Raw genomic sequence first — 72,089 nt, forward strand, 5'->3', positions numbered from 1 at the left:
GGATGGTATTGGCCTGGTGATGAGCAGTGCCTGGTTTCCTCCAAACATGACGCCTGGCATTTACGCCAAAAAGTTTAATCTTTGTCTCATCAGACCAGAGAACTGTGTTTCTCATGGTTTAAGAGTCCTTTAGGTGCATTTTGGCAAACTTCAGGCGGGCTGCCACATGCTTTTTACGAAGGAGTGGCTTCAGTCTGTCCACTCTGCCATACAGGCCAGATTGGTGGATTGCTGCAGAGATGGTTGTCCTTCTGGAAAGTTCTCCTCTCTCCGCAGAGGAATGCTGTAGCTCCGACAGTGACTTTCGGGTTCTTGTCCCCCCCCCCCCCCCCCTGACTAGAACCCTTCTCCCTCGATCGCTCAGTTTAGACAGCCGGCCAGCTTTAGGAAGAGTCTTAGTGGTTCCGAACTTCTTCCATTTACAGATGATGGATGCCACTGTGCTTATTGGGACCTTCAAAGCAGCAGATATTTTTCTGTACCCTTCCCCAGATTTGTGCCTCGAGACAATCCTGTCTCGGAGGTCTACAGATAATTCCTTTGACTTCATGCTTGGTTTGTGCTCAGACATGCATTGTCAAGTGTGGGACCTTAGACAGGTGTGTGCCTTTCCAAATCATGTCCAATCAGCTGAATTTACCACAGGTGGACTCCAATTAAGCTGTAGGAACACCAAGGATGATCAGTGGAAATGGGAAGCACCTGAGCTCAATTTTGAGCTTCATGGCAGGCTGTGAATGCTTATGTACATATGATTTATTAGTTTTTTTATTTTTAATAAATTTGCAAAAAAACAACAACCTTTTTACACATTGACATTATGGGGTATTGTGTTTAGAATTTTGAGGGTAAAAATTTTATTTATTCCATTTTAAAATAAGGCTGTAACATAACAAAATGTGGAAAAAGTGAAGCACTGTGAATACTTTCCTGATGCACTGTAATTAATGGCAATAATAAATACCTGGTCGCACTATAAATATTGCTAAGGTATCAATAGAAGAAAATGTACACTTAAATGTTTTAAAAGTTTATTTTAAACAAAAGCAAGTCCAAATTGGCATGGTTAACATTTGTACTAGACATAACACATTTAAGTAGAAATGAATTAGCCGAACTGGCACTTTACATACACACTTTCTACAACTAGGGGTCCTGATTTCCCAAAGTTACTAATAAATTATAGAATATTTATATATGTATATAAAAGTGTTTTGTATCACACATTAAAAACTGAACTGCAGAAATCTGAACAATAATTTCCATACTGGGAAAAAAAAAAAAAAGTATTGTTAAGTACACCCAAAATGATGCATACATCGTGCTCCACAAGTCTGAAGATGAATTATATAATGGTTATAATGCCATTTGTAGAACTGCTATTAGGCAGCATCACAAATATCAGATGAAAGACAGATATATGTAAAACTTTAATACAAGTAACTGTGCATCTTAAGAGCAGCACATTGTTTTAAAAAGGTCTGTACATTGCACCTAAATTACAAAAAGCAAGACAGCACATTTAAATCTGAGATATGAAGGGGCTGTTATGTACAACAAAACCAAAATTATACATAAAATGTACATCAAAGATTGAATACTCTAGGACACATACTGCATCCTAAGAATACAGTCTTCTTTACCCTGATATACCTACATCAAACCAGCCAAAGACCATCTGAATACTGTCTAACATTCAGGGGTGTGTTCAGCTATAGAACCTGACCGGCTGGGAAAAACAAAATTTCCCTGCTGAGGTCTGACCACTTGCTTAGACAGCATGTTAGGCTACGCAATAGACAGCTGACCTGCACCAAATATACAATTCCTCTTACTAATCTATTTGTGAGAAATGTCAAACAGAAATGTAACGTAACTATTTGTAAAAACAAATCGCACCTGTCCATATACAAAACCAGATAAGGAGTAAAGAATATTCCGGTACAGGAGTGTTCTGGCCAACACTGACAAGCTTACATAATAGTGCAGAACTACCAGACTGGAAACGTGAGCATTGTAATAGGAATAGACCACGAAAAAGGCAAAGTGAACTGAATTTTTACATGTGCGGCAGGTTTTTTCCCCCCATTCTCTCAGACTCCCACGTGGGAACTCTCACCAAGTGCATGATGTGCTGCAAAGTCATGGCTTTGTTAAAAGGAATGGAGGGAGAAGCGTAAAAATATATATTGAATAAGATACTGGTAATTTAGTTTGTGTTTAATAGTCTTCTTGCAATTCCACATCATGCTTTACTTTTTTAAGTTCGTCCATTTTAAATCCTAGAATTACTTGTTGTTTGTGACTTCGGAGAAATTTCATACATATATATCGCCTTGTACCAAAAAATGAAGCAACATCACTCTTCCACATTTCCAGTACAGTAGACAGCAATTCTATTTCCTTCTTGCTGGGGTATGGTCTTTTGTGGAAATACTCAAACAAAAATGCCTTTTTAGATTCTTGGGATTCAGTTGCAGAAGCACCTGGAATTAACGCAAGCATCTCAAGAGATGCCTCTGTAACAGGCACCTCTGAATGATCAGGTTTGCAATCTATCCTCCTCCTTTTAGAAGGCATGGGCGACTGGTCTCCAGTTTTTGTCTCATTTGAGGTAACCTGAGAATCTGCAGTAAAACCTAGTTTTGTTTTTGCATAATCATGCGTTCCGACCCTCGTCTGCCCTTTAGGCACTGCACTATTTTCAGGAGTACACTCCACGCCAGAGGTACTATCTTTTGGCGCATTGCGACAACGTTGTAGATGCACTGCAATTGCTGACAGAGTCATGCTACCAGTATAGACACCACAGCAATGGATGCACTTGAAAGCAGGAGTCTTCAATATGGTGTGCACAGTGGGCATGATATGGTGCCTTTCTTTCAAATGTGTCTCGTATACCTCCGATTTGGATAAAACGTAATTACAAAAGCGACATTTAGATTGCGTTTCAGCTGTGCTACTTGACTCCGCTGAAGGTTGTATTTTAATATAAATAGTAGTAGCAGTGTTCGCATTAGCTCCAGCAACTACAGCAAGGTGCATGTCTTTGTCTCCAAGCTCCTCTCTGGACACGCACATGGCGAGGTCAAAGTGAGGGAAGTGCACATCCCCTTTAGCATCCCTTGATATTGTGATACCTTTCTTGACAAAATCTGGATGCACTATCTTTTTGCTTACATGTAAGATTTTCATGTGATAGACAAAGTTTCTCAGTTCATGGAAAACGGCTTTGCAGTATAGACAGATCATACCATGCATCAGCAAGTGTTTTAACACCTCTTCCTCTTGTGGGCACATCTTACAAGTCACACATCTGATGGATTTTCCTTTCAGCACTTTCAAATATGATGCTTGTGCCGCTATGACTACGGCTTCTTTTGTTTCATTGCTTGCGGAAGTTGCGATTTGCTTACTAGGACCAGTTTCCGATTTTATATGAGCAATCTGCATGTGAACCTCATAGACATTTGAAGGGAATAGCTCATTGCAAACTGGACACGTCTTCCATTGCTTCGCCTCTTTGCCTAAAACACCTGGCGCAGCAATAGGGCATTGAGAAAGAGTAAGAGTGAGATTTTGAGTCTGTTGTGGTGTGGTTTTTGCCTGTGTGACTACTGGTGGAGATGGTGCACTGGCTGGAGAGGTTGAAACCTGAACCACTTTATTGGGCTGTGACAGCTGAATAGGCACTTTTGGTGGATTAACAGCAGGTATAGCACAAGGGGCAACAGGCAATGTTACTAAGGTGTATGTGGGTATGCCATTAACTTGCTTTCCTGTTGGAATGAGCTGTCTAAATATGGGGGCTGTAAGAAATGTGTTTTGGGAAATACCAGGTTGACCAATTGTAAGATTGTTAGATTTTAGCTGCTGATTCACAGGAAAAACTGTAGATTGCATCGGCTGATTCAAATTGATCACATTAGATTGTAAAGGCTGCGAACAAGTAAGAACTGTTGTTGATTGAGTCATAGGAAGCAGTCCTCCCGATAATGTTTGGTTCATAGGCAAAACCGTGGGTCTCACACTAGTTTGAGCACCACGGATAATCTGCCCACCTACATTGCACCCAGGAGGAAACACCGTCGCAGTGATAGGCTGGTTCAGAGAAAATCTTGGCGTCAGGAAGACAGATTGAGGAAGGGAAGCCTGAAGGGTAAAGCTCTGATTTTGAGAAAGTGAAGAGGTAACAAATCCAACTTGAGTAGTGGTGGCAACTGTAGTAGAGGTGTTATTTAATAAACTTCCAGTAGGATCTGAGACAGAAGCTATTGATGTTACTATATTTGGTACAAGAGCATTGGATGCCCCCAACAAAGGTTGATTAGGACCATTCTGTGGAATTGAAACAACCTGTACTTCTTGAGTGGGTGGTGGAGCCACAGGTGTAGAATTAGACAATACTTGCTGTTTAAGTGAAGGAGCTGCAGCAGCTAGCATTCTTTTGTAAGGTCTTCTAATGTTTGAACGGCTCATGTCAGAGATGTCAGTTCGCAATTTCTGTTCCAGGTCTCGGTGTTTGTCAGCTGTCAAAATGTGGTAAATCAATGCATCAGGAGTACTAGTTACACAATGGCATTTTCTGCAAAAATATCTATTATCATGAATGATTTTTAATGCAGCGGCGCTTTTGATTTCCTCCTCAGATTTCTCGCCAAAGTAACTTTCTAGTTCACTATGATGATGGCTCATAAGAACATGCCTTTTCATACTGTAATACAGGGTGTCAGTAAAGGCACATTTTACGCAAGAAAATCTGATGGTATTGACCATATTTGGACTCTCTTTTACAGTAGATGATGGAACTTTACGAACACTAGAGTGAAATATCCGCATGTGTTTTATCACATTCTTTGTTTGTGAGGTGAATGGGCAACTTGGGCAAGCTGACATGAGCTCCTGGTCCTTCTCATCTTCATGATAACGTTGCAAGTGGCCTTTGAATGAAGAAAGCAGCTTGGTTGAAAATTTGCAGAGGCTACAGCAATACTGCTTTGATCTGTAACCCTAAAAAGTAATAAGAAGTCCAGTTAGTTCTCACCCTAGATAAGATTACACAATATACATTACAATTTGTTTACCAGTATTTATCCTGCGTAACCAACAAATGTACAATAAACAAATAAATTATAATAAAGTACTCTTACAGGAAGGGATCTCTATAGCTTGTTCTTTGGTTTGTATTTCTAATATCTATACACCTGTAACTAATTGTACAGAATGGAAAAAATAGCACTTTACAATAACATGAAAAGCAATATCTAGAACTGTGGTTATCTGCACTAGTACATACCCTATTTGTACTTTAAATGGACATCTCTCTGTATACATTATAGCTAGTTGTTCCTATACCTATTGTGAGGAGACTGATTACCAGTCAATTCCAGCGTTGTACAGATGCTTACAATATATTCCTTAGACATGAAGTCCAGTTTGCGGCTACTCTGGAATCCACTGACTAGAGAGTAGACAGCAGATACTGAGCTTATCCAATTGCCCCATCCCATATTGCTTTTGGATGGGCCAGATAATGTGTTGCCAGCACAACCACGGAGATGCAAGTGAACCCCAATATCTGACTGGTTTCACTTCAATATGAAGCTTTATCAAAGAGTGATAGAATGAAGAGTTGACTGGGCTAGGATATTGACATTTGGATATTTTACGCCTTTTTATGACGTTAGTCATCAATTAAATACTCATACATTTTTTATTTGATTCTGCCAAGTTAAGTTCATTATAAAGAGTACAGTACCATCCTCAATTTTATTTTTCAGAGTATAAGACGATATATTATATACTCGTATATGCCTTAGAACAGCGTACTCCCTCTTCTAGAGCGCACACATAATGATGACAGTAATGTGCCATATGATATAATAGCTAACGCACCAATAAGAAGAGACTGTTATCCAACTTTATTTCATTGCACAATGAAATTAATACTGCTCAATATAAACCATTATTTGTGAGTGCAATGGTTATAATAAAAAGTGACTGATTTGAAACACAGGTTCCTGTAACATCTGGGCAGCCAAATTGCAATTTGATTTAAAATGAACAGGTGGCACTCGTTATAACGGCTGTTGGGATCCTGACCGCCGGTATACCGACAACTTTTCTCCCTCCCTCTAGTGCAGCGTGGCGAGTGCAGTGAGCCTGCAAGGGGCTCTTTTGCGCTCACCGGTATGCTGGGCACTGGGATCCAGACAGCTGGCAATTCGTAGTACACCCAAAATGAACTACCAATACATTTTACAAGGTCTGTCCGCCGTAAATAGCCTTCTCTTAAACCAAACAGAAACCACATTTATAAGTGGGACACTCCATATCTGAAGCAGAGAGCTGGCTCTAGCACATTTAGGCAGGAAATCGATTACTAGTGATCAGTGATCCCCCCCCCTCCCACAAAACCACACAGGATCCGGGATAAGTTTCCGGATCCACATGCTTTTGTGATTGCACAAAAAGGAACTTATCAGGGATTTTGTTTCACCTGTCTCCAGGCAGGTGAAACAAAATCCCCAATAAGGTCGGCTAGCAGGGATAAATGAATTACGCCACAGGGATCAATTAGGCTAATTAAATTTTCCCCTTCATCAAACTACAGATATTCAACAAATCTCTAGAGTTATAGGTGGCATGCTGCAGGTAAAAGGAGCATAACTAAAAGCTACTTGGTGTGTAATACAGAACATTAGTACACGTCTACCATAATCACATGACACTTCTACTTGGGAAAAACATACTCTAAGTTAAAAAAAGAATTCTATATTCCCAAAGATGCATTTTTTAATTTGACTAATATGGGACCCTTTTATTTGCAAAACTATTTCCGCTTGACTTGCCCTGCCATATTAATAAGTACAGAAATAAAATGTATGCAATAAATGCAGTAGTGATGTACAGAATCCAAGCTTCACAGATGCTGTCCTGTTTCATATACCACAGTAATGCAGTTTCCATGGTAAAGAGTTTCTTACAGATAACAGGGTGGTGAAGTCTAAGATATGCCAGAACCTAGTGCGGGGCATGGACATGTTATGATTATACTGTACATGTAACAGAAAATGCTGTATGAAGTTAGCCATAAAGGTTAAGCACAGAAAATAATAAAAATGCTGCTCTCATGAGGTTCTAATCAAAAAAACAAAAACAAAATCACCAACAGGCTCAAATGACAGTGAATGAGACGCACTGCTATAATATTTTAGAGCACGATCTGGGTTAGTGAAGGATAAACTTGTTAATGTCTAGTTGGAATTTAGTATTTGATGATCCTTTAACTTGAAAATCGCAAAAACAAAGCATCTGAGATGACAGAGCCCACATCGCCTCAAGATTATGCACCTCATAATATGTTCAATCTGTCTTTGGTGTTTTCCCATGCATTCACTAGAATATGGATGCCTGAGGGAAATAGCTACAAACAGTGGCCAGAGATGTTGTAGAGTAAGATGATACGAATATACTTGAAAGTGTAATTATTCTACCTTTGGTCTGTAGAAAGTTTCAATTTTAAGTACTGAGAGAACAGTCATTACATTCTTTCATAGTGACCTGTTCTACTATTTTATTACTGGCTATGGGGGTCATTCAGAGTTGATCGCTCACTGCCGTTCTTCGCAGCATAGCGATCAGGCTAAAAACCTGCTGTTCTGCGCATGTGTATGGGCCGCACAGCGCACGCGCCAAGTCATTTCTCAGAAAACTAAGCAATTTTACACAGGGGCGAACGACGCTTTTCAGTCGCTCTGCTGATAGTTGAGTGATTGACAGGAAGTGGGTGCTTCTGGGTGGTAACTGAGGGGCAGATGTATTAACATGGAGAAGGCATAAGGAAGTGATAAACCAGTGATATGTGCAAGGTGATAAAGGCACCAGCCAATGAGATCCTAACTGTTAATTTACATATGGGAGCTGATTGGCTGGTGCCTTTATCACCTTGCACATATCACTGGTTTATCACTTCCTTATGCCTTCTCCAGGTTAATACATCTGCCCCTGAGCGTTTTCCGGGAGTGTGCTAAAAAACGCAGGCGTGTCAGGCTAAAACGCAGGAGTGGCTGGGGAAACGGGGGAGTGGCTGAGGAAACGCAGGGCGTGTTTGCGACATCAAACCAGCAACTAAACAGACTGAGCTGATCGCAATCTAGGAGTAGGTCTGGAGCTACTCAGAAACTGCAGGAAAAGATTTTCGAGCAGTTCTGCTAATCTGTCGTTCGCTATTCTGCTAAACTAAGATGCACTCCCAGAGGGCGGCGGCCTAGCGTTTGCAATGCTGCTAAAACCAGCTAACAACTCGGAATGAGGGCCTACGTTCACCATCCGACAACTGAAAAGGCAACACACTGCAATTCAGGACTGAAACCAACCATTCCAGGACTCACAGGCCAGAAACAGAATTTTGTTTTCATCTTCAAGTAACCACAAGTGTGTTAGTATTATTTTAATTACAACACCAGTGATTAAACCAGTGATATTATGGCATGTAACATTTTATTCTAGTGTTTAATCATGAAAAGCATAAAACAAAAGCATATACTCAGTATTGTGCTTTCTTCTCAAAGTACTAAATAAAAATATAATAGATTTAAAAGAAATTACACAAAGCAGTAACATCAAGGGAGGATATTAGCTGAATGAGACTCTTGGAAATTTTAAAAACTTAAGCTTTCTTATGATTTTGCATTTCAACCACCAGGATGATTAAATGTCAGTCTGCTAAATCAGATTTGTAACATGCAAATTAAGAGAGTTTTAATGCAACATTGCTGCTTGTAAGGAAAAAAAAATATATCTACTGTGTCTTTAAGAGGGGAAAGCATAAAAAGAAAATGTGCATAAATTTGTGGTAAAGTTTTTTTTTATGCAAATGCTGTTATGTACTATTTTAAAAACAGAATTTTAGATATTCCACATACAAAACTAAATTCAGTGCACAAATAAAAAAACTAAATCCATTTCCTCCAAATTAAAAAAAATGATAGTAAGAGAAACCTAGAACAAGCAGTGTCATCACTATCTGTGCCTCTATGAAGGCCTAGGACAGTGCTAAAGATCTGTTCTACTCTATGTGCCAACCACTAGTGTTAGACATACATTTCTGCGTCCATTAGCTTCCCAAAGCGAGACATCCTCCCATGATGTACTGGAATAATGTGTGTCTCCTGGATTATAAGTGTTGATTTCCTAAAAAACAAACAAAAGAATATACGTTTTGATACTTAATGTATTTCATTAACACGCTTGCAAACTTTACTATGCCTCCAAATATAAAGCCCATGCAATGCTGACAAGACACTAACAAATAACCAGCGAGAATCCTACCAACAGGGGGGTAAATTTACTAAGATGGGAGATTTTTAGAACTGGTGATGTTGCCCATGGCAACCAATCAGATTCTACTTACCATTTATCTAGCTGCTTCTAGCAGATAATAGATATAATCTGATTGGTTGCTATGGGCAACACCACCAGTTCTAAAAATCTCCTACCTTAGTAAATTTACCCCAGGGAGTCTAGCCCAAATTTTCCCAAATACACATTATATAATGTGGTTAATCTATTTTTCTGCTTAGTATCTTTCAAATGTGATAGGAAATCTCTTTACAACGCCCCACCCTTCCCAGGCAATTTAAGAAGTTTGCTCCAGCAGTGAGACACCTAAGCACAATGGGGGAGATTCAAATGTTCTATGTACCCCTGCTGGTTGTCTATCAGAGCAATTAAATTGTTGCTCTGATCAGACGCCCATTAGCTGCGGCAGTCACATTTGTTCTCGCAGCTTCCAGAGGTGCAAGAAAGAAATGTGTGAAACGTTTATACGCCCAATCAAGATCTTTAGAAAAAAGTGTAGCCACTTTTAACCTGGAGCTGTCAGACGTGTTATCCATGAATGGGCGTTCGATCACAGCAACAATTGAACTGCTCTGATAGACGCCCATTCATATAGATGCCCAGCAGGGGGAAACACAGAATATTTGAATCGCCCCCAATGGGGTTGATTCAATTCACTGACAGTTGAATAGCGCCAGGAATTAGCTCCCGGCGCTATTCAATACAGCGCCAAGTGACACTCAATTGTCAGGAATTCTTCTCTCACCCCCGGGGAATAAGAGAGGAAATCCGACAAAAGTGCTGCCGCGAGGCTGATTCTGTTGGGAATCAGCATTGCGGCGGGGAGTTAAGTCGGAGAATGCCCGTTCTCCTGACAAATCAACCTGTTAAGTCCGCGAGAACGAGCATTCGCCGACTTAACTTGAGCTGAATAGCGACGGCGGGAGCTAATTCCCGGCGCTATTCAACTGTTGGTGAATTGAATCGACCCCAATGAGACATTTCACAATGCCAATTTCTCATCCTTGCCTAAAAACCTGTGCTATACTATGATATATTATATAAATGTATCACTACTTGAATCTGTCAATCTCCAATGCATGTCAAACAGGAGTACACCATAGTAACCGCCTCTGTTTCACATAATACAGGGAACAGGGTGCAAGTGGTGCCTAATCACACAGAGTGGCAGATTCAATTAGATGCGGAGCTTAAAGTAGGACTAAAGCTCCAGGTTTAATGCCCAAAGCTATTCAGTTATTAGCCAATTTCTTAGCGCGGTAAGCCTGCTACCAACATGTTAACCCATAGATTTTGGGTTAAGTGCTTGTAATGTATGGGTTACCCTACAAAGGAATAGGCTGCAAGTTTTACACTAAGTGGGGCTTATCGCACAGGGTGTTGCATTAATTGAATCGCTTAAGACAAAGTCTTAACGGAGAGGTAATCCATGCAGCTAATTGAATCTCCCCTCTAATCTTCAAAAAGTAAAAAGGGAATGTGGCACCCAGCTGAATGGTTGTATCTACTGATTTTGTAAAATTTTAATAAAATGCACTTGCTCATGGTTTTGCCCCGTAACTAGTGGAATACAACACATCTATTTCCGTTCCTTAAAAACCTATGGGGGAATTAAAGTGTTTCTCATGCCCATAGCTCCTGTCTAAAGTGACCAGGAGCCACTGTATTGTTCTGGACACCCATCATTTATCATACATTTCTGCCCTGAGGTGCAAGCAGAATCTGTCCAAAGTAGGGCTTTTGGTTACCTTAATTGCTTAACATGGGAGAAGTCAATTTATGCGGTTATTCCCCTGCATTTTGGGCGTGGGGCCAGTAATACAAACAATTCAATAGCTCCCGTTACTTTTGACGGATGTCCAAAACAATTGCATTCCCCCCCTATGAAGTTTAATGTTTATAGGGACAACTAATATGTACATTGAAAGAGCTTATACAGGTTGAGTATCCCTTATCCAAAATGCTTGGGACCAGAGGTATTTTGGATATCGAATTTTTCCGTATGTTGGAATAATTGCATACCATAATGAGATATCATGGCAATGGGACCTAAGTCTAAGCACAGAATGCATTTATGTTACATATACACCTTATACACACAGCCTGAATGTCATTTTAGCCAATATTTTTTATAACTTTGTGCATTAATCAAAGTGTGTGTACATTCACACAATTCATTTATGTTTCTTATACACAGCCTGAAGGTCATTTAATACAATATTTTTAATAACTTTGTGTATTAAACAAGGTTTGTGTACATTGAGCCATCAAAAAACAAAAGTTTCACTATATCACTCTCACTCAAAAAAAGTCCGTATTTCGGAATATTCCGTATTTCGGATATTTGGATATGGGATACTCAACCTGTATTCACGAATACAAGTCAGAATAAATTTAGTATATAAATGGTGTATGGTTTAGTTTGGTTCTTGCTTTATTTCCACACTGACTAACAAAAATGTAAGGGGACGATTCAATTTTTTTTTAGGCGCCCTGCCACTAGATGGCATCCAATGGCAGCAAATCAATTGTTATGCCGTTCAAGCGCAATAACCGCTGGTGCTGGCATTTCTGTTCACAGCTATGAGGTGGCAAGCAGAAATTTGTGGTGTCCTGTTTGGAGCAGCAATTGAATTTCTCTGATGGGCGCCCAAATAAACCTTTGTACCACCCTGTAAGTTTGGGTCAGGACAGTTACGTTTTGAGCGAACCTGAAGAGAATGGTAAGACAAACAGGGCCGGATTGAAATGTCCCCCCCCCCCCCCCCCCGTGATAGCGCCCGCCTGCAGCTATTCTACTGTTGCTGTGGACAAGCTTGACAAGTTCAATTCAACTCACTACCCCCGGGGGTAGCGATCTGAAATGTGCATAAAGAGTCCGGTTTGGGCGTCCAAATGGGTCTATTCACAATCGCAACCATTACTTTAGTTGGGTTTAAATGCTTTGCACACCTAAACCATAGTGTAATGGGCACGATCAGCACGATAAGTGGGGGCATTTGAGTATCGCTCCGCGATCTCCCGTAACTTTAGACGGGAGATCGGGAGTGCGATATTTGAATCCCTCCCACATGGTGGAAAGTTCCAGAAAAGGTAGATGGGAAGCGTTCATTGTGTATAGTGTATTATAGGGAAATTGTGCAGTAGGGCTTACATTTACACCCTGGTGTACAGCAGTTTTGTTCAACCCAAATGACTTATTTACTGTATAGCGCCGACTCCACTTCCACACACTTTTTCTGTTTTACAGACACAAGCCAAGGTTGCCTCTTACACAGCCCAATACCTATGTAACCTCACCAGTAGATCATTCTGTACAATATTGTTTACTCCATTTACAAAAAACATCTAAAATTATCCAGACTATAACATGCTACAATTTTTTTTGTGATACAATTTGCAACATTAGCAGTATACACCACATCAATACTCACAGTAAAAGCCCACTTAGGCTACAATAGGACAGTATTTTTTTAAAAAAAAAAAAGCAGAGTCAACTCCTTATCCCCACGATGATTTGGGGATAAGAAGTGAATTCTAGAAAACAGCCTGTTTATATGGCTGCCTAGACAAGCACGTGCAACATAAAACATGAGTTTCAAGGCTTGCATTCCACAAGAAGCGTTTCCCAAAACACAGTAATCTCAGGAACTCTGCTCTTTACCATTTTAGAAGTGGGGTTATTGCAACGGGTGTGGATTATCAGAGCTACACTAAAAAGGTCTACAGTCAATAGGCTGACCACTGAAGGGAGACATACATTAGGTCGACAGGGTCAAAGTGTCGACATGGAAGTAGGGGGGGCTTATGTCACTTCTCTGCCAAAAACAAGCACCATTACTGTGAAGCTACACTTGCCATGCTGCGCTCGGCACAGGTTACTATTCCCAATCATAGTCCATGTGAATGGTAAAGTATGAAAAAGTTGGGGGGGGGGGGGGGGGGGGGGGATGAAAAAAAAAAATCATGTGTTGATCAGTGTCATGTCAACCTTTGACCCTGTCAACTAATGCATGTCGACCATTAGTGGTTGACCTACTGACTGTAAACCTTTTTAGTGTAGATCTATTGACCAGATACCTATTGCAACAATACAATTTTACAATAGATGTGTTTAGTCTTCTACTAGTTAATGTTCTCTTCCGCACAGCACATAAAAGGTACAATAGTAAACAGAACAGAAATCTAACATTACACAATAGGAGTGTTGTTAGACTTACTAGTCACTGTGCGGATGAGAAACTGGAAATATTACCCATAAATTTGAGTACTCTCTTAAACTACAGCCATAATATAGGGGATATATTTACTAAAGCACAGGTTTTTAGAAGTGGAGATGTTGCCCATAGCAACCAATCAGATCTACTTATTTATCTAGCACCTTCTAGAAATAATAGCTAGCAATAATAGCTTACTGATTGCTTTGGACAAAATCTCCACTTCTTAAAACCTACACTTTAATAAATATACTCCCTAAGTCTAAAATAGGAAGTTTCTAGTATCCTAATAAGCAGAAGATATGGTGTATGAGTCATTAGGTCGACATGCAGTAGGCCGACATGGTCAATAGGGCGACATGAGTTTGACTGTTTTTGGTGTTGTTTTCTTCGTAAAGTCCCCTCGCATGGCTCGTCATGCTTTGGGCAAGGTTACCGTTCCCAATTGTAGTCCACGTGGAACATAAAGTATGAAAAAGTTTAAAAAATTAACACAAAAAGTGAAAAACTCATGTCAACCTTTTTCTACGTCTACATAACGACCGTAACACGAAAATATGTTGTGAGGCTGGAACACACCAATTGTCACGTGTATTCAAGCTCAGGTGCAACTATTTCGTAGCCGCCAGAAAACACCCAGCTGCATATTTTGTCTTTATCTTTGAATCAACACTAGAAATAAATCTAGAAACTACTGCACAAAAATGTACAATTGATTGATTGTAATTTAGTACTAGCTAAAATTTTGCATTATTTCAAAGTTAGAATTGCTTAACCAGATTGAAAAACTAGACTGATCACGCTTTCATAGTTCAGATCTTTAGGTTTTGTATGTAAACCTAAGATAGAAAAACCGTCATGTCCACCTGAAAAATACAAAACTAATCCAACAATGTAGCCAAGCTGCATTTTGTAGAAACCAAGAACTACCGCATGAAATATTTTTTTTTTACATCATGACAAATCAGAATATTTGGACATGCGCCAACACACCTCAGCTCTATCACATGATCTGCCAAAAGAAGGCAGTTTGCAAGCAGTTTATTAGCAGAAATGGAGGCTACAGCTCTCCCTAATATAAACACTCCCTTAATGTAGTGCTGCAGGCAACCCCTCACATCACACACCACATGCAAATCAGCATACCATGTTTATCTACGCTCTATCCTGAGCTGAGGGTGCACAGGAAAAAGAAGGGGAGAGGTATGAAGCAGTGAAAAGAGTGGAGAAATTGCCCATGGCAACCACTCAGCTTTGAAGTAACATTTATAAAGTGCACAAAATTACACATAGCAGTTGATTGATTTCCATGGGCAACTTTTCCACTTTTTTCACTACTTCATACATCTACCCCTCAATTTGACCAACTATTATCCAGCTAGTTGGTTGGAACGAAAATCTGGTAATGCAAATAAGCATTTGTATCCAAACCCCAAAAATCGTTGTTCAGACAAATTCTTTAAATCAGACAGACTTAACCAACTGGTCTGAATGACTGTTTATGTCCATTTTCTGTGATTTGGGAGCAAATTGCTAGATTTAGATGAAAGTTGGTCTGCTGTATGGTCCGCTTTACATGATGAATACCACTATTAAACTGAAATGTAAAGGTAATCTTTACAATGGCTAACAGATATGAGTAGGTCGTATGCAAATATGAAACTGTCCCTATGATACTGTAACCATATTCACATAGGTATATTAGTTTCTGAATCCAGCCTGCACACTAAGATTTGGTTCTACAGAATACTATTTATATATACACACACACACACATTATTAACCTTAACTTATATATCAGCATATTGCATTGCCCTTTACACATTATGGGGGTATCCTTTTAGCCGCGGTAATTTTTCTTTTGCAAACCCCCCCTACACACACACACACACACACACACACACACACACTTTTTTTCACAATTTTTGGCCAATGGTTATTATCTAGCTATCCAATTATAGACCATTTCTTTTGCAAGAAAAATTATACTTTTTCGCACAAAAACACACAAGCTGCGGACCTATGTTTTTTCGTGGCTCTGGAAAAAATGCTTATTTACAGGGGATTTGGTTTCACCTGTCCGAGGCAGATCAGTCAATGAGCCGCATAGAATTACCACAGCTTATTGGATACTGCCCTATTTGGATCAACTATAAGTATTTAAGTCCATTAAACTTAACAACTATATACACATATATTTCTGTGATTTGTAGAGCATAACCTTTTGCTTACAAACAAGCTCTATACTAGAAACCGTTTGCCATTCTACTGCAACCATTGGGGCGGAATTCAATTGTTTTATGCACCAGCAGCCACAAGATGGAGCAATTCAATTGTTCATCCATTCAGGCTCACATGCAGCTGGGGGGTACGAGGTGAAAGCTGAAATGTGCAAAAACTCAGTCGTTTGGACCCTACCTAGGACTTTAAACTGGTATAGCTGCTTTGCGTGGTTAAACCCAGTACTATTGGGCGTGCACAAAAGCATGCACGCACAAGGGAGGCGGGTGGGGGCTTGGACAACTAAAGTGCTCATGTGGTCTCCCACAAAACAAATGAATCCCCCTCATTGTGTTTACTCTATTAATACAGCTGGGGAGTGCGAGGTGAAATATGAAATGTGCAAAAACTCAGTGGGGTTTGGACCCTACCTAGGACTTTAAACGGGTATAGCTGCTTTGTGTGGTTAAACCCAGTACTATTGGGCGTGCACACAAGCATGCACGCCCAAGGGAGGCGGGTGGGGGGTTGGACAACTGAACTGCTCATATGGGCTCCCACAAAACAATTGAACCCCCCCCCCCCCATTCTGTTAACTCTTAATTATGGTTTTTAGTCATGTATGGACCTTGAGTGGAACCAAGATGCAAGGTAAGCATTGTTTTCAAATTCAATAAATAGTCAAAATAAACATTTTATGTCTTCCTAAAAACTCCCTTACCTCAAATTCATCTCTGCAAGTTTCTAAACCAATCTGCAGTAGCAACTGTTTCACCCGTTTCCGTGCCTTTCTTATTTTATCCAGATTATTAACAGGTGGTTGAAACATTTTGGCAGTGCTGAAAAAGAAAGAAATTAAACAAGGTAATGAAGGACAAGTATAGACATCATGTAATTAAAACATTGCACTTTTCATCAAAATGAGGGAGGGGAAAATTCAAGGCGGAGAAAGGAGAATTAGTATTAGCTTTTATTTTTTAAGGTGGCACATGATTTCTTTATCCCCATATACACTGCTCAAAAAGATAAAGGGAACACTAAAATAACACATCCTAGATCTGAATGAATGAAATATTCTTATTAAATACTTTGTTCTTTACATAGTTGAATGTGCTGACAATAAAATCACACAAAAATTATCAATGGAAATCAAATTTATTAACCCATGGAGGTCTGGATTTGGAGTCACACTCAAAATTAAAGTGGAAAAACACACTACAGGCTGATCCAACTTTGATGTAGTCCTTAAAACAAGTCAAAATGAGGCTCAGTACTGTGTGTGGCCTCCACGTGCCTGTATGACCTCCCTACAACACCTGGGCATGCTCCTGATGAGGTGGCGGATGATCTCCTGAGGGATCTCCTCCCAGACCTGGACTAAAGCATCCGCCAACTCCTGGACAGTCTGTGTTGGTGGATGGAGCGAGACATGATGTCCCAGATGTGCTCAATTGGATTCAGGTCTGTGGAACGGGCGGGCAAGTCCATAGCATCAATGACTTTGTCTTGCAGGAACTGCTGACACTCCAGCCACATGAGGTCTAGCATTGTCTTGCATTAGGAGGAACCCAGGGCCAACCGCACCAGCATATGGTCTCACAAGGGGTCTGAGGATCTCATCTCGGTACCTAATGGCAGTCAGGCTACCTCTGGCGAGCACATGGAGGGCTGTGCGGCCCCCCAAAGAAATGCCACCCACACCATTACTGACCCACTGCCGAACCAGTCATGCTGGAGGATGTTGCAGGAAGAACATTCTCCTTGGCGTCTCCAGACTCTGTCACATGTGCTCAGTGAGAACCTGCTTTCATCGCCAGTGGCGAATTTGCCAATCTTGGTGTTCTCTGGCAAATGCCAAACGTCCTGCACGGTGTTGGGCTTTAAGCACAACCCCCACCTGTGGACGTCGGGCCCTCATACCACCCTCATGGAGTCTGTTTCTGATCGTTTAAGTAGACACATGCACATTTGTTGCTTTCTGGAGGTCATTTTGCACGGCTCTGGCAGTGCTCCTCCTGTCCCTCCTTGCACAAAGGCGGAGGTAGCGGTCCTGCTGCTGGGTTGTTGCCCTCCTACGGCCTCCTCATGTACTGGCCTGTCTCCTGGTAGCGCCTCCATGCTCTGGACACTACGCTGACAGACACAGCAAACCTTCTTGCCACAGCTCGCATTGATGTGCCATCCTGGATGAGCTGCACTACCTGAGCCACTTGTGTGTGTTGTAGACTCCGTCTCATGCTACCACTAGAGTGAAAGCACCGCCAGCTTTCAAAAGTGACCAAAACATCAGCCAGAAATCATAGGAGCTGAGAAGTGGTCTGTGGTCACCACCTGCAGAACAACTCCTTTATTGGCAGTGTCTTGCTAATTGCCTATAATTTCCACCTGTTGTCTATTCCATTTGCACAACAGCATATGAAATTGATTGTCAATAAGTGTTGCTTCCTAAGTGGACAGTTTGATTTCACAGAAGTGTGATTGACTTGGAGTTGCATTGTGTTGTTTAAGTGTTCCCTTTATTTTTTTGAGCAGTGTATAAAATATACAAAGTAACAAAAATTGACATATCAGCTGTACACTACATTAAGCTGACATTTCATTGGACAACACAGTAATAAACCAACAAATTAGGTAGGACACATATAAGTGACAAGGGTTTAGTTACTCAGTGTGGGCGATTCAATTGTTTTCACCCACGACTACCACTAAGGTGCGCAAATCTAAACAATTCCAATTTTGCTCCGTTTAGACGCCAGTTATCCAGAAGGAAGACATTTCTTCTCGCAGCCTCCCGAGGTGTGAGAAGAATTGTGTGCAAAGTACATTGTTTAGTCACCCAAACCACACATCTTCAGGTGGGGTTACCCACTTTGTAAGGCTAAACCCGGAGCTTTTAGGAGCATCAATACTAATGGGTGTCCAAATGGAGAAACAATTGAATTGCTCCATCAGGCACCTATTCGGTTAAGACACCAGGCAGGAGGTGAGAAATACTTTGAATCGCCTCCAATGAATCCTGACAGGCAAGAGGGTGCGAGTCACAGGGAGTGGAAAAGGAACTTCAAAAACTATTAAGAGAAGGGCAAGCACAAAGATAACAGTTACTGAAAGGGACTTTTCTAGCAGACAATGAGCCCGATTTAAATTTGTTTACGTAGAAATCCGATATTTGTGGGACTGCAAGGACCCATATGCCGAATGGATCCTTGGTGCGGTGGTTGGGAGGCAGAGTTGTTCAAAACGGGGCATGCTGCCCCAATTTAGTTGTGCTGGACCCAGGGTCTGCATAATCTTCAGCTTATGCAGACTGACCACAGTCTGCTAACATTGTGAGTCATGGCCAATAGTTGCGATGGTGATCCAAAGCGGCGGCCTCAGATTCAGCACTCTGATGGTGCAGAGGCACCTATCTCCTACAGACACCTCCTGCTGAATTTGCATTTTATTTGGGAGAAATTGCGGCTGTGCAATTCCTTACAAATCGGAATCAGGTCCTAGGAGTACTGTAAACAAGGCTATTGCTAAGGATGAACATATGAATGGAGGGCCTTGCCCTTGAATGCTTACAAGCTAATAGGAGGGGTGAACTGGGAAGAAGCGTAGAGAAGGGAAGAGATTTAAGAGGTAGGTTTTGATGAGCAGGTGTGTTTAACGAGAAAGTCTGACTTGGCAAGAGAGTGAGTTGCAGAGGAAGCAGGAGATACCTTGGAGATGGACATGACAGAAGGTAAATATGGTGAAGTCAAGGTGGCATTCAGAGGAAGAGCAGGTTGGCAGTATGTACAGAAATTAGGGTAGCGATGTAAGAGGGAATAAACGGGGCATGGAGGAGAAGGAACTGGGAGATGAAGGCAAGGAGAACACGAGGTAACTGTCAGGGAATAAGGGGGAAAAAAAAAAAAGTGGGACAGGTGTTCTCATGCATCTTATGCTTGCCAAAGATTCAAGCCTATTGGATTTATTCATAAACACGTAGGGCGATTCTCCTGGTGATGCACGGGACAGCTACACAAATTCAAGCGACATACTTTTTCAAAATACCAAGATTTTAGTTGGTCTTACGTTATAGGGTAAAGGGCCCTACACACAGCGCGATCCGCTGCCGAGCTGCCCAACGGCGGATTCGGCCAACGGGCGACCCAGCGGCGGGGGAGCAGTGACGGGGGGAGTGAAGTTTCTTCATCCACAAAATAAAAAAAGTACAGTGGAGCATATTTTCAGGGGGTATGGAACTCGGGTGTGGATCATTAGATCGACAGTGTCTAGGTCGACCACTATAGGTCGACAGTCACTAGGTCGACAGGGTTTCTAGGTCGACATGTCAACATGAGGTTTCATGTTTTTTGTGTGCAGTTTTCTCCGTACAGTGACCGGGAAGCCCAATTAGTACACAGTGTTCGCTCGCCATGCTTCGGGCAAGGTTACTATTCCCAATCGTAGTCTGCGTGATCGTTAAGTATGAAAAAGTTCAAAAAAAGAAAAAAAATGTGAAAAACTCATGTCGACCCTTTGACCGAGAACATGTCGACCTTGAAACATGTCAACCTAGTGACTGTTGACCTATAGTGGTCGACCTAGACACTGTCGATCTTCAGACCAGATCCCATGGGACTCAATGTCGACACCAATTGGTCGACACACCTTAGGTCGACATGGGTTTTTACTTTTTTTGGGGGGGTGTAGTTTTCTCCGTAATGTTACCGGTAACCCCAATTAGTACAATGCACAAAATGGAAAGCTGCTCAATCAGATTGTGATTTCACTCAGGTGCTAAAAGGGAGGGGTACAATATGCACAAATATTGGAAAGCTGCCTCCCTTTTAGCACCTGACTGATGTTACATCTGATTGAGCAGCTTTCCAATATTTGTGCATTGTATTTAGAGAGGCATGGATGGGTCAGCATTAGGAGGGATTGCTGACTCCAGAGTGCCATTGGAGAAGCCAGGGGTGTCTCCAGGTAAGCTGGCTCTCAGATGCTGTAGGAGCCATTATCATGTGGCCTTACACTGGGCATTTAGACCCAGTCATATATGTAATTATTTATGGGGTGGGTGTGGGGTGCGGTGGCCCCTGTGTCGGTATGGCTGGGCAGCTTCAGGTCGGCACACCCTAACACTTTATTAACACTCATGATTTTCCCTATCACTTTGTATATATTTTTTGTTTTTTAATCACACTTCACTTATATAGCACTTCTGTGCTTATTAACCCTTATTAATTTTCACCTGTGGGCTGACCTGGGGTAGCCGACCTGGGCCGACGTGATGGGGTCCTGCACCCTTACCTAGTATTGGGGAACCCCAGTGACGGAGACGCCTTGCCGAACGGCCTGGGGGCTTAACCCTATATCTGCAGATATACGCAACTAAGATCTCCGTATTATCTGATTATTATGTAGTATTATTTCTCACTCGGTGTGCATTAGGGAACAAATTGTTTTTCCAACCCCAATTAGTACACCATTTCCACTCGGCACAGGTTACCGTTCCCAACTGTAGACCATGTGGATCGTAAAGTATGAAAAAGTTAAAAAAATATATTATTTTTTTTTGGAAAACTCATGTCAACCTTTTTGCACGTCAACCATGTTCATGTTGACCTATTTCAGGTGTCGACCGATTGGTGTCCGGATATCATTTTCAGTTTTGGAAAAGGTGTTAATAACGGTGTACTTCTACTACATATTAGTCATTTACGAACTTCTGGTTTCATACAAGAACTGAGCCACAAACTGCAGCTGTGTAGTATGGCTGACCGGCAGTCTCCTGACCGCCGGTCAGCATACCGACGCCGGGATGCCGGCGGTGAGGGGCGAGTGCAGCAAGCCCCTTGCGGGCTCGGTGGGTTATATTCCCACTCTATGGGTGTCGTGGACACCCACGAGTGGAAATAGTCCCTGTTAGTCGGCATGCCGACCATCAGGATACTGAGGGGTCGGGATGCTGGAGGAGGTCATGTGACCACATGAATACCACCCCTTTAAGTTGTAATATCCAGATAGTAGTAGATTGCTCCCTCTTTACTAACACATGGCATGAGGGCATACAATAATACAGTGACAATTACAGTGAAGAAAGCAGAAATAGCTGCAGAAACATTTCAGAAGTGTAAAGCTAGGTATACAGTAGAGCGATGTCGGCACAAAATGCCATTTCGTAACAACATTGTGCCTACATCAGTGTGTACGGGGGATTGCGCGCTCCCACGGCCGCTAGCGATGGATGCTTGTTTCTATATGCTGCACATAAAACCAAGCGTGGTCACTAGTGTCCTGTATTATGCTAATGGATGACGGAACATGTTTGTTCCAACCTTCATTAGCATCGCCCCAGTGTGTATGACGTCGGAACGAATACCCGTCGCTCTAGTGTGTACCCACCAAGTAAAGTGAACCCCCATTTTCAGCTATTCTTTCAAGTGTTCTCAAAAAAAGCAATTAACAACTTTCTTGAAAGCTAAAAAGGTTGAGGTAACAATGTACCAACATCCCCCCCATGCCACCATGGTGGTCATTCAGAGTTGATCGCTAGCTGCAGTTGTTCGCAGCGCAGCGATCAGGCTAAAAATCGGTACTTATGCGCATGCGCGACGTACTTTCACAAAAGCCGATGCAGTTTCACACAAGGTCTAGCAACGCTTTTCAGTCGCACTGCTGATCGTTGAGTGATTGACAGGAAGTGCGTGTTTCTGGGTGGTAACTGACCATTTTCGGGGAGTGTGTTTAAAAACGCAGGCATGCCAGATAAAAACACAGGAGTGGCTGGGGAAACGGGGGAGTGGCTGGCCGAACGCAGGGCGTGTCTGACGTCAAAACAGGAACTAAACAGTTTGAAGTGATCGCAAGGTAGGAGTAGGTCTGGAGCTACTCTGAAACTGCACAATCTTTTTTTGTAGTCGCGCTGCGATCCTTTCGTTCGCACTTCTGCTAAGATACACTCCCAGGGGGCGGCGGCCTAGCGTTTGCACTGCTGCTAAAAGCAGCTAGCGAGCAACTCGGAATGAGGGCCCATATCCTTTAATCTAATATAAAATCTACATATCTCACTTTTCATAATACATTTACAGTAGTGAGCTATTATATACAAGACTTCCCAGAACATTTAGAGCACATCTGAAATAGGTTTAGTGAAATAAAAAAATAAATATAAAAAAAAAAGTGTGGAAAAAATACTATTAGCCAGTGGGCAATACTAGAGTACTAATATGATGAAGACACACACACAGGGGCGGTATCCTGGTATACATAGTACTGTAGAGCACATATTAAGGGATACCCCAAACACAATGGGCATTAGATATTAATGAATATACCCCTCCTATGCCACCAGGTCATCGCAGGGGGGCAATTATTTTGCCTTTACAGGCAGTAATAACTGCTACAGGCACACGTGGGGTGCTCACAAGGAAGCCTACAAGACGAACTACCCCAACAGGTATATATAGGTGTATATAGGTGCACTACGACTAAGCGCCTGCTACACGCTTACACTGTACAAATCCAGGAACGGGGAAAGCAGCAGCACAGCGCGCCGGGGCCCCGCACTGACGCCGCTGCACATAGTACAGGGCGGTGAGGGGCAGCGGGCTCTGACTGCCAGGCTCGGCGGGCTCTGTCCTCTGCACAGCGCTACGTGTCAGGCGGCGGCAGCAGCCCGGCTCACATAGGCTGTCACAGCGCCGCCGGTCTGCGGCTCCGGCAGCAGGGACGGGGCGCCCTGGCCTGGGCAGAGCCGCTCTGCAGGCGGGCGCTGGAAGCACTCTGCCTCCTCGGTGCGGGCGGCGCTGTCCCCTCCCTATGGAGCTGCACTGGAGGCAGCGTGCGCCCGGGGCTGGGGGACACGGCGCCCCCCGTCACAGAGAGGGGGGAGGAGCCTCCGTCAGCACCGGGAGCTCTGCTGCTGCTGCTGCTGCCGCCGCCTGCTATCCCCCGGCGGGAGCCGCAGGGCGGCGGCGGCGCAGCGCACACAATGGCCGCACGTGGTGCACTTACCCGACAGCGCTCCGCTCACTGGGGCACCGACACAGGACCCGCCTCTTGCAGGGCTCAGCCGCCGCCGCTCTCCCCGCCCCCCGCTTTCCTCGGTGAGTTACCGTGTGGGTGGGCGTGCTGGCCGGGGAGCTGTGTCCGCTCCTCTCCCGTCACCGACGAACCTTCCCCCGACTCTTTCACCGCCAGAAAATGGCGGCCGGGTATATAGGTAGGAAGTGACGTCAGCACCCATGCAATTTGCATGCACCAAGTGTCCAATCAGGCCACGCCCCCTCTCATTGTTTTGGGGGGGATCTAGGGTCCCCTATCAGTCCCTGTATGGCTACTGTGTAATCATTATCAGTAGGTTTTGGGGGGACTTTACACTTTATATTGCCCCCCAATATGCCCCACTTTCCTGCCCCTGCACTATGTGTGTCCAGCACTGTCAGCCTGGGAGTGGGAGCTGCTGCTCAGCTTTTAAAATCTCGCGTTGCTTCTTATTGAAAAGTCTGACGTTGCAAATGGGCGGGACGTCGTGACGTCACGGCGACGTCACAAGTCACGTGATTTGCATACAGACCCTGCCCCATCTATGCAAATTTTATGGGTGGTACACTTAACCCCGCCCACCATCAGGCAGCCAATAGAGAAATGCAGATATGGATGGGTTTTTTATCCCATTATTGGAGGGAATCACTTGTTTTTAAGAAGATGTTACCTACCAATGGGACTGCATGTAACTGGCTGAGTGGCACAATGGAACACCTGTGAAATGAATTGTACAAAAACTGAAGAACACATAATGGTGAAAAAAATGGGACTGACCAATGAAAATGTATTTGCATGTTATTATCAAGTAAAGAATATATTCATCTTGGACTACTGCATTATATTACTGTACATGTATTTACATAATTACACACAGAGATTTATAGATAGGTATGTATAGATATATCTAAATCAATCAATCGTGAATATCCCGACACACCACTAAAATAAACAGCTCTGCTCTGGTGCCTTCTGTACAAGATTAGGTAGACTGCAAGAAATCAAGACTTAAAAGTGTCTCTATTAAACGTCACAGGGACATACAGTACCAGTAGGTCCGGTATGTCCCTGTGATTTTTAATGCAGAAACTTCTGTCTTCGAGTGCCGCTGGTCATTGCGTACCCAACGCACCCTAACAGTTGAGGTTTTAAAGATATCCATGGCTCAGCACAGATATTAAAGCAAAGTGACTGATGTATTAAAAAGCAGTCTATTTACTAAGCCTTGGAGAGCGATAATGTGGACAGAGATAAAGTACCAACCAACCAGCTCCTTTCATTTTATAAACACAACCTGTAACATAGCAGTTAGGAGCTGATAGGCTGGTACTTTCTCTCTATTCACTTTATCTTCGTCCAAGGCTTAGTAAATAGACCCTTGAGTCCCATAAGACACCTGTGGCCGAGCATGGACTTACTTAAAACCTGCATTTTAGAGTACCTTGAGGACAAAATTTGGGAACCTCTTTTATATAAATAATAGGATAGCCGGCACTCAAATTCTCAAAGCAATATACTTGCAATGGTGCCCTCCAAAGTACCGTTCCTTACAAGGAATGGAATCCAGATATGTATGCACGCAGGCGGACTAATAATCAGTCACACTGCACCCCAATATTGAATGTATATATTGGGATCCAGTGTGACTGATTACTAGTCATCTTGAGTGCCACCCGCACATATTATATATATATATATATATATATATATATTATATATATATATATATATATATATGTATATAGTACCTTGTTGCCCCGGCACTCCAAATATCCACTAGGGGATATGTCTCGCTCCGGTGCCTTCCTCCGTGGAGAGCTTTGGTGAGGCCCCCCAGGGTATAGCGATCACAAATGAGGCGGCACTCAGAGGCTGTCACAAATTCTTGTAATAGTGCAAAAGAGAAATCAACGTTTCAGGGACCAGTTCCCCTTCTTCAGGATATATCCTGAAGAAGGGGAACTGGTCCCCGAAACGTTGATTTCTCTTTTGCACTATTACAAGAATTTGTGACAGCCTCTGAGTGCCGCCTCATTTGTGATCGCTATATATGTATATATATATAATTAAATTAATTATATATAATTAAATTTATATTGAAAAGCCACCATGATATGGGGAAGTTCTTGCAAACCACTATAAGTTGTCAGCTACTGAGAGAAAGAGTAACAAATTTCACGTTCACGTTACATATTTTTGGTGTTTTTAGCATTGTAGTAATTTTATACATTGGAGTTAATTTATTTATTAATGTTGCCTGACCACCTAATACTTATTGCATTAGGTTATAAAACAAAGTTTGCTTGGACAAGATAAGTGTTTCTAAGTGTCCATTGATCTACGCCTAATTTAAATTTAATTTTAAATTTTCAAATCAGCAAAACAATTCTATACACCTACAACACATACCCAGCATAATAGAATGCCTTGAAATAACGAAAAAAATGTAACTGGAAAATTGTTTAAAACTCAAAACAGCAGAAAGAAACAGAATAACATTCCAACCTGAATGTATCCAAATCTTTCATATTAAAACTGCTTAAAAATACACAAAGTAGAATGTATAAGAGATGACATGAAATACCTTTTGCCATGATACAGTCTGGCGATATTGTTACACCTAATAGACATAATTTTTACATTTCAAATATTTCAGCTTGTAAAGCTACCTTCCATGGAAAAATCATATATATATATATATATATATATATATATACACAACAATGAGCGGCACTCACGGCGTCTTCTCAAATGATGCAGTCGGAGACAGTCAAATCTTAGCAACGTTTCAATGCTTTATGCATTTTTCTCAAGCTTACAAACATTAAAAACTTACTCACCTATATACCATGATCACCACCGTGCAAGTCATCGTGGAACCGGAAGGTAATCACACCGCCCGCCTCCACGACGTAGACATGACCCAACCTCACGTCATCAATTGTGCGCCCATCACCATAGCAACAATACACCGGAGCATCGAATCCTGCATATAACAAACTATACGATCACTAAGCATGCATACAATACTTCTTACCAAACCAAAGCAGATAAAGGGCACAAACTGTAATAATGCAGTAGTAAATGAAGCTACCTGCAGAGATAAGTAGATAAATAGCAGCGTGACATGCTGACACAATTGCATCATACCAATAATAATAAAAATAAACACCAATAACATATTTAAATATTTAAATATTGGCATGTTACATAAAACAATTAAGCCCTACATGCTCATTAAGACCCCGGGGAGACACAGTGTCCAACCGCTGGATCCACTGCGTTTCCATTCTTAATAACCGGAGCCCTCGGTTACCACCTCTAAGGGAAGGTGGTAACCGAGGGCTATTTTTATTATTATTGGTATGATGCAATTGTGTCAGCATGTCACGCTGCTATTTATCTACTTATCTCTGCAGGTAGCTTCATTTACTACTGCATTATTACAGTTTGTGCCCTTTATCTGCTTTGGTTTGGTAAGAAGTATTGTATGCATGCTTAGTGATCGTATAGTTTGTTATATGCAGGATTCGATGCTCCGGTGTATTGTTGCTATGGTGATGGGCGCACAATTGATGACGTGAGGTTGGGTCATGTCTACGTCGTGGAGGCGGGCGGTGTGATTACCTTCCGGTTCCACGATGACTTGCACGGTGGTGATCATGGTATATAGGTGAGTAAGTTTTTAATGTTTGTAAGCTTGAGAAAAATGCATAAAGCATTGAAACGTTGCTAAGATTTGACTGTCTCCGACTGCATCATTTGAGAAGACGCCGTGAGTGCCGCTCATTGTTGTGTATATACTGCTGTTTATATGCGGACACCCGGTGCATAATTGAGAGCTGATGGGAGAGCCGGCACCTGCTGTTTTTTCTATATATATATATATATATATATGCGAAAGCCCTCTTTCACTCACTTTAACTGGCTGACTGACTGACTCATCACTAATTCTCTTCCTTCCCGATATGTTTGGAAGCTGAAATTTAACATAGGTATTCTTCAGGTAGGAAATAGGAGAACTACATAATTAGAATTATAATAAACCTCCTCTAAGGGGATGAAAAGTGGGTTGACATAATGACGTCATTACCGATGGGTGTCTTGCGTTGCGTGAACGATAACGCCCAAATGAACAATTTGATCAAAATTTGGATTGCACCTCCAGTGTATAGAATTTACTAAACTACAAAAATGTTCCTGTCGCTTTTTACCGTATCTGCTACATGTGCTCCTCGGGTAACGCCAAGAACCATGTATTAATATTTACTTACATTAAGACGTCTCAAATTTATATATCTATAGATTTACAACATTTTTAACACTCATTTATATTTGCAACCGTGAAAATCAGAAACTCCAGTGCGAGCAAAGGGTAGAACAGCTAATTCTCAATATTTGCAAAGATTTTGATATTACAGAAGTCAAAGTCATTAAACCATTTGTACATTCTTTTGCTCTCTTGGTAATGTTTATACAAAACTTTTAGACATAAAATACACTAATTTTACATTTTGTTTTTAATGGTTCACTCCACTATTTCAAGGGGAACATTGACATTGGAAAGCAAATAATTATTTTATTACAAGTTTTCATAAAATCAAGCATCATCTGCCTTTGTCAGAACTATAAAGATAGGAAACACTATCTCTTCTCATTGAGATATTAAATAATGACCAAATTCAAACATATATATATATATATATGTATTGCTGTAGAAGTATAAAATAAAATACAATAAAGGTTTCTGAGTTGGGAGCAATGCAACAAAAAAAAAAAGCCAGGCAGATTTAAAATGTGCAGAGAGATTTAGGGCTCAATACAATTCTACGTGCCGCGGCGTTTCAATCCTGGCAGTGGCACCGGATCTCAAACCCTTGGTGGACTGAAATCAGCACGAATTCGCCAAAAATTGTTTGGAGCCCTATGGGGCAGCAAGCACTTTTGTGCAGGTTCAGGCAGCTGTAAAGTGTGGCAGCTGCCGTGATGACTCACACCTGCGAGATCATCACATATAATTGGATTGACCCCTTATATTTAAGGGGTGGGGACTCAAATCTTAAGTGCAGTGTAAAAATAAAGCTGTCCAGGGGCTACATGCAAAAGCTGCCAGTATTTACTCTGCATGGAAAAAAAATCATGGTTTGTTCGAGGTGCAAAGTTATGCGGCTTTCACACGTGACCCGTCTACCATACTGGCAGATTCCCAGGTCTCAGCTCGGTGACTCTGGTCGGGAGCAGGGTCACAGAACTGGAGCTTAGTCCTGGGTCGTTTGCATTTAAGACCTATCTAAATCCCGGGTTGAATGGGGTATTATTTGGTTTGTTTGTTTTTTTGCTTTACTCCCAACTCAGAATCAGCTTCAAACCCATTTTCCTCATTAGAGTCAGGTAGAGAAGGGAAGTGCACAGCATTTCAATTGTATATAGCATTTATTTTCTCTTTATCCACATTACAACTCAGGAAAATATTGACAACATTTTCTTCTTTACATATTTCCATGAATTATTTTAAATGGCAGCTGCATAAGCATTTCATTTCTTCTAGAGTAGCTATTCCCAATTAGATGAGTTTAACAATAATATGCCTTTAGATCAAAAAGTATAGTGTAAACGTTTGTGCTACAACACATCTCTTTTAGAGCACATAAGAAAATGGTCAATAATCACCCTTAGGATAGCTACACACTAGAATGATGTGTAGCCGGCCAATCTCACACCCGACAGGACCCTGCACAAGCAAGTGCATACACACTTGCATGATACAGGGGAGTAAGGCGCGATTTATGATGCCATGCTGCATTCGGCAGCATGGAATTGTACATGATATCTTCTCATTGTTCGTGCAGCATACCCGACCGGAAGATATCGCATGCGACCACGGGAGCGCACAAATCATTGGTAAACACTGCATGAAATGCCCGATTTGTCATTCCAATTTGCCTGGAAATGGCAAATCAGGCTGATATCATTGTAGTGTGTACCAATCCATGTGGCAGGATGTAATGGTGTCTGAGATCACCAGAGGTGCGAGATGCCAGCCGCTCTCTGATTTTTTTTGAAAGGGGCATGGTTTTGCCTTCTAAGTGTTTGCCCCTTTAAAAACAACGTCTGAGATCGGCCGGCATCCCGCACCTCCGGCGATATCGGACACCATTATATCCTGCTGTTAGTTGTAAAGTCTTTCAAATAAATGTCCCAATGTTGATATTAGATATTACATCAACGTCTCTCTATTCAGCTAATATCCACATTGGGTCATTTGTTTGAAAGACTTCCCAAACTAAAGGCCCATACACATTAGATGATGTTGCTCTGTGAGCGACATCGTCTAATGTTTCCCCCTCCCGGGCCGGCCGGTCGGCGGCCGACTTTACACACTGAGTGATATGACCGCTCATATCGCTCAGTGACGTCACGCCTCCGCCAGCACTGCATGAAGGTCGTGGACGTCAGTCCACATCCTTCATGCATGCCCTACCGACAGCGACGATCGTTGCCGACACACGGGGCCGCGCATCGGTCGTCGCTGACGACATACACACTTGACGATAAGATGAGCGACGTCGCTCATTTTATCGTTGTGTGTATGGACCTTTAGGGTGATTATTGTCCATTGTTTATGTGATCTAAAAGAGATGTGTTGACAGTTGTTGCACAAATGTTTACATTATACTTTCTGGTCTGTTCATTATCGTTGATGAACCGGGGTGGAGTTTCTTTTAGTGTATTCTTGCTGCACCACTTACCATGTCCATTTGTGCATGTACACAGACCTATTGTCAGTTCATAATATGCATCCCAACAGTTCACCTTTCCAGCTGTCAAAAGTGGTGCAGCCTTCTGAAAGTGGGGGTGATTTCACCAAAATGGATGTGGTATGTCAAAGTCGAAAAATATAGCGACCTATGATGCCTTGTACTAACCCCAATGCACGTGCCCGCTGCTCGCGCACCGACGTCCCCGTGCGTACGCATCCCCTCAGGTCGCGTAGGGGACGCTCTGACGTCGCCTGCGCAGGGAGATGGGTATTTGTGTGCGACTAGCGAGCGACTCGATCGCTACATATTTAACCAATATAATGCGTTTTATAGTTAATATTCCCCTTAATAATGTCAGCAAGTATGGTAAGTTTAAAACGGTTCTTGGACCTGAGAAATTCTCCTTTACATGCTGGGAGGGTTCAGATAAAGGTTGGAGGGTAGTATTTGGTGTCCAGCTGTGGGGTATTGAAGAAGTGTTGTGTCTATTACAGTTGGGAGGGATTCGCATAGTTCCTGCTCATGGTTATGCACAGAAGTAGAACATAAGATTAATTGCATTAAGAATAAATTACACAAATGCAGGGTGGGGGACTGGAATTCAGTCACCTCTTTCACACAGACCGAAAACAAATAGCCTTACTTACACTAAGCTTTGAGATTCTATGAAGAGGGCTTATACCTTTGTTTATGAATAGGTCCAGGTTTCTCTCCAGAATAATGAGTGCTGAGATGTCATTGTCTCAACTGAAAGAGGTGACCAGAGGGTAAACAAAGCACAGAGACAGAGTTTGTTTGGAAGATCCAAACAATAGGTTTCCCCAATACAACCAAGAGAGGAATTTAGAATACTGACAAGTCCTAGCCAGCGCCCACTTCTTGAACTAACCAATGATCCCAGGTGCAGTACATGTCCCACCCCCTAACCAATGGAAAGAGGGCACAACAGTATCTATTGTAGTATGTCTTGAGCTAGTACATAAATATAGTTTGCACTAGGCTTTGGGACACAAGACTCTACTCTCCACAAGGTTTTCATCACTGATTAACTGAGGGCTGGATTTCCAGATTGCGCCTGCGATTCATTCCCATGTGTGTAAGTACTCTCTGTGACCAACTTATTCTCTGTATTTGCCATACTCTCTCTCTCTCTCATTGTATGTTATTATTTGCGATTGTGCCGCTATTGTGTATTTATGTGTAGTTATTCTGTTAGATTTGATGTTAGCATGTAGAGTATAAGCTGTAACTGTGTACCCCTTTTGATATATCTAAAAGCTCGTTAGTAAAGGTTTTGGAACCTCAGCAGGGTGTCTGTGTCTCTCTAGCTAGTACAAAGGGTTTCTGAGTATCTCAATTGCTCAAACAGCTTGCATACTCACAAAGGTTCAGTGTTATACCATTATAGTACCACGGTATTAAGGTTTACAGTGTAAGCATATTCTGTGTTTAAAGTTTATAAAGGTTACTGTCTGTGTGTATGCTCGCTGTGGGTATTCCGTACACCCAGCACAGCGTGTGTACTTAATTTGCGTACCACGTGCGAGGTCTTCATACGCAAATAGCGTACGGAGTGCGTAGCATGTGCACGTGGTATAGCAGCCATTACGGCTACACGGTATTAGTATATAGCTAATGTTAAAAGGTAGATATCTTACTCTATCAGGTATAATTGAGGAACAGCTGAATTTCATGTATATGTATACAGTATAGGTACACTTGCACACAGTTTTTGAAGGAATGTGGCAGGGAGGTTGTTCCAAATATCTTAGAGAACTAACCACAGATCTTCTGTGGATGTAGGCTTGCTCAAATCCTTCTGTCTCTTCATGTAATCCCAGAGAGACTCGATTATGTTGAGATCGGGGCTCTGAGGGGGTCATATCATCACAGAACCAGTGGGCGGCAAGGGCGGCAGGATGGAGGTCTCAGTTGCTCCCCTTCCTTTCATCACGGGAGAGAGGATTGGCCACCATTGAGCTGCCTCTCTCCCCAGCACACGCCAGCATGTGCTGGGCTGGGAGAGAGGCTGCTGCAGTGGCGGACAGTCCACTCTCCCCACCAAATGTCACATGCAGCTATCAGCAACAGGGAAGGGCAACAAGGCCCCTCCAATGGAGAGTACCCCCCCCCCCCTCTCGGCACCACTGTGTGCGAAACTGTTGGTGAAATTAAACCGCAGTGTTCAATTGCTATTTCTGACTCATACACGTATTGTGTGACACTGTGTTAATGCAGGTGGTATCACAGTAATATATTTTATTTTGTACTCATACACATATTGTGCAACACCCTTGGTGAAATTACACTGCAGTGTTCGGTTACTATTTCTGACTCATACACGTATTGTGTGACACTGTGGGTGAAGGTGGAACCACAGTAATACTTTTTATTTCGTACTCATACACGTATTGTGCAACACTGTTGGCATAATAAAACCGCAGTGTTCGATTACTATTTCTGACTCATACATGTATTGTGTGACACTGTGGGTTAAGGTGGTACCACAGTAATATATTTTATTTTGTACTCATACACATACACATGTACTCATACACATATTGTGCAACACTGTTGGTGAAATTAAACTGCAGTGTCTGATTACTATTTCTGACTCATGCACGTATTGTGTGACACTGTTCGTGAAATTAAACCACAGTGTTTGATTACTATTTCTGACTCATACACATATTGTGTGACACTGTGGGTGAAGGTGGTACCACAGTAATATATTTTATTTCGTACTCATACACATATTGTGCAACAACCTTGGTGAAATTACACTGCAGTGTTCGGTTACTATTTCTGACTCATACACGTATTGTGTGACACTGTGGGTGAAGGTAAAACAACAGTAATACTTTTTATTTCATACTCATACACGTATTGTGCAACACTGTTGGCATAATAAAACCGCAGTGTTCGATTACTATTTCTGACTCATACATGTATTGTGTGACACTGTGGGTGAAGGTGGTACCACAGTAATATATTTTATTTTGTACTCATACACATATTGTGCAACACTGTTGGTGAAATTAAACCGCAGTGTCTGATTACTATTTCTGACTCATGCACGTATTGTGTGACACTGTTCGTGAAATTAAACCACAGTGTTTGATTACTATTTCTGAATCATACACATATTGGCCCTCATTCCGAGTTGTTCGCTCGGTATTTTTCATCGCATCGCAGTGAAAATCCGCTTAGTACGCATGCGCAATGTTCGCACTGCGACTGCGCCAAGTAACTTTACTATGAAGAAAGTATTTTTACTCACGGCTTTTTCTTCGCTCCGGCGAACGTAATGTGATTGACAGGAAATGGGTGTTACTGGGCGGAAACACGGCGTTTCAGGGGCGTGTGGCTGAAAACGCTACCGTTTCCGGAAAAAACGCAGGAGTGGCCGGAGAAACGGTGGGAGTGCCTGGGCGAACGCTGGGTGTGTTTGTGGCGTCAACCAGGAACGACAAGCACTGAAATGATCGCACAGGCAGAGTAAGTCTGGAGCTACTCTGAAACTGCTAAGTAGTTAGTAATCGCATTATTGCGAATACATCGGTCGCAATTTTAAGAAGCTAAGATTCACTCCCAGTAGGCGGCGGCTTAGCGTGTGTAACTCTGCTAAATTCGCCTTGCGACCGATCAACTCGGAATGAGGGCCATTGTGTGACACTGTGGGTGAAGGTGGTACCACAGTAATATATTTTATTTCGTACTCATACACATATTGTGCAACACCCTTGGTGAAATTACACTGCAGTGTTCGGTTACTATTTCTGACTCATACACGTATTGTGTGACACTGTGGGTGAAGGTGGAACCACAGTAATACTTTTTATTTCGTACTCATGCACGTATTGTGCAACACTGTTGGCATAATAAAACCGCAGTGTTCGATTACTATTTCTGACTCATACACGTATTGTGTGACACTGTGGGTAAAGGTGGTACCACAGTAATATATTTGTATTTGTACTCATACACATAGTGTGCAACACTGTTGGTGAAATTAAACTGAGGTGTCTGATTACTATTTCTGACTCATGCACGTATTGTGTGACACTGTGGGTGAAGGTGGTACCACAGTAATATATTTTCTTTCGTACTCATACATACAGTGGGGCAAAAAAGTATTTGGAGAGCCACCGATTGTACAAGTTGACTCACTTATAAAGATGAGAGAGGTCTGTAATTTCATCATAGGTACACTTCAACTGTGAGAGCAAAATCTGAAGGAAAAAAAACAACCAGGAAATCACATTGTATGATTTTTAAACAATTTATTTGTATATTCTTGTGGAAAATAAATATTTGGACACCTACCAAGCAGCAAGATTTCTGTCTCTCACAGACCTGCTACTTATTCGTTAAGAAGCTCTTCTATCCTCCACTCGTTACCTGTATTAATGGCACCTGTCTGAACTGGTTATCTGTATAAAAGACACCTGTCCACACCCTCAAACAGTCAGACTGCTACCTCTCCACCATGGCCAAGACCAGAGAGCTGTCTAAGGACACCTGAGACAAAATTGTAGAGCTGCACAAGGCTGGGATGAGCTACTCAACAATAGGCAAGCAGCTTGGTGAGAAGAGATCAACTGTTGGCGCAATTATTAAAAAATGGAAAAAATACAAGATCACTGACAATCTCCCTCGACCTGGGGCTCCATGCAAGGTCTCACCTCATGGGGTATCAATGATCTTGAGAACGGTGAGGAATCAGCCCAGAATTACATGGGGGGACCTGGTCAATGACCTCAAGAGAGCTGGGACCACAGTCACAAAGGTTACCATTAGTAACACACTACGTCATCATGGATTGAAATCCTGCAGCACTCGAAAGGTCACCCTGCTTAAGCCAGCACATGTCTAGGCCTATCTAAAGTTTGCCAGTGACCATCTGGATGATCCAGAGGAGGATTGGGAGAATGTAATGTGGTCAGATGGGAGCAAAATCGAACTTTTTGGTATAAACTCATCTCGCCGGGTGTGGAGGGAGAAGAATGATGAATGGCATCCCAAGAACACCATACCCATTGTGAAGCATGGGGGTGGAAACATCATGCTTTGGGGCTGCTTTTCTGCAAAGGGGACAGGACGACTGATCCGTATTAAGGAGAGGATGAATGGGGCCATGTATCGTGAGATTTTGGGCAAAACCCTCCTTCCCTCAGTTAGAGCATTGAAGATGGAACGTGGCTGGGTCTTCCAGCATGACAATGATCCCAAACACACAGCCCGGGCAACTAAGGAGTGGCTCCGTAAGAAGCATTTCAAGGTCCTGGAGAGGCCTAGCCAGTCTCCAGACCTCAACCCAATAGAAAATCTGTTGAGGGAGTTGAACGTCTGTGTTGCATGGTGACAGCCCCAAAACATGACAGATCTAGAGAAGATCTGCATGGAAGAGTGGGCCAAAATACCTGCTACAGTGTGTGCAAACCTGGTGAAGAACTACAGGAAATATTTGACCTCTGTAATTGCCAACCGAGGTTATATTACAAAGTATTGAGTTAAACTTTTTGATTGTCCAAATATTTATTTTCCACAAGAGTATACAAATAAATTGTTTAAAAATCATACAATGTGATTTCCTGGTTTTTTTTTCAGATTCTGTCTTTCACAGTTGAAGTGTACCTAAGATGGAAATTACAGAACTGTCTCATCTTTTTAAGTGGGTCAACTTGCGCAATCGGTGGCTGTCCAAATACTTTTTTGCCCCACTGTATATTGTGCGACACTGTTGGTGAAATTAAACTGAAGTGTTAGATTACTATTTCTGACTCATACACGTATTGTGTCACTGTAGGTGGTACATGTTTGCGACGAGTTCATGATATTTATTGTACAATGTAATTAACACCCTCATCATTAACCTCCTCATTAGTGATCAGAGGTAGTCCTTCCAAAAAATGTTTTGTGGGGGCCCAAACAAAGCAAGCACTTCAGCAACAAAAGTCTCAGCCCCTGTCACTGAAACAAAAGTACTTGGTTTGTTAAACTGTGCATGTCCTTTTTAATATCCAACATAAGGTGGGAAGAAGGGCCCAAGGACAATTCCATTTTGCACCACTTTTCATTTCTGCACTGCTGTGTTGCAATGTTTCATAGATGTGCTATAAACTTCTGCATGTTTTTGTCACTGCTGTGTTGGTTTAGTAACCAGCCGTGTCGCTGCAGCCTTCAGCCTAAAATGGATGAAAACAATATTGTGAGCTATGAAGTGGTCAAAATTCACTGGAAATGAATGTTATTGAGGTTAATAATACTGTAGGAACAAAAACAGATCCAAATTCTATGATTTTAGCTGGTATTGACAAAGATACAGATTCAAAACAAAAACACACAAGGGCGGTTTTGAAAAAAACAAATACAGATCCAAAAATACGAGGCAGTTACAGATCTAACACCAAAACCAAAACACGTGAGTGGGCGCATACTGTATCTCTAATGACAGCTAAATTGATGTGAGTGCCGGACTATATGGATATATATATATATATATATATATATATACATGTATATATATAAATTATACAGTATATTGCGATAGGAGCACTGGTAAAGTGATAAACGGGAGATATGTTTGTCCCAGGTTTCTGTATGTATTTTAAAACCCCTGGAAATGTCTGTTTTGCTAGACAGTCAGAAATGTATCCTGGGGTGTGGATGTGAAAGAGAAGGGAGGGCTCCATCCACGAGGCCCATTTTGTTGTTTAGGCCTTCAGTGCCTGCATCTGTAAGAGGCTGATATAAGCTGTGTCAGGACATGGCTGAGTGTCCCACTACCTGAGAAACAGTCAGCAGGCCCTAATTAGACATTGTGATTTACTGACTATAAGAACTGTGCATATCCCTGTGTTTGTGGTAGGGGCATAACGTCCTACCACTCTGAGAGAGAGAATCTATTATGTTTAATTAGGGCCCAGATGGGCTATAATTTATTTTTATGTTTTGTTTTATATACAGCACAATAAAACTAGCTACGGCTAGATTGTATGAAAATGTTATACTGGTGTATAGTTTTCCTGGCTACTATGTGTTTGGAGGTGCTCATTTACAATAGAAGAGGGCACCACTACCCTAATCTCCGAGATATATATATATCCACGCAGCTCGGCACTCAATAAATTGAAACAATGTACCTCGTGTTCCAGTCCAATCACGGATACTGTGAAACAATACTTCCAATCAATGGGGCTGCACTCACAGGTTTTTAAAAAGTAGGTGTATTATCCATACACAATTCTTTCAATTACATCATCAATGTTTCAGTGTTAATAAACCGTCATTAGGATGCAGGGCCGGTTCCGGGGCTTCTGGCGCCCCGGGCGGCATTAGGGTGTGTGGCTTCATACAGGGGGCGTGGTCAGTTACGCCCCCTGTACTGTTGTAGGATGTGCGGTGCGCGATGACGTCATCGTGCACCGCACAGCAAAGGTCCTCTCCACGAAGGTAAACTAGACCCTAAGCGTCTAGTTCCCTTCATGGAGAGGATCTTTGCTGTGCGGTGCGCGATGACGTCAACGCGCACCGCACATCATTACAGTGAAGGTCCTCTCCAGAAAGGGAAACTAGACGCGTAGCATCTAGTTTCCCTTCACAGCGGGCAGCCCACGAAGGGAAACTAGACGCATAGCGTCTAGTTTCCCTTCACAGCGGACAGCGGGTCGCGGCAGCGGGGGGCACCACAGTAGCAGCGGATCTTGCCATGGTGCGGCGCCCTCCGGATGGTGCCGGTGCCCTCCGGAAGGCAGCGCCCCGGGCAAAAGTCCTGCTTGCCCGTGGCAAGATCCGCTACTGTTAGGATGCATAAATGTAGTACAAACAAGTGACATAGGGGATCATTCCGAGTTGATCGTAAATTTAGCACAGCTATGATCATGAACTCAGACATGTGGGGGGACGCCCAGCACAGGGCTAATCTGCCCCGCATGTCAGTGCCGCCCCCCCCTCCGCCCCGCAGAAGTGCAAAGGCACTTCAAGAGTAGATCCTGGCCAGCGCAGCTTTAGCGTGCTGGCCGGGAGCTACTGATTGCTCCCCGGCCCGCAGTGGCTGCGTGTGATGCTGCGGGCCACTCCCCACACGGTCCGGCCACGCCTGTGTTGGCCGGACCGCACCCACGAAACAGTGGCCAAACTCCGCCGTTTCGCCCCCTCCCGCCCATCGACCGCCTCTGCCTGTCAATCAGGCAGAGGCGATCGTAGCGCAGCGATGGGCGGCTATGCACCGGCGCACTACGGCGCCGACGCATGCGCACTTCTGACCCGATCACTACGCTGCGAAAAACTGCAGCGTGCGATCGGGTCAGAATGACCCCCATAGACGTCTATGGGCCTAATTCAGACCTCATCGTAGCAGAAACTTTATTAGCAGGTGGGCAAAACCGGGGGAGGGGGGGGGCAAGGGGGGTCGTCAGAGAAAACATGTGCAGAGAAAGTTAGATTTGGGTGGGGTGTGTTCAAACTGAAATCTAAATTGCAGTGTAAAAATAAAGCAGGCAATATTCACCTTGCACAGAAACAATATAACCCACCCAAATCTAACTGTCTCTGCACATGTTATATCTGCCTCCCCTGCAGTGCACATGGTTTTGCCCATCTGCTAACAAAGTTGCTGCTACGATCAGGTCTGAATTAAGCCCAATGTCACTTGTTTTTACTACATTTATGCATCCTGATGACGGCGTATTAACACCGAAACGTTGATGATGTAATTGGAAGAATTGTGTATGGATAGTACACCTGCTTTAATATATATATATATATATATATATATATATATATATATATGTATATAAAATAAAGGGAGAATTAGGCGCCAAGGTAAGTGAACTACGTGTTTTAGACTGGTAGTAGCAACACAAATCTTAATACACCCCTCAACTATAACTGGGTCGCTGCTTTTCACAATAAGATTAGTGTTAGTGAGACACACGAGTGGTAGTAATATAGCACATAGGTGTGAATATAGCGCCTAATGGTGTGGAAAAATAATAAAAAAATTGGGATACAAAGATACACTTCGCTAAAGTCTTCAGTGAAATGACCATGGTGGAGGTCTTCATGGGCGGCTGCCCGTGGATTCAAGTTATATGCAAAACAAAGAACAATAAAAACATAGTGCAACCTGTTATGGTGCATGGAATGGTTGTGCATATAATAAGATTTTACTTACCAGTAAATCTATTTCTCGTAGTCCGTAGAGGATGCTGGGACTCCGTAAGGACCAGGGGGATAGACGGGCTCCGCAGGAGATAGGGCACTTTAAGAAAGCTTTGGACTCTGGGTGTGCACTGGCTCCTCCCTCTATGCCCCTCCTCCAGACCACAGTTAGAGAAACTGTGCCCAGAGGAGATGGACAGTACGAGGAAGGATTTTTGTAAATCTAAGGGCAAAATTCATACCAGCCACACCAATCACACCTTATAACTTGTGATAAACTTACCCAGTTAACAGTATGAACAACAACAAAGCCACGGTTCCACCGAAAAACTATAACATAACCCTAATGTAAGCAATAACTATATACAAGTCTTGCAGAAGAAGTCCGCACTTGGGACGGGCGCCCAGCATCCTCTACGGACTACGAGAAATAGATTTAGGTAAGTAAAATCTTATTTTCTCTAACGTCCTTGAGGATGCTGGGACTCCGTAAGGACCATGGGGATTATACCAAAGCTCCCAAATGGGCGGGAGAGTGCGGATGACTCTGCAGCACCGATTGAGCAAACAGGAGGTCCTCCTCAGCCAGGGTATCAAACTTATAGAACTTTGCAAAGGTGTTTGTCCCCGACCAAGTAGCTGCTCGGCACAACTGTAATGCCGAGACCCCTCGGGCAGCCGCCCAAGAAGAGCCCACTTTCCTAGTGGAGTGGGCCTTAACCGATTTCGGTAACGGCAATCCTGCTGTAGAATGCGCCTGCTGAATCGTGTTACAGATCCAGCGAGCAATAGTCTGCTTTGAAGCAGGAGCGCCAACCTTGTTGGCCACATACAGAACGTACAAAGCTTCAGTCTTCCTGATTCTAGCCGTTCTGGTCACATAAATCTTCAAAGCCCTGACTACATCCAGGGACTCGGAATCCTCCAAGTCCCGTGTAGCCACAGGCACGACAATAGGTTGGTTCACATGAAAAGATGAGACCACTTTTGGCAGAAAGTGAGGGCCAGTCCTCAACTCTGCCCTATCCACGTGAAAAACCAAGTATGGGCTTTTATGTGATAAAGCCGCCAATTCTGAAACACGTCTTGCCGAAGCTAACGCCAACAACATGACCACTTTCCACGTGAGGTATTTCAACTCCACAGTTTTGAGTGGTTCAAACCAAGGTGACTTGAGGAAACGTAACACCACGTTAAGATCCCAAGGCGCCACCGGAGGCACAAAGGGAGGCTGAATATGCAGCACTCCCTTCACAAAGGTCTGTACTTCAGGAATAAAGGCCAATTCTCTTTGAAAGAAAATGGATAAGGCCGAAATCTGGACCTTTATGGACCCTAATTTTAGGCCCAAAGTCACTCCTGTTTGAAGGAAGTGAAGTAGACGGCCCAAATGGAACTCCTCCGTAGGAGCAGCTCTGGCCTCACACCAAGAAACATATTTCCGCCATATACGGTGATAATGATTTAACGTCACGTCTTTCCTAGCCTTGATCAGGGTAGGAATGACTTCCTCCGGAATCCCTTTTTCCGCTAGGATCCGGCGTTCAACCGCCATGCCGTCAAACGCAGCCGCGGTAAGTCTTGGAACAGACAGGGCCCATGCCGCAGCAGGTCCTGCCTTAGAGGAAGAGGCCACGGATCCCCTGCGAGCAACTCTTGCAGCTCCGGATACCAAGTCCTCCGTGGCCAATCCGGAACAATGAGTATTGTTCTGACCCTGCTTCTTCGGTTTATATGAGCCACTGCCGTGACATTGTCTGACTGTATCAGAACCGGTTTTCTCCGAAGCAATTCCTCCGCTTGACGCAGGGCGTTGTATATGGCCCTCAACTCCAGGACGTTGATGTGGAGACAAGACTCTAGGCTTGACCAGAGACCTTGGAAATTTCTTCCCAGTGTCACTGCTCCCCAGCCTCGGAGGCTTGCGTCCGTGGTCACCAGGACCCAGTCCTGAATGCCAAACCTGCGACCTTCTAGTAGGTGAGCACTGTTCAGCCACCACAGGAGAGATACCCTGGTCCTGAGAGACAGGGTGATCCTTTGATGCATTTGTAAATGGGACCCAAACCACCTGTCCAAGAGGTCCCATTGAAAAGTCCTCACATGGAACCTGCCGAAAGGGATGGCCTCGTAGGAAGCCACCATCTTCCCCAGGACCCGCGTGCAATGATGCACTGAAACCTTTTTTGGTTTTAATAGGTTCCTGACCATGGCTATGAGTTCCTGAACCTTTTCGATCGGAAGAAAAACCTTTTTCTGGTCTGTGTCTAGAATCAGCCCCAAAAAGGTCAGACGCATTGTAGGGACTAGCTGGAACTTCGGTATATTGAGAATCCAGCCGTGTATCTGCAACGTCTTCATGGACAGAGACACGCTGTCCAGCAACCTCTCCCGAGATCTCGCCTTTATGAGGAGATCGTCCAAGTATGGGATAATTGTGACCCCCTGCCTGCGCAGGAGCACCATCATTTCCACCATTACCTTGGTGAAAATTCTCAGGGCCGTGGAAAGCCCAAACGGCAACGTCTGAAATTGGTAGTGACAGTCCTGCACTGCAAATCTCAGGAACGCCTGATGCGGGGGGAATATCGGAACATGAAGGTAAGCATCCTTTATGTCCAGGGACACCATCCAATCCCCACCCTCCAGGCTGGCGATGACCGCCCTGAGTGATTCCATTTTGGGTCTGACCGAACCGTCCAGTTTCGGGACCACAAACAGGGTTGAGTAATATCCCTCTCCTTGCTGGAGATGAGGAACTGTGACAATCACCTGTTGAATATACAATTTTTGGATTGCTGCCAACACTAGCTCCCTCTCTGACGGGCAAGCCGGCAGAGCCGATTTGAAAAATCGGCGAGGAGGCAAGTCTTCGAATTCCAGCCTGTATCCCTGAGAAACAACCTGCGAGTGAACCCAGACGTGGCTGAAAAATCGAAGACGAGCCCCCACCAGATCTGCCTCCCCTCGGAAAGCCCCAGCGTCATGCGGTGGACTTTGCAGACGCAGGGGAGGACTTCTGCTCTTGGGAACTAGCTGTGTGCAGCTTTTTTCCCCTGCCTTTCCCTCTGGCAACAAAGGATGATCCACGTACCTTCTTGTTTTTATTGGAACGAAAGGACTGCATTTGATAATGAGGTGCCTTTTTTGTATGCTGCGGGGGACATAAGGTAAGAAATTTGACTTACCAGCCGTAGCCGTAGAGACAAGATCTGAGAGGCCGTCTCCAAACAACTCCACCCCTTTGTAAGGCAAGGACTCCATATGCCGCTTTGAATCGGCATCTCCCGTGCACTGTCGGGTCCACAAGAGCCGTCTAGCAGAAATAGACATAGCATTTATTCTGGAGCTTAATAAACAAATGTCTCTCTGAGCATCCCTCATATACAAGGCAGCATCTCTGATATGCTCTATGGTCATTTGAATGGTGTCCCTATCTAAGGTGTCAATTTCCGTAGATAAGGAATCTGCCCATGCCACAACCGCACTACAAACCCAGGCCGACGCCATAGCCGGTCGAGCAATAGTACCGGAATGATTGTAAATGTGCTTTAAGGTAATTTCCTGCCTGCGATCAGCAGGTTCCTTGAGGGAAGCCGTATCCTGAGAAGGCAGTGCCACCTTTTTGGACAAACGTGTCAGCGCCTTGTCAACTTTTGGCGAAGATTCCCAGCGTATCCTATCAGTTTGTGGAAAAGGATACGCCATGAGAATCCTTTTGGGAACTTGTGGTCTCCTATCCGGAGATTCCCAAGCCTTTTCGCACAAGTCACTAAATTCAAATGAGGATGGAAAAGTGACTTCAGGCTTTTTCCCTTTATACATGTGTATCCTTGTGTCAGGGACAGGGGGGGGGGGGGGGGGGGTTCCTCAGTAATATGCAAAACCTCTTTAATGGCAATAATCATGTACCGTATACCCTTAGCCACCTTTGGCTGTAATTTTGCATCTTCATAGTCGACACTAGAGTCAGTATCTGTGTCGGTATCTGTGTCATCGATCTGGGATATGGTGCGCTTCTGAGACCCCGAAGGACCTGGCGCCCCAGGGACAGGCATGGACTGGCTACCTGACTGATCCCTAGCTTCTGCCTTGTCTAATCTTTTATGCAATAGATTGACATTTGCATTCAAGACATTCAGTATATCCACCCATTCCGGTGTCGGCGTTGCCGACGGCGACCTGCCATTCAAGCACTCCCCCTCCACATTAAGCGAGCCTTCCTCGTCAAACATGTCGACACACGCGTACCGACACACTTCACACACACACAGGGAACCCCTTTCCTGAAGACAGTATCCCTGTCAAGGCCCTTTGGAGAGACAGAGAGAGAGTATGCCAGTACACACCCCAGCGCAATAACCCTGGAGACCAACACAAAATGTTTTTCCCCAGCAGCACTGTATAACATGTAAACCGCCAATTATGTGCCCCCACCCTCTCTTTTAAGCACCCTTTCACCGTGTGTAAGCAGGGGAGAGTCCGGGGAGCTTCCTCTCAGCAGTGCTGTGGAGAGAAAATGGCGCTGGTGAGTGCTGAGGGAGAAGCCCCGCCCCCTCGGCGGCGGGCTTCTGTCCCGCTCAAACTTAGTAAAATATGGCGGGGGCTCTTTTATATACATGTACTGAGCCCACCTGTACATGTATATAGTCTTTTTGCCATGCAGAGGTTTATATTGCTGCCCAGGGCGCCACCCCCTGCGCCCTGAACCCTTACAGTGACCGGAGTACGTGAGGTGTATGGGAGCAATGAGGCACAGCTGCAGTGCTGTGCGTTACCTCAGTGAAGCTGAAGGCTTCTGCCGCCTGACGACTTCTGTCTTCTGTACTTCTAGCTCTGTGAGGAGAACGGCGGCGCGGCTCCGGGGGTGGACGCCCAGTAAGAACCTGCGTTCACCCCCTCTGGAGCTAATGGTGTCCAGTAGCCGAGGAAGCAGAGCCTATCTTTGACAAGAAGGTCTGCTCCTCTCTCCTCAGTCCCTCGATGCAGGGAGCCTGTTGCCAGCAGTGCTCCCTGTGAAAAAGTAGTAAAAGGTAGAGAAAAAAAAAATCCAAACAAAAATGCTTCTAGGCAGAGAACTCTGGAGAGCTCTCTGCAGTGCACCCATCTTGCTCTGGGCACAGTGTAAAACTGAGGTCTGGAGGAGGGGCATAGAGGGAGGAGCCAGTGCACACCCAGAGTCCACAGCTTTCTTAAAGTGCCCTATCTCCTGCGGAGCCCGTCTATCCCCCTGGTCCTTACGGAGTCCCAGCATCCTCAAGGACGTTAGAGAAATACATTTTTCTCATATAAAGGAACTGTATTTAGAAACTGTTCCAAAAACAAACAGTGTAGAATGTTTTTTATATATAAAAAACAATAATTTAATCGATATAATATAAAGTGGCAACCGAAAGGTATTGCACGAACTAGCATCCATAATGGATATTGGGGAGACTTAGTACAATGGGGACGTTCCATAGCTTCCAGAACGGACGGGAATGTGCGGAGACTGCTGCAGCACCGCCTGCCCAAACTGGGTTTCCTCTTTGGCCAGGGTATCAAACTTGTAGAACTTCACAAAAGTGTTCTTTCCCGACCAAGTAGCAGCTCGGCATAGTTGCAAGGCCGAGACTCCACGGGCAGCCGCCCATGAAGACCCCACCGATCATGTAGAGTGGGCCTTCAGAGACTTAGGCAGGGCTGACGACACATAGGCCCGTTGGATAGTAAGCCTAGGCCAACGAGCAATAGACTGCTTCAAAGTAGGACAACCCTTCTTCTGCGCATCATAGAGCATGAACAAGGAATCCGTTTTTCTGATCCGAGCCATCTGCCTGATATAGATCTTCATGGCTCGCACAGCATCTAATGCCTCTGGAGGAGCAGAAGAGCAGAAGATCCAGAGCTTGACGGAACCACAATAGGTTGATTCAGGTGAAATGCGGAGACAACCTTCGGCAGGAACTGCTGTCTATTCCGGAGCTCTGCTCTGTCCCTGTAAAATGCCAAATATGGACTTTTACACGACAAGGCCCCCAATTCTGAGACAGGTCGAGCAGAAGACAGGGCCAGTAACATCACTGTCTTCCACATGAGGTACTTGTCTTCTACCATCATCAGAGGTTCAAACCAGGAGGACTGTAGAAATTCCAATACTACATTCAAATCCCAAGGTGCCGTAGGCGGCAAAAAAGGAGGTTGTATGTGGAGTACTCCTTGCAAGAAGGTCTGAACTTCTGGAAACACTGCCAATTTCTTCTGGAAGAAAATGGAGAAATCTGAAATCTGGACCTTAATGGAACCCAGACGTAAGCCCTTATCCACACCAGCCTGCAAGAACCATAAGAATCGTCCCAAGTGGAACTCAGCAGGTGGATATGTGCGATCCTTGCAGCAAGAGACTTATCTCTTTCAGATATGATGATAGTGTTTTGACGTCACAGGTTTCCTGGCCTGAACCATGGTAGCAATAACCTTTTTGGAAAGGCCCTTGTGAGCTAGGATGCTCCACTCAACTTCCATGTCGTCAAACGAAGTTGCCGTAAGTTCGGGTAGACGAATGGTCCCTGTAGAAGAAGATTTCTTCTTAGTGGTAGAGGCCAAGGGTCTTTGACGGACATGTCCAGAAGATCCGCATACCACGCCCTCCGAGGCCAAACCGGGGCAATCAGAATTGCCTGGACTCCTTGATTTCTGATTCGCTTGAGCACCCTTGGTAGCAACGGAATCGGAGGAAACAGGTAGACCAGCCGGTAAGGCCAAGGCGAGGGTCCCTGGTTCGTGAGCAATACCAGTGAAGCTTCTTGTTGAGACGAAAAGCCATCATGTCTATGTGTGGGCAGCCCCACCGGTAGATGATCTGCTGGAACACCTGCTGGTGGAGACCCCACTCCCCCCGGGTGCAGATCATGATGACTCAGGAAGTCCGCTTCCCAGTTGTCTACTCCCAGAATGAAGATTGCGGACATTGCTCTTGCATTTCTTTCTGCCCAGAGGAGTATCCTTGACACCTCTCACATGCAGGCTCTGCTTCTTGTCCCCCCTTGCTGTTTTAAGTATGCCACTGCTGTGGCGTTGTCCGAATGTACTTGGATCGCGTGATCCTTGAGCAGAGGAGAGGCCTGAAGCAGAGCATTGTAGATCGCCAATCATGAATCCCGAAACTCTGGCCCTCCAGTAGATTGGAGGACTGCAACCACCACAGGAGGGAAATCTTGGCCTGAGGTGACAGCTGAATCATCCGGTGCATCTGTAGATGTAATCCAGCCCACTTGCTTAGGAGATCCAACTGAAATGTTTTGGCATGGAACCTCCCATATTGGATCATATGAGGCGACCATCTTTCCCAACAATCTTATGCAAAGATGGATGGACACTCGAGTAGGTCGGAGCACCACGCGGACCATCTCTTGAAGTGTTTTCACCTTGTCCTCTGGTAGGAACACCTTCTGGGCTACAGCATCCAGCAACATCCCCAGGAACAGGAGCCGCTGAGTTGGCTCCAGATGGGACTTCTGTAAGTTGAGGATCCACCCATGGTGTGACAGAAGGTGGATGGTGTGGTCGATGTGGAGCAATAAAAGCTCCTTGGATCTTGCGTTTATCAGAAGATCATCCATGTAAGGGACAACATTGACCCCCTGGAGCTGGAACATCATCTCCGCCATCACCTTTGTGAATACCCTCGGAGCTGTGGACAGGCCGAAGGGCAGTGCCTGGAACTGGTAGTGATTTTGCAACAGGGCAAACCTCAGGTATGCCTGATGAGGCGGCCAAATCGGAATATGAAGGTAGGTGTCCTTGATATCCAAGGAAACCATGAATTCCTGGTCTTCCAGGCCCGCAATCACTGCTCGCAAGGATTCCATTTTGAACTTGAACAGCTTGAGGAAAGGATTCAAGGACTTCAGATTCAAAATGGGTCTTACTGAACCATCCGGCTTCAGTACCACAAACAGGTTGGAGTAGTAACCTTTGCCTCATTGTGATATAGGCACTGGAACAATGATATGGGACTGGACCAACTTTTGGATGGCCTGTCGCAACATAACCTGCGTATCCTCCAAAGCTGGTAAGCTTGATTTGAAAAATCGTTGGGGTGGAGCACCATCGAACTCCAGCTTGTTGCCCTGAGAAATGATATCCTAGATTAGGTATCCTGGCAGGAAACCTCCCAGATGGGGCCGAAGTGACGCAGACGAGCTCCCACCTAGAGATCCCCTAAGGGTGGGTGGGCACCGTCATGCTGAGGCCTTAGTGGAAGCAGAACTGGTGGACTGTTCCTGAGAACCGGAGATTGCAGTCTTTCTTGACTTACCTCTGCATTGGAGGCACCTCTGGTCCTAGATCGAAATCTGTTAGACCGAAAGGACCCCAGAGGAGACAAAACATGGATTTCTCAGCAGATACCTTGGAAATCAGTGTATCCAACCCAACTCCAAAGAGCCATTCCCCAGGAAAGGGGAGGGATTCCACACTGCGCTTGGATTCTGCGTCCATTATACACGGACGCAACCACAAGGCCCTGGGCCAACACTGCCATGGCAGAAGTGCTAGCATTAATATTCCCCATCTCCTTGAGCGAATCACACAGGACACGTGTAGTGTCCTGAATGTGCTTTAGGAAGGTCATCGAAGTGAACAGAGGCATAGCCCCAGAGAGGCCCTCCTGAATTTGAGTGGCCCATGAATGAATAGCATGGCTCATCCAGTAACCTGCTATGACCGGCCTTTGCGATATACCTGCTGCCATGTAAATAGATTTGAGTGTAGTTTCTATTTTTCTGTCCCCAGGATCCTTTACAGTAAAGGTGCCTGGGGCAGGCAACACTGCCTTTTTGGACAGTCGAGAGACTGATACATCAACCCCCGGGGTTCCCCCCAAAATTTCCTACCATCAGGAGTAAATGGGAAAGCGCGCAAAAACTTTTTTGAAACTTGGAATTTTTTGTCTGGATTTTTCCAGACTAACTTGAAGAGATCATCTAACTCTGCAGAATCAGGGAAAGTGACATTAGGCTTGTTTTGTGTAAAGAAAAACAACTGCTGTGATGCAGCATCCTCTAAAGGGATCTTAACATGTCCTGTATAGCCAGAATGAGGGGTTCAATACCCTGAGCAGAATCGGAATCCCCACTAACGGGATCCAAGTTCTCCCCATCCTCCTATATTTCCTCATCTGAATCAGAGAATAGAGCAGGCAAACCACGCTTCTGTGGTGCTGCATGAGGGGGGGGGGGCTCTGTAACATCTGCCCTAGCAGCTAAGTCTGCAACAGCCTGTTGTAGTAGCTGAGTTTTCTGTACATTAGCAGTGAGCTGGGATGACATATCAGACATCATAGTTTTAAGTGACCGTAGCCAGGAGGGGTCTGGACCATCTCCCCCAGCCCCTTCACTAATTTGTGAAGATTGACTGCATTGTTCACAAGAAACAGAATCAGATGATACTGGAGAGAATCTAGTGTGACATACACTGCACAGCTTGTATTTACCCATGTTTCACAGTAAGCACAATAATATACACATACACACAGGCAGCAATACTTTTCAAGCCTGCCCTTACTGTATGTGACACAGAGAGAGGGAGAGAGAGAGAGAGACACCAGCACAATGCACACCCCTAGCTACACAGCCCCAGTGAGGCTTACAGCTAATTATATCACTGTAACACTAATAATTTCTGTCCTGTAGAGGACCCAGATAGTGTACAATATCGGCTCTCCCCCTTTGCGACACCCTGTACCAGTTTTCCAGCGTGTCTTGTGAGGCAGGAAGCGCTGTGTGTGTTGTCTGTGCTGTCTGTGGCAGCATTAAGCAGAGGAAGGCACCAAAATACCTTTGGTCCCACTCTGAGGTAGCTCCGCCCCCTCCAATGGCGCCGGAGCTACAGTGATTTTTTATAATGGCAATGTCTCCTGTTTGCTTAAAAACATCACGCAAGTGCTAGTTCAAGCTATTTGAAGCCAGTCTACACGGAGGGCTCTAGCGGGACCCCCAGGAAGGTCCCATATGCTGCGCCTGCATTCAGCCGCACTTTGAACCGGGGGACCCCCCTAGCGGGGTCCCCGGTTTGTACTCACCACAGTCGTCACCTTCAGGCATATGTTAGGGTGTGCGGCGTGCTACGATTGTGACAGCCAAGGTGCAGTGCCCCGCTGAACAACAACCCCTTAGGACGGTGGCAGCGGGGAAGCGGCTCTGCACCTTGCAAGGCCGGTGACCGCCCCCCCAACTCCCACAGTGCAGGTATGCTGTTGCCCAAACAGCATACCGAAAATAACAAACGTTCAAAAGAAATTGAAGAAAACTCTCCTGAGGGCACTTTTTTCCAAATTGCCTGTGGGAGGGGGCATAGAGGGGAGGAGCCAGCACACCCAGTGAATAAATTTAAAGTGCACCGGCTCCTTTGGACCCCGTCTATACCCTATCATACTAAGTCCCATCGTACCAATACCCCATCGTACAATATCCCTTATGGATTCTAGAGAAACAATAACAAGCCCTTGTTCTAGCTGATCGCAACAGGTCACTGCTATAACCTCTCTCCAAAAATTTTTGAGTCATTAAATCCATTTGTTTTAGATCCTCATCCGTACTACTGCAAATGCGATGTACCCATAGGTACTGTGAGTACGGGAGCCCATTTTTTAAAGATATTGGATGATGTCTGGAGGCTAACAGTAAACTGTTGACATCAGTCGGCTTTTGGTAAATGGAAGTAGAAAACATGCCATCTTTCTTAATGATTTTTACATCCAAGAAGTTGATGGTCTCAGCTTGTATATCGAAAGTGAACTTGATGGAATCATCCATCAGATTAACTTGATGCATCATGTCTACAAATGCCTCACGTGACCGAGTCCACAACATGAATACATCATCTATGCAACGAGTATACATGGCTATGTTGGATTTATACTGAGGGTTAGAGAAAAATAATGCCTGTTCTACACAAAACATGAAGGCATTAGCGTATGCCGGTGTGGCACAAGATCCCATTACACAGCCTTTTATTTGTTGGAAAAATTCATTATTAAATAAAAAATAATTCCTGTTTAATGTAAGGTATATCAAGGACATGAAAAACTGAATTGATGGACCAGAGAACCTGGGATTTCCCTCAATTAAACTTCTCACTGATTCCAGCCCATGATCGTGTGGGATGCTAGTGTATAGGCTGACCACGTCAGCTGTACACAACCAGCATGTGTCAGAATGATTTTTACTTCACGTAATGTTTGTAAAAAGGTAGAGGTATCCTTTAAATAGGTGGCCTCACTTTGTAAAACCAGCTGTAAGTAATAATCAACATATTTAGAAATATTGGAGTACAGCGAATCCCTAGCTGCTATTATCGCCCGTCCCGGAGGCCGGACCGGGTCTTTATGGAGCTTGGGGATTGTATAGAAAACTGGCACGCAGGGTGCCGTAACTATTAGTGCTGAATGGGTGCTCTTAGGTATAATGCCATCAATTACAGCCTGTTCTAGTAATCGATTAAGCTCATTAGCATAATTGGCAGTGGGATCAACAGTCAATCTGGTGTAAACAGTGGTGTCGTCTAGCTGTCTATACGCGTCCAACTTGTAATCAACTTTATCCTGTACCACAATGCCACCCCCTTTATCGGCAAAGCACACAGTGATATCAGGATATGCTGATAGGTTGCGCAAAGCCTCACGTTCAGCAGTTGTAATATTAGTAACATGAGACTTCTTACTCTCTATACAGGTATCGATACAATCAGACATGGTCTTGGTGAAAACCTTTATAGCAGAATTAGTAGAATATGGGTCAAAGGTTGACTTCGATCTTATAGGACAGTCCTTAGACTTTGATACATCAGGTTTAGAATTGAAAAATTCTTTAAGACGGAGCTGCCTGTTGAATCTACATAAATCAACCTTACTGTCAAAAGTCCTATGTGGATTGGTGGGCACAAAGTTCAGTCCCTCCGATAATATGCTGATCTCAGCATCCGTTAGAGACCGTGATGACAAATTATGTACTATTTCTTTGACTTTGTTCCTCTTCCTCCCTTCCCTTTGGCACTGTTTGCCACGTCTTGTTCTTGCTCGGCAGGACTTTCCCGCTGGGCCCTGGTCTTGACCCCTAAAGGGGCATGCTGTGCCAGGGGACGTCTTTGTGTAGAAACAGAGTCCGACTCACCGTTAGAGGCTCCACTGGAAGTTTCACACTTCAAAGGGAAGCGGCGTCATCTTCTATATGGCCTCTGTCAGTGGGAGTAGGATTTAACTGTTGGATTATTGGCCCAAATGTAAACTTTATTTTCCACATAGTCTTTTGTGACTGTAGCCAGTTTTTTTGTTTTAAATTTGACCAGGTCTGTTTTATACTTGTGAACTTGTAGCGTTAATTTTTTTTTTTTAATGCAATATTTTTATTGAAGAGAAGTCGAATAAGCTGATACAAATCAAACAGGAGATGATGACTCCAGATAAGTTCAAAATAACATACATGATATCCCGCGGGACATTACCAAACATAGCGAGAGCGGGGGAGAACATCATCAATACAATATATATGTCGACAACAGTTTTTCTATGTTGGAACGAAAAGTAAAGAGAGAAACAAGAAGAAAAGATCAGAGATGAAGAGAGTAAGAAAGAGAGGGGAAGGGGGATGGGAGAGTGGGGGACCACTAAGGAAGCATACAAGGTAAAGTCATATCGTGGGGGGTAGCCCACACTATCTTCAAACGTTAAGACATTGAACAGTACATCACCACTTTTGCCTATTGGGACCCGTTTGACACAGTATATCATATCCGGGCAGTAGAGGATATGCATAAGTGAACCAAGGTTCCCAAGTCCTCCTATATTTCTCTGACCTGTCATGTAAGGAAGCAGTGATTTTCTCCATCATAAAGATATGCCATATTTTAGATAGTAACATGCTCGTAGGGGGGGCAGTGGTCTTTTTCCAACTTTTAGCTATCACACATCTGGCGGCATGAAGGATTTGGAGTACCATATGCAATTGGATTCAAGGTAAAAACCTGCGCACTCTATTTGCAGCCTTTAGTGGTGCCTTACCCTGATGTGTCACCACACACACCTGAAGGACATACACAATGCAAAACAATGGGATGGGGACCAACTGGCGGCGCAAAAAGAAAAAACAAAGTGAACGAAAAGGTACGATTACCTAGACACAGCTGAGACTACGCAATGTCCTTATGAGTCAGTAAAGTCCAGAGTTCAGGGAATTCTCAAACAGGTTTCTCGTGAATGTCCGAAACCAAATGGTAACATGTAAAAACACAAATGGTATACACTAGTTCAGAAAAATATCCCAGATGTGATTTTTTCAGTGATAAATGCTTCTTCCCGGATTCCTTGTACTGAGATGTCTATGGGAGGTGATGTTCTAGTCGTACAGGTTCACCTCGGTGTGAAAGGTAATATAGGTTCCTCACATGTGTGCTTACTTTAATATACTTCCAAACAAACTTATAAAGGTTTCTTTAGATTCTTGACATATACACTTTATATCATATAATCTTTTAAAGTAGCAGCTCACATTCAGGCTTACTTCAAAAGATGCCGTTCTTCCATGTAGCGGTTTCTTTATAGGCAAGTCATCCTGTCGTCCTCAAATACTTCCAGAGATAAAATACTAAAAAAATATTTCTGTTTTATCTCTGGAAGTATTTTTTTACTATTTTTACAATAAATTTAATACGAATCCTCACACGTCCCCTCGTTTGTATGCTTTTTATCGAGCACATCACGAAGCGAGGAGACATTTGAGGACGACAGGATGACTTGCCTATAAAGAAACCGCTACATGGAAGAACGGCATATTTTGAAGTAAGCCTGAATGTGAGCTGCTACTTTAAAAGATTATATGATATAAAGTGTATATGTCAAGAATCTAAAGAAACCTTTATAAGTTTGTTTGGAAGTATATTAAAGTAAGCACACATGTGAGGAACCTATATTACCTTTCACACCGAGGTGAACCTGTACGACTAGAACATCACCTCCCATAGTCATCTCAGTACAAGGAATCCGGGAAGAAGCATTTATCACTGAAAAAATCACATCTGGGATGTTTTTCTGAACTAGTGTATACCATTTGTGTTTTTTTACATGTTACCATTTGGTTTCGGACATTCACGAGAAACCTATTTGAGAATTCCCTGAACTCTGGACTTTACTGACTCATAAGGACATTGCGTAGTCTCAGCTGTGTCTAGGTAATCGTACCTTTTCATTCACTTTGTTTTTTCTTTTTGCGCCGCCAGTTGGTCCCCATCCCATTGTTTTGCATTGATTTGGAGTACCAGGTTGCCCACATGGCTGCCAAGATTAGGCAAAGGTAGGCCCAGTAAAGCCGACCAGGGACCCAATGTTATCTGAGAACAGAAGATAGATCCAATAAGAGTTTCCACCAGGGCCCAGAACGGGCGGATTTTGGGGCAGGACCACCAAATGTGTTTGAAATCTCCAATTTGACCACACTCACGCCAGCACAATGGGGAGCACCCGGGGAAAATCCTATGCAGTGTCGCTGGGACCCGATACCATCTAGTATAGACCTTATAGAAGTTTTCCTTCACTAGGGAGGAAATTGAGGACTGGGCTACATTTTGTCTAATGATCTCCCATGAATCTTCTTCAGGGGGAGGGCCCAGGTCCTGCTCCCATTTACGTTCATGGGGGAGTATGTTCGTTGCCTTCAGAGAGCGTAGTAAACCATAAAGTATAGAAATAATACCCTGACGCATAGGAGAATAAATACAGAGACGTTCCAAAGGGGTGAGTTGGCGAATAACCTGGGGTTTAGGAAGGGAACTTAAGAAGGAGCGAAGTTGTAAATATTCGTAAAGTACAGGTTGGGAAATGCCATATTTATCACATAGAGATTTTAGGGAGCGCCAGGTGGAACCTTCTATAAAATCAAACACCAGTCTGTTATGATTCCAGCACTCTGGTCAGAGGAGATCTTATGACAAGGACCGAAGCACTGGAACGGAATGCTGGGGAAGGGAGCAGGACAGGAAAATAGCCCCTGGCGCCCTAACTCTGTTGTCTCACCCGTGTTGTCAGAAATCCCCTGCGAGACTATGGTTTCTTGAGCCCTTGGCAGCCGCGTTTGAAGGGCGGATTATGTCTGCCCAACTTCGATGCCCCCCGGTCTTAATGAGAGACAAAGGGAAACCCGAGACAGGGTGATAACATGAGGCCCTCTAACTAAACAACCAGGCCAGGGGCTAAGCAAACTCAAAACTATAATATGTGCGGAGAAACCGCCAAGGAAAAGGACAACCAAAATATCCACTTGTTCAATTCTCCTACCCGGCACCGCCGAGTACCAGAGAGGACTTGTGGAAGCGGAACCCTCCGCAAATGCTCCAAACACAAAATATAAAAGGTAAAGCGGCTGAGCCGCAACACACGGCAGAGCCGCAACTCACGAACACCACTGGATATAAAACGGTGATCAGTCAGGACTCCAGGGACGAGATGGTAACTCCCGAGTACAGGACTTCTGAGGACTGGAATGACCGGATACAGCAGGACTGGAAACAGACTCTCAGCAAACAAAAGGCAGCATGCAGGAAGCTATTACCGGCGTCTGTGAGAAGCCCTGGGAGTGTACTTAACAGGGAGTCCTCCAATCAGCTGTTTAGAGGCTGATTGGACTAAATGCCGTGCAGCTGCCTTGCTGCACGGCCAGAGAACAGGTGAACGCATTAAATCCTAAAACCCAGCAACGGGGAACGCGGTCCGCCAGTGGCGTCCCCGTTGCTAGGGTCCGTGCGGCTTCAGCGCGCCCGGCGTCTAGCGTTGCTAGGGAGCCGGCGGCTGTACGTGCACGGCGTCCCTAGTTGCTAGGCGCCGGGTCGCGCGGACAAGCGGACCCCGGCGCCTAACACAGTCCCGGACGTGGGTTCAGGTGAAGCCACGAATGGGACCGTAAGGTGGAGCCAGGGGGGAAATCCTGATTATCCCAAATAGAAGTAATGGGAGATGGAAAAGTAGATAGACCATAATGCCGAGCGCAGAAAAACCACAGGGAGCAGGTGAATTTTGTGGAGGGGGCACACGTTTGTATCGTCCGATGTGGCTTGACCGGTGTAAGTAGGGAGACCAAAGTGGAGACCCCAGCCGACAAGCACTCGATTCGTATCCAGGGTAGATGGGGCGCTGGAGAAAACCACGCGAGAGCCTAGCTCAGGTGGGTTGCATGATAGTATTTACGGATATCCGGTAAACCTCTGCCTCCAGCTAGTGGGTCACGCACCAGAGTGGAGGTCCTAATTCTAGGAGGTTTACCAGACCATACAAATTTTAGGAAGAGTTTCTGCATTCAACACAAAGCCTCAGCGGGGATACGTACAGGGATTGTTTGAATCAGATACAAAAGCCTGGGTAGGATGTTCATCTTTACTGAGACTATCCGTCCGAACCAGGCTATAATCTGTTTGTCCCAGGCTCGTAGGTCAGACTCTATACACTTAAAAAGGGTTGGAAAATTTTCAGAATATAGAGAATCATAGGAATTTGTGATGAACACCCCTAAGTACCTAATTTTCTTGGAGCGCCAGGAGAAATTAAAGTTAGCAGCTAGGAGAGATCTGGTATCCTCACTAAGATGCAAAGGGAGGGCTTCCGATTTGGAATAATTAATGCGATAGCCTGAGTAATAAGAGTATGATGAGAGAGTTTTAAATAGGTTAGGGATAGATATATGGGGAGAGGAGAGAGTTAACAAAACATCATCTGCAAATAATGAAATTTTGAACTCCTCATCACCAGCAGAGATACCCTTAATATCGGGGTTGGCCCTAACCATACACGCCAGAGGTTCGATAGTCATAGCAAAAATGAATGGTGACAGGGGACACCCCTGACGCGTACCGTTGTTGATGTGGAAAAGGCGAGAGTCCTTGCCATTAACCCGAACTCTAGCGGAGGGGTTGGAATAGAGTGCCTGAATACCCTGAAGTAGGCTTCCTCCCAGGCCGAACCTACGTAGGGTGGCGAACATGAAGGGCCACAATATTTTATCAAAAGCTTTCTCCGCATCGAGCGAGAGAAGGATAGAGGGCAATCTAGCTTTGTTAATGAGATGAACTAAGTTAATAGTTCTGCGGGTGTTGTCTCTAGCTTGTCGGCCTGGGATGAAGCCCACCTGGTCAGGATGTATCAAATGCGGGAGAACTGAGTTTAACCTCAAGGCTAGAATTTTAGCAAAGAGTTTAATATCGTTATTTAGTAAAGAGATGGGGCGGTAGCTAGCACAGGAGTTGGGGTCTTTCCCGGGTTTGTGGATTAAGACAATTCGTGCCTCCAATGTACGGGGCGACAAAGGGTTACCTCCAAGGAATCCATTAAAGAGCCTACAGAGGTGGGGCAAGAGAATCCCCTTGAATTTCTTATAATACATGATTGACATCCCATCAGGTCCAGGGGCCTTACCCGATTTCTGAGTTTTAAGTGCATTATCTATTTCCTCAATAGTTATCTCTGAACCCAACTGAGACACTGTCGAGCCACTCAGTGATGGTAGGTTACATTTATCTAAAAGGGATTCAATTCCCTCATTGAATCTCAGTGATGATGAGGGAGTCGCTTCCGTATTATATAATGATTTATAAAATTCCTCAAATTCACCCAGAATGTGGTCAGGGTCATGAGTCAATACCCCCTGTTTAGTACGAATAGATAAGATATTTTTGGAAGAAATCTGGGCCCTCAGCTTCCTGGCCAGGAGTTTATCTGCCTTATCCCCTTTTTCATAGTAAATCTGGTTAAGGCGTCTAAGGCATTGTTCAGTCTTGTGAGATAATAGCATATTAAGTTCACCCCTAACTTTAAGTAGCCTATCTAAGTCAGCTGGGTTCAGAGGAGACTTATGAACTTCCTCCAGACGGTAGAGTTGGTCAGTTGACTCCATGATCTTTTGGGAGTGCTGTTTAGTGAGCCTGGCCGCTATCTGTATGAAGTGGCCCCGGAGGACCGCTTTATGCGCCTCCCACAGGGTCATGTCAGATATACCAGGCATCTGGTTCAAATTAAAATAATCAGTTAGTACCTGAGTAGTCTGCGGTGGAACATCAGAGTGTTGGAGGAGGGCATCATTAAGGGACCAGTAGAGATGTGCACTTGAAATTTTTCGGGTTTTGTGTTTTGGTTTTGGGTTCGGTTCCGCGGCCGTGTTTTGGGTTCGACCGCGTTTTGGCAAAACCTCACCGAATTTTTTTTGTCGGATTCGGGTGTGTTTTGGATTCGGGTGTTTTTTTCAAAAAACACTAAAAAACAGCTTAAATCATAGAATTTGGGGGTCATTTTGATCCCAAAGTATTATTAACCTCAAAAACCATAATTTCCACTCATTTTCAGTCTATTCTGAATACCTCACACCTCACAATATTATTTTTAGTCCTAACATTTGCACCGAGGTCGCTGGATGACTAAGCTAAGCGACCCTAGTGGCCGACACAAACACCTGGCCCATCTAGGAGTGTCACTGCAGTGTCACGCAGGATGGCCCTTCCAAAAAACACTCCCCAAACAGCACATGACGCAAAGAAAAAAAGAGGCGCAATGAGGTAGCTGTGTGAGTAAGATAAGCGACCCTAGTGGCCGACACAAACACCTGGCCCATCTAGGAGTGGCACTGCAGTGTCACGCAGGATGGCCCTTCCAAAAAACACTCCCCAAACAGCACATGACGCAAAGAAAAAAAGAGGCGCAATGAGGTAGCTGTGTGAGTAAGATAAGCGACCCTAGTGGCCGACACAAACACCTGGCCCATCTAGGAGTGGCACTGCAGTGTCACGCAGGATGGCCCTTCCAAAAAACACTCCATAAACAGCACATGACGCAAAGAAAAAAAGAGGCGCAATGAGGTAGCTGTGTGAGTAAGATAAGCGACCCTAGTGGCCGACACAAACACCTGGCCCATCTAGGAGTGGCACTGCAGTGTCACGCAGGATGGCCCTTCCAAAAAACACTCCCCAAACAGCACATGACGCAAAGAAAAAAAGAGGCGCAATGAGGTAGCTGTGTGAGTAAGATAAGCGACCCTAATGGCCGACACAAACACCTGGCCCATCTAGGAGTGGCACTGCAGTGTCACGCAGGATGGCCCTTCCCAAAAACACTCCCCAAACAGCACATGACGCAAAGAAAAAAAGAGGCGCAATGAGGTAGCTGTGTGAGTAAGATAAGCGACCCTAGTGGCCGACACAAACACCTGGCCCATCTAGGAGTGGCACTGCAGTGTCACGCAGGATGGCCCTTCCAAAAAACACTCCCCAAACAGCACATGACACAAATAAAAATGAAAGAAAAAAGAGGTGCAAGATGGAATTGTCCTTGGGCCCTCCCACCCACCCTTATGTTGTATAAACAGGACATGCACACTTTAACCAAACCCATCATTTCAGTGACAGGGTCTGCCACACGACTGTGACTGAAATGACGGGTTGGTTTGGACCCCCACCGAAAAAGAAGCAATTAATCTCTCCTTGCACAAACTGGCTCTACAGAGGCAAGATGTCCACCTCATCATCATCCTCCAATATATCACCGTGTACATCCCGCTCCTCACAGATTATCAATTCGTCCCCACTGGAATCCACCATCTCAGCTCCCTGTGTACTTTGTGGAGGCAATTGCTGCTGGTCAATGTCTCCACGGAGGAATTGATTATAATTCATTTTAATGAACATCATCTTCTCCACATTTTCTGGAAGTAACCTCGTACGCCGATTGCTGACAAGGTGAGCGGCGGCACTAAACACTCTTTCGGAGTACACACTTGTGGGAGGGCAACTTAGGTAGAATAAAGCCAGTTTGTGCAAGGGCCTCCAAATTGCCTCTTTTTCCTGCCAGTATAAGTACGGACTGTCTGACGTGCCTACTTGGATGCGGTCACTCATATAATCCTCCACCATTCTTTCAATGGGGAGAGAATCATATGCAGTGACAGTAGACGACATGTCCGTAATCGTTGTCAGGTCCTTCAGTCCGGACCAGATGTCAGCATCAGCAGTCGCTCCAGACTGCCCTGCATCACCGCCAGCGGGTGGGCTCGGAATTCTGAGCCTTTTCCTCGCACCCCCAGTTGCGGGAGAATGTGAAGGAGGAGATGTTGACAGGTCGCGTTCCGCTTGACTTGACAATTTTGTCACCAGCAGGTCTTTGAACCCCAGCAGACTTGTGTCTGCCGGAAAGAGAGATCCAAGGTAGGTTTTAAATCTAGGATCGAGCACGGTGGCCAAAATGTAGTGCTCTGATTTCAACAGATTGACCACCCGTGAATCCTTGTTAAGCAAATTAAGGGCTCCATCCACAAGTCCCACATGCCTAGCGGAATCGCTCCCTTTTAGCTCCTCCTTCAATGCCTCCAGCTTCTTCTGCAAAAGCCTGATGAGGGGAATGACCTGACTCAGGCTGGCAGTGTCTGAACTGACTTCACGTGTGGCAAGTTCAAAAGGTTGCAGAACCTTGCACAACGTTGAAATCATTCTCCACTGCGCTTGAGACAGGTACATTCCACCTCCTATATCGTGCTCAATTGTATAGGCTTGAATGGCCTTTTGCTGCTCCTCCAACCTCTGAAGCATATATAGGGTTAAATTCCACCTCGTTACCACTTCTTGCTTCAGATGATGGCAGGGCAGGTTCAGGCATTTTTGGTGGTGCTCCAGTCTTCTGTACGTGGTGCCTGTCCTCCGAAAGTGTCCCGCAATTCTTCTGGCCACCGACAGCATCTCTTGCACGCCCCTGTCGTTTTTTAAAAAATTCTGCACCACCAAATTCAAGGTATGTGCAAAACATGGGACGTGCTGGAATTTGCCCATATTTAATGCACACACAATATTGCTGGCGTTGTCCGATGCCACAAATCCACAGGAGAGTCCAATTGGGGTAAGCCATTCCGCGATGATCTTCCTCAGTTGCCGTAAGAGGTTTTCAGCTGTGTGCGTATTCTGGAAACCGGTGATACAAAGCGTAGCCTGCCTAGGAAAGAGTTGGCGTTTGCGAGATGCTGCTACTGGTGCCGCCGCTGCTGTTCTTGCGGCGGGAGTCCATACATCTACCCAGTGGGCTGTCACAGTCATATAGTCCTGACCCTGCCCTGCTCCACTTGTCCACATGTCCGTGGTTAAGTGGACATTGGGTACAACTGCATTTTTTAGGACACTGGTGAGTCTTTTTCTGACGTCCGTGTACATTCTCGGTATCGCCTGCCTAGAGAAGTGGAACCTAGATGGTATTTGGTAACGGGGGCACACTACCTCAAGAAATTGTCTAGTTCCCTGTGAACTAACGGCGGATACCGGACGCACGTCTAACACCAACATAGTTGTCAAGGCCTCAGTTATCCGCTTTGCAACAGGATGACTGCTGTGATATTTCATCTTCCTCGCAAAGGACTGTTGGACAGTCAATTGCTTGGTGGAAGTAGTAAACGTGGGCTTACGACTTCCCCTCTGGGATGACCATCGACTCCCAGCAGCAACAACAGCAGCGCCAGCAGCAGTAGGTGTTACACGCAAGGATGCATCGGAGGAATCCCAGGCAGGAGAGGACTCGTCAGAATTGCCAGTGACATGGCCTGCAGGACTATTGGCATTCCTGGGGAAGGAGGAAATTGACACTGAGGGAGTTGGTGGGGTGGTTTGCGTGAGCTTGGTTACAAGAGGAAGGGATTTACTGGTCAGTGGACTGCTTCCGCTGTCGCCCAAAGTTTTTGAACTTGTCACTGACTTATTATGAATGCGCTGCAGGTGACGTATAAGGGAGGATGTTCCGAGGTGGTTAACGTCCTTACCCCTACTTATTACAGCTTGACAAAGGCAACACACGGCTTGACAAATGTTGTCCGCATTTCTGTTGAAATACTTCCACACCGAAGAGCTGATTTTTTTGGTATTTTCACCAGGCATGTCAACGGCCCTATTCCTCCCACGGACAACAGGTGTCTCCCCGGGTGCCTGACTTAAACAAACCACCTCACCATCAGAATCCTCCTGGTCAATTTCCTCCCCAGCGCCAGCAACACCCATATCCTCCTCATCCTGGTGTACTTCAACACTGACATCTTCAATCTGACTATCAGGAACTGGACTGCGGGTGCTCCTTCCAGCACTTGCAGGGGGCGTGCAAATGGTGGAAGGCGCATGCTCTTCACGTCCAGTGTTGGGAAGGTCAGGCATCGCAAACGACACAATTGGACTCTCCTTGTGGATTTGGGATTTCGAAGAACGCACAGTTCTTTGCGGTGCTTTTGCCAGCTTGAGTCTTTTCATTTTTCTAGCGAGAGGCTGAGTGCTTCCATCCTCATGTGAAGCTGAACCACTAGCCATTAACATAGGCCAGGGCCTCAGCCGTTCCTTGCCACTCCGTGTGGTAAATGGGATATTGGCAAGTTTACGCTTCTCCTCCGACAATTTTATTTTAGATTTTGGAGTCCTTTTTTTACTGATATTTGGTGTTTTGGATTTTACATGCTCTGTACTATGACATTGGGCATCGGCCTTGGCAGACGACGTTGCTGGCATTTCATCGTCTCGGCCATGACTAGTGGCAGCAGCTTCAGCACGAGGTGGAAGTGGATCTTGATCTTTCCCTAATTTTGGAACCTCAACATTTTTGTTCTCCATATTTTAATAGGCACAACTAAAAGGCACCTCAGGTAAACAATGGAGATGGATGGATACTAGTATACTTATGGATGGACCAGCGACTGCCAACACAGAGGTAGCTACAGCCGTGGACTACCGTACTGTGTCTGCTGCTAATATAGACTGGATGATAATGAGATGAAATTAATATATATATATATATATATAATATCACTAGTACTGCAGCCGGACAGGTATATATATTTATTATGTAATGACTGATGACGGACCTGCTGGACACTGTCAGCTCAGCAGCACCGCAGACTGCTACAGTAAGCTACTATAGTAGTATGTATCAAGAAGAAAGAAAAAAAAAACCACGGGAAGGTGGTATACAATTATGGATGGACCAGCGACTGCCGACACAGAGGTAGCTACAGCCGTGGACTACCGTACTGTGTCTGCTGCTAATATAGACTGGATGATAATGAGATGAAATTAATATATATATATATATATATATATATATATAATATCACTAGTACTGCAGCCGGACAGGTATATATATTTATTATGCAATGACTGATGACGGACCTGCTGGACACTGTCAGCTCAGCAGCACCGCAGACTGCTACAGTAAGCTACTATAGTAGTATGTATCAAGAAGAAAGAAAAAAAAAAAACCACGGGAAGGTGGTATACAATTATGGATGGACCAGCGACTGCCGACACAGAGGTAGCTACAGCCGTGGACTACCGTACTGTGTCTGCTGCTAATATAGACTGGATGATAATGAGATGAAATTAATATCTCCTGATGAAGCCCTGAGCTGGGCGAAACGCGTTGAGACACCGAACTACTGACCTGCCGACCTACCTTTGCTGACATTTATGTCCTTTATAAGCTAAGCAATTTATTACTATTTTTTATAAATTCTCTGTATATTAAATAAATATATATCTTTCTACAAGAGATACTGATTAGATCGTTACTATATCATCCAAAAAGGTATCCAGATGACCACCACCCTCTGATGAGGACAAAGACTTAAGTGTTTACACTGATACGCCTAAAACCATTGTTTAATCTGGTACGCATGTAACTTTATGTGAGACGTACAAATAACTGACACAAATTGTTGAATAATTACTACGCTATATAGCGATTCCCTGTCTCCTAAATTCTATTTAGATTCCAACGGAGGTATGGACTAGAAGACCATGGGGACCGATAGGCATTGAGTCAAGCCGTAATCCGGTACGCAATATTATTCTTGCGTGTGACGAAAACTAACCTAAGGGATACTACACTATAGGCGCTCTGCTGTTTCTTCCTCTACTTTCAGATTCTCTCTTTGGGCTACGTATACCAGGTGGCATTATTTGAAGAACTGAGCTGCCACCCGTTAAAACGGGGCACAGTGTGGACTATTTTGCAATCTAACTGAACATAAGTAGATTAATACATGAACACTGGACTGGTCATTAGACTAAAGAAAGTCAATTTGTGACTTCAGACTATACTTTATCAGTAAGGAATTTCGCTGTATATTTTGGATAAGCGCACTAATCAACCCCTTTCTTTCATATATATATATAATATAACTAGTACTGCAACCGGACAGGTATATATATTTATTATGTAATGACTGATGACGGACCTGCTGGACACTGTCAGCTCAGCAGCACCGCAGACTGCTACAGTAAGCTACTATAGTAGTATGTATCAAGAAGAAAGGAAAAAAAAAAACCACGGGAAGGTGGTATACAATTATGGATGGACCAGCGACTGCCGACACAGAGGTAGCTACAGCCGTGGACTACCGTACTGTGTCTGCTGCTAATATAGACTGGATGATAATGAGATGAAATTAATATATATATATATATATATATATATATATATAATATCACTAGTACTGCAGCCGGACAGGTATATATATTTATTATGTAATGACTGATGACGGACCTGCTGGACACTGTCAGCTCAGCAGCACCGCAGACTGCTACAGTAAGCTACTATAGTAGTATGTATCAAGAAGAAAAAAAAAAAAAAAAAAACACGGGTAGGTGGTATACAATTATGGATGGACCAGCGACTGCCGACACAGAGGTAGCTACAGCCGTGGACTACCGTACTGTGTCTGCTGCTAATATAGACTGGATGATAATGAGATGAAATTAATATATATATATATAATATCACTAGTACTGCAGCCGGACAGGTATATATATTTATTATGCAATGACTGATGACGGACCTGCTGGACACTGTCAGCTCAGCAGCACCGCAGACTGCTACAGTAAGCTACTATAGTAGTATGTATCAAGAAGAAAGAAAAAAAAAAACACGGGTAGGTGGTATACAATTATATATATATTATATACAATTATATATATATATATATATTAAACTGGTGGTGATTAATTAAACTGGTGGTCAGGTCACTGGTCACACTATCAGCAACTTGCAAGTAGTACTCCTAAGCAGACAATCACCATACATACTGGTGGTCAGTGTGGTCACAATGGCAGTGTGGCACTCTGGCAGCAAAAGTGTGCACTGTACGTTAAAATATGTACTCCTGCTCTCAGACTCTAACTGCTCCCCACTGTCTCCCCCACAAGTCAGATATACAGTCACACTATCACTTCAGCAAGTAGTAGTACTCCTCCTAATGCTCCCCAAAATCACTAAAGTAAATACTGTGTCTCTCTCTACTCTAGTCTCACTCTCTTCTCTATAAACGGAGAGGACGCCAGCCACGTCCTCTCCCTATCAATCTCAATGCACGTGTGAAAATGGCGGCGACGCGCGGCTCCTTATATAGAATCCGAGTCTCGCGATAGAATCCGAGCCTCGCGAGAATCCGACAGCGGGATGATGACGTTCGGGCGCGCTCGGGTTAACCGAGCAAGGCGGGAAGATCCGAGTCGCTCGGACCCGTGTAAAAAAACATGAAGTTCGGGCGGGTTCGGATTCCGAGGAACCGAACCCGCTCATCTCTAGGGACCAGGAGGGGGGGGGAAGAGTGCGGGCCAAACCAGAAAGAGTCAAAGATATCGGGGCGTGGTCAGACCACGTAATTGGATGAATACAGCATTTCTGGATCCTAGAGGTCATGTCCCTCCCAACCATAATCATATCAATTCTTGTATATAGATTGTGGACTGGGGAGAAAAACGTATAATCTTTAACTAAAGGGTCGATAACCCTCCAGGAATCAAATAGCAAGTGGTTTTTGAGTAGTGACAGCAAGGCTCTGGAATTGCGAGTGCTTGTTCGGGACTGGGACAATGGGAGGGGGTGGGAGCGGTCGAGACTATGATGGAGTATAGTGTTGAAATCCCCTGCCATTAAGATATCGCCTTTCCTACATTGGGCGATTTTAGAGTCTAATGAGGCGAAAAACGAGGCCTGATTAACATTGGGGGCGTAGACGTTGACCAGAGTGATGGGAACGTTGTTAAGCTTGCCCACTATGATAAGGAATCTACCCCGTTTGTCCCTAATGATTTTTTCTGGTTCTAAGTGTAAATGGGCAGGAATCAATATGGCAACCCCTCGTTTCTTCTGGGCGTGATCACATGCGTGTATGACGACTGGGTGGCGTCTAGAACGCAGTTCAGGGTGGGAAGTACCTCTAAAGTGCGTCTCCTGGAGGAACACCAGATCTCCCCCAACCTGTTTCAGAAAAATAAATAATTTGGTCCTCTTTTGGGGACTATTGAGACCCTTCACATTATAGGATATTACGTTGACAGACATAGCAGTATGAATAGAAGCAGAACAAGAACGGCCCTAAGGACCCATGGTTGGTCTCCCGGGGGGGGCGAGGGAAAGAGGGGGAATAGAAAGCAGAAAAAGAGGAGAAAAAAAACATCAAGAACAATGCAAAGTAAACAAGTATAACCGATCGAGCCAAAGACCCATTGTACACTTCGTACGGGTCTGCATGTTTGAGCTCCCGTATGGGGTATTAAGGGAAAGGAAGTCTCCCTTATGCTCAAAACCGACTAGAATGGCTCAGTGGAGGGCACGGCGCCGAACACCAGGGGGCCCTCTGACTAACCAAGAGGGCGACCATGGGGGTCGTAGCAACAAATAACCGTAATGAACCACAGTAGAATCCAGTGAACAGAAAAAACATATGCTCAGTTATATAAGCTCAGTATGAGTAGAAACTTTAAACCTCTAAACTAGTTAGCACAACAGTGTGAAATGACATGCATTAACCCATTAAGGCAGTTGTAAAGGAAAATTCACGCAGGGTCACGCCTAGCAGAGGTTTTCGCCGGGACTGTCGACCAGAGGCGTCGAGGTGCTCGCTGTGGGAGAGGTGAGTTTGGGGTGCGTTGGAGACCCGGTGTAACCTGTGGGGGGGAAGGTTTGTCAGGCTCCGGAGGAGGCAGGTTGAGTCTCAAAAGAAGCCGATGGGCATCCTCCTTGGATCGTGCTAGCAGCCTTTTCCCATCAAGCTGCACAATCAGGGCAAAGGGATAGCCCCATCTATAGCGGATTTGATTCTCTCTGAGGATTTGGGTGTATTCCCTCAGGTCGAATCGTCTCTTAAGAGTAGTACCGGATAAGTCCTGAAATACCAGCAGCCTATGCGTTTCAAACAGACACATGTCCTTGTTCCGAGCAGCAGTCAGTATTCTGTCCTTAGTTTTGAAGTAGTGACAGCGTAAGACCACGTCTCTCGGAGGGGACGATGGTGAAGGCTTTTGGCGCAGGGAGCGATGAGCCCTATCTAGGAGGAACTGCTCATGCGGCGTGTCCGGCAGGAGATGTTGAAAGAAGCGGAGGAGGAAATCTTCCAGATGTGCTGGTTCCACCGACTCCGGAATGCATTTAATACGTAGATTATTACGTCGTGCGCGATTATCTGCATCCTCCTGTTGGTCTTGGAGTAGGTATATATCTTCCTGCATAACGTGGACCGAATGTTCCAGCTCCTGCTGGAAGTTAATGACTTCATCAATTTTCTGTTCGACATCATTAGTGCGGGCCCCAAGATCAGATATCTCAGCCTTAAGTCCGCAGATGGCTTTATGGATCTCCGAGTGGAAAGCCTGTTTCAACGATTTCATCTCAGTAAGGATAGAGGAAATGTAATCTTTCATGGAGGGATCTGGAACAAACGAGTCTTCCTCAGATTCCGAGACAGGGGCAGGAGGGGGGGTGGCAGGTAATTTAGATGCACCAGTCTTCATCTTAGAAATAAAAGAAGACATTTCCGCAGAAGGTGTAGCTTTCTTGGACTTAGGCATGATGTGTGACAGTCCCGGAAATAGAAAAGGTCAAAGGTCAAAACTGAGCAATAGCGTAAATAGTCATTGATCCATCACAGGACGTGTAATGAGAATAAACATAAGCACGAGACCCCCAGGGTTGCGCCCATAGGCAATCAGCAGCGCATTCCTCTGCTCCAAAGTATCATAGAAAACTGGGGCATAATACAGGTGTAGTCGTAGGTGATGGCCAGGAGATGGCGCCCCTGGGTTGTAGATTGTAATACAGGAGAGCCCAGAGTAGTAGTGAAAAATCAGGGAGCCCCAGCAACCTATATTATAGTACAATACTGAGGAGAGGGGGGGTCTGAGCAGCTAGAGCCCCTGTAGGGAGAGATGGGTGCGCCCCAATGAGCACAGCTTAATGGAGCAGTCACAGAGGCAGGGGGAGGAGAGAAGCTGCCAGCACTTGAGAAAGGCAAGATGGCCGCCGCCAGGGCCTGCTGGGGGTACCTTATCTTCCAGGGGCCGTGGAAGGAGAGCGCGGTCGTCCAGATGAGGTCTGCGGGTCAGGGACCACCCAGCAGGGCACAGTAGAGGAGGTCCGAGGGCTGCGGAGCGCCCCGAGAGGTCCCGTTGCAGCCGCGCCGGGCACGGAGCTCCCGAGCGGGCCCACTCCAAACTCAAGCCCCCGGCGCCGGACCGAAGAGAAGGCCGCAGCGGTATAGGAGCACGTAGAGCCGCCCGGCCGCGCCGGATCGTCCTGCGCGGCTGACACACCAGGTGATGGTGCTCCCGGGCGATAACAGGCGCCGGCAAAGCTGCGGGGAATCGGCCTGTAGGTCCCCTGCGCAGGAGCTCCGGAGCCGCGCGTCCAGCTAGCTCAGCGTCCAGGCCACGCCCCCTTCCTGTAGCGTTAATTTTGACAGCCAGTCACCATTACTGTCGGCACTCAGAATCGGCAGAGTAGTTAGTTCAAATTCCCTTATTTTTGCACGGGTCAATTCCAGCTCTCTCGTAGCCTCCTCCACCATTAACAAGATAAGGTCAAACTAAGCCATATTGAGTACTGCGGCCCATTTACGGCAGAACTCCGTATTATACCTCCATATTGTGGGGGTATTGCGAATCCGGAATCCCCTGGGCAACATTCTGTCACGATAGTAGTCTGACAGGCAGACACCATGCAAATAAAAGTCAGTTTCTCGGTTTTTAAGTTTTAATAATTGTAAATACAGAGCCACAAGAGTGACCCCAATTAACTTTGTGGTTAACCGCAGACCGCAAAGTTCCCATCATAAGCTAGAATGGAGCTGCGCTAAGCTCCATTCTACCCGCTGCGCTCCGCCTGATTGACAGGCCAGGAGTGCACAGCCAATCAGGAGAGCGCCATGACGTGGCGCTCCCTGCTTGGCTGGCAGGATCTCCTGTGACAGCAGTCACGGGGATCCCGGCATTCAGGAAAAGGTGTTTCATGTGTTAGCATGGAACCCCTTTAGTTCGTTGGTCCGGGTATTTTCGTTTTTGTTTTTTTTTAACCCCTGGATTACTACTTGGAACGAAGAGGACCGATCATCACTGGAAAATAGGTGACTATTTTGGAATATTTTTTACAGCTTTCCAATTGGATTCTACGTTGACAAGGTGACCGAGGGGCTCTGTGGGAAACTAAGTAAGTATGTGTGAGTGGGTAAGTGTTCATGTATGTTAATTAAAGTTTAACTTTCAAGGTGTGTGTGCTCTGTATTTATTTGAGTATTTTTGTTGTTGTAGAGCTACAGGTACCAGCGGGCCCATTATTTCCCCGAATGCTAGTACTTGGTTCTCCAAGTACCAGCTTGCAGGGGAGCCTTTCTGGGACTTGTAGTTCTACGACAAAAAACAATATATTTTTTTTTTTTACACAAAGGCTATCAGCCACCCATCCACCGGCCAGGGATGGGGGGACAGCCTCGGGCTTCACCCCTGGTCCTTGGGTGCCTGGAGGCGGGGAACCCTTGATTTAACGGGTCCCCACTCCTCCAGGGAACCCCGGCCAGGGCTGACTAGTTGGGGGGGGTAATGCCACATCCCCCCCAGCTGCTCCGCCCCCGCTGCCTTTACTGGCTGGTCTGCTGATCGGTGTGTGAAAGGAGGGATGAGCATACCTGCCAGTCCCCCCCTTTCGCCATGCTGCCGGCCCGCGGGCCGCCTGGCAACCCTCCCCCTTAAGGCGTTCCGGCGCCATCTTTTGCGGCACTTATGCTCTTCGAAGCATATATGACGATCTGTGGCACTCTGTGGACTCTTTAATCAATCATGATAAGGCCAGTCATTTCAGACTTGAAGATCCGGTCATTATCATGTCTCACCCGCATGGAATGTGTAAGTATATGGAGCTGCAGTTGTTAACTCTCGTACTCTCCTGGAATGTTAACAATACTTGTAAATGCCCAGATATGCCCTCCAGTGTATATTGCGCTTTGCTTCCACCTTATATGCAGTGCTGGTAGGGTATAATCTGCTGCAATTCTCCAGTGTCAATGATATTAACACTGTCTGTGCTGCCGGTGCCGTATGTACTAAACCGCACAGCTAACAGCAATTTGGAAATGCCCAGATATACCCTCCAATGTATATTGCGATTTGCTTCAAATTTATATGCAGCGCTGATAGGTTGTACTCTGCGGCATTATGCCATGCGGTTCTCTGGTATATGTAATATTAACACTGCCCGCACGACTGACAATAACATACACAACTGCTATTTTAAACGACAGCAGGGTCACAGAGTATGGAGATTCCCTTATTGTATACACATGAATCCCATAATGGTAGGTGAGCTATATGATGTTAATAAGGCACAGTCCTTGTCACCGTATAAAGGTCCCGCCGTATGCCTAATTGTATGCACATTTGTTTCACAATTACTATTTTTTTGTATAATCTGTTTTTATTCAGGAAAATATGGGGATTACATCACATTTAGACAGAAAAAGAAACCATCAGGACATATAGTTAAGGTCAATTACATTATAGCCTTAAGGAGTAGGGTAGCGTGCGACCCCAGACACTAGGGGTCGGTACAAGTACAGGCATTAGTAGGTTATTCTATAGTGTCAGTGTGGTATCCACTCGCTATTTGTCCGTACAGTGATTGCAATCGTGATATCTTAGGTAACATAGTAGAAAAGTTATAGAAAGAACGAAGTATGAAATTAAGTAAATGAGAGGAGAAGAACATGGTGTGACCAAAACTGGAGGATCTCGAACTGAGGGGGAGGTGTAATGCAGTCTCTTTAATCGATCAACTGCGGAGCTAAGTCATTTGGTGGCGTAGACGTAGTCTTTGTAGTCTTTGGAGGACGTATAGTCTATCCAGGGTAACCATGTGGTCATGAACTCTAGGAGTTTATCTCTGGAAACCAGGAGGATGTTTTCCATATTCATATAATAATTAATCCTAGTGAACCATAATTTCCTTGTGAGCGGGGATGGAGATCTCCATAGAGTGGGGATAACTGCCTGCGCTGCATTAGACATGTGGCGGAGTAATGATGTTTTGTGCTGAGCCAGTGAGATTGAGGAGTGGGAAAGCAACCAAAAGGCCGGGTCAGTAGGGACAGGAGCATGAAGTATGTCCTGAGAAATGGAGATGACATCAGCCCAGAATGGTCGGAGTAGGGGACAGTTCCACCAGATGTGCACTAGGGAGCCAGTGGCGTTAAGGCATCTCCACCATCTGTCCGTCACTCCAGGATACATGAAGTGGAGGAGAGAGGGGTGTCTGTACCATCTCATTAAAAGTTTATATTGGGTTTCCCTAACTTGTATACAAACTGAACTTTTATGGGATTTGAGGAATATCATCTGCCAGTCTTTATCTGTTAGGTGAATCCCGAGATCCCTCTCCCAGGCCAACTGGAAGGGTGTGGGCGTCTGAGCATCGGAACTCTGTAATAATTTGTAAAGTGAGGAGACAGTGTGCTGGGGGGTGCATGTGGAGATGCACAACCTCTCAAACTGTGTTAATTCCCGTGAGGCCTGGAGATATCTGCGCTTAGAGTGCAGAAAATGTCTAAGCTGTAGATATTTCCAAAAGTCATGTTGTGGGATTTCCCATTTAGATCGTACTTCCGAAAACTGTTTAACTCCTGAGGAGGTTGCCAACTGGCCTACCCTAAAGAGACCCTCGAGAGCCCAATCACGAAAGTGGGAGGGTGTTAAGCCGGGTAGGAAGTCGGGGTTAGCTAGAAAAGAGGTCAATGGGCCGAAATCGGAAGAGAGGAAGGGCCAGCGGCGTGCTTTTTTCCAGAAGGAGAGGGTCGCGGTGATAGTTGGGTGAGGGGACGGAGGCCTGGGGAGGGAGGGGAGCCAGGGGAAGATCTCTGGGAATTGTTGCATATAAAGCCCCTCTATAGCCACCCATTGCTTTGTGTCTCGACTCCTCATCCAATCCAAAACTCTATTGAGCAATATTGCCCAATAGTAGCCTCTGATATCAGGTAACTGGAAACCACCACTACGGGTGGGG

General features: G+C 44.7%; 1 protein-coding gene across 3 annotated transcripts; it reads right to left on the reverse strand.

Annotated features, from left to right (window-relative positions):
- Positions 1-1,014: 1,014 nt before the first annotated feature.
- On the reverse strand, positions 1,015-24,249 carry ADNP2 (ADNP homeobox 2). Of its 3 annotated transcripts, none has more exons than XM_063923288.1 (4): positions 23,894-24,249; positions 16,522-16,639; positions 9,106-9,195; positions 1,015-5,010 (listed from the first exon to the last, which is right to left on the reverse strand). In XM_063923288.1, exons 1-4 carry the CDS (start codon positions 24,022-24,024, stop codon positions 2,221-2,223), a joined length of 3,129 nt encoding a protein of 1,042 aa, XP_063779358.1. In that variant the 5' UTR covers positions 24,025-24,249; the 3' UTR covers positions 1,015-2,220. The 3 variants fall into 3 exon arrangements, with proteins under 3 accessions (XP_063779358.1, XP_063779360.1, XP_063779359.1); XM_063923290.1 differs by having other exon boundaries at positions 23,793-23,987; XM_063923289.1 differs by lacking the exon at positions 9,106-9,195.
- Between the last annotated feature and the right edge of the window lie 47,840 nt (positions 24,250-72,089).

The sequence above is a fragment of the Pseudophryne corroboree genome, chromosome 5 (genome assembly GCF_028390025.1).
Source record: "Pseudophryne corroboree isolate aPseCor3 chromosome 5, aPseCor3.hap2, whole genome shotgun sequence".
NCBI classification, from domain to species: Eukaryota; Metazoa; Chordata; class Amphibia; order Anura; family Myobatrachidae; genus Pseudophryne; species Pseudophryne corroboree.

Excerpts from the sequence above, each read along its gene's own strand:
- ADNP2 (XM_063923288.1), bottom strand. The coding sequence starts at position 24,024 with ATGGGTGCTGACGTCACTTCCTACCTATATACCCGGCCGCCATTTTCT. Across the intron at positions 16,640-23,893 it reads CCAGCACGCCCACCCACACG|CACTGCCAAAATGTTTCAAC; the intron begins GTAACTCACCGA and ends TTTCTTTTTCAG. Across the intron at positions 5,011-9,105 it reads AAGCTAATGGACGCAGAAAT|GGTTACAGATCAAAGCAGTA; the intron begins GTATGTCTAACA and ends ATTACTTTTTAG.